At 42.7% G+C, this 60,948-nt stretch overlaps 1 protein-coding gene and 1 non-coding gene across 2 annotated transcripts; one reads left to right on the top strand and one right to left on the bottom strand.

Annotated features, from left to right (window-relative positions):
• The first annotated feature begins 17,811 nt into the window (after positions 1-17,811).
• On the top strand, positions 17,812-17,941 carry LOC116895021. The gene has a single exon (XR_004387207.1). It is a non-coding gene; the product is annotated as a small nucleolar RNA SNORA17 (small nucleolar RNA).
• A 22,235-nt stretch (positions 17,942-40,176) lies between these two features.
• Positions 40,177-45,042, bottom strand: C2H9orf57 (chromosome 2 C9orf57 homolog). The gene is made up of 4 exons (XM_032891711.1): positions 44,925-45,042; positions 44,722-44,833; positions 41,987-42,109; positions 40,177-40,498 (listed from the first exon to the last, which is right to left on the bottom strand). The coding sequence occupies exons 2-4, from the start codon at positions 44,825-44,827 to the stop codon at positions 40,374-40,376; spliced, it is 354 nt and encodes a 117-aa protein (XP_032747602.1). The 5' UTR covers positions 44,828-44,833; positions 44,925-45,042; the 3' UTR covers positions 40,177-40,373.
• Between the last annotated feature and the right edge of the window lie 15,906 nt (positions 45,043-60,948).

The following is a 60,948-nucleotide window of genomic DNA, read 5'->3' as shown; positions in this document are numbered from 1 at the left end:
AATACAGACTGGGAAGGTTCCTCACCGTGACACTCAGCCTGCAATGATTTACAATGGGAAAGGAGTTATTACAGGCATGAGTGTGAGCACAGGAGTGTGTGTGTGTGTGTGTGTGTGTGTGTGTGTGTGTGTAGTTGTTTTCTTTATTACCATCTAAAATAATATCAATAAATGGCACTTTGGGGGAGATACAAATGAGGTCCGCATATCTCTAAAGCCTGTATTAATTATTTCAGTCACGCTTATGGAAAGTTGTAATTATCATGGTCTCCTAAGCGTGCTGTCTTAACTCAATGCATCTATGACGTTAGCACAGCTCTATCTCTTTTGTCCTTCTCTGTGGCTCTCCTCTGCCTTTCTCCATCATATCCTTTCTGTCCTGGATGGCTGTCCTATTCCAAAGCAGTTTACATGGAGCATAGATTCCTTCCTCTTTTCTTACCTTAGAATTTCTACCTCTCATTTTGTTAGCAGTTGTCAGAATTATTGAAAACTACAAGACCATTTTCCACAGATTTTTTTTTATTAGCCAGCCTCATGCTACTAAGTCCCACAATTCTCTCAACCATCACAGGAAAATGTTCACCTCCCCAAATCTCACACATACAACTTTTAAAGAATCAGAGGACCACAGACACACAGGAACCTGCATGTTTTATCTCTGTGCACTACAGTTTGGATGTAATCTGCTCCCGACAATGCTCATGCTGAAATGTGGCTGGTGATCTAGTAGTGTTGGGATGTAGGGTCTTTAAGAGGGATGTTAATGACCAGCAATGTTGGATTACTTCTTTGGAGGACACACTAGTTCTAAGGGGAGTGTTTTATAATGTGTCTGGGCCTCCCTTGTCCTGTCTTTCCATCATGTATCTGTCTGCTCATAGCCACATGACTGGCAGCACCATATTTGCCATGAGGCCCTGGTCAGAAATGAAACAGCACAAAGGATTCACCACCCTCTTCTGATTGTGCCCAACTACTTCAAACCCTTCAATATGAATTCGCTGCCATGGTATCCTGGAACTATGAGCTTTCTCCCTTGAGTTGCTTTTGTATTTTATCACAACAAGGAAAAAAAAAAAAAAAGACAGATGGCTTCTGCCCATAAACTACAATCGCCACAGTGGAAGAGTAAGCACGGAACACAGCACAGCCTGAACAACACAGAACATGCTGTCTCGAAGGGGAGGGGGAGGAGTACTTAATTTTACAGAAGCCAACCAGCTGACGTGGGGATTTCATCAAATCCTAGTTACAATACCCAGGATCAATTTTAAGTATATAAATTGAAGTTTTCATATTAAATGCATGCATTAAATAATTTAAGCACTATTTTGAAATCAATATTTTTTCATTTAAAATCCTTAAATATTCTTGAAAGTAACAATGGGCTAAAATGAGCATTTTATAAAGTACATCTTGCTCATTGGTCTTTTCTCAGGCACAGTGGGTGAAAGAAGCCAGACACAAGCTGCCTTTTGACCCAGGTATTTCCATAGGTACAGAAGGGCGGTGCTTGGCTCCTGGAATTCGACTTTACTCTATGTAAACATTACTTCAGTGAAAGTAAGACTTACAAAATAATAGTACATTTCTGTCAAATCCAGGCCTTGATCAGATGACCCTGATTTAAGGAAGAATAAGCCGTAAAGTAAGGGAGAAAGAATTGTTTGAGTCCTACCCTGGCCTTGGCCATTGTGGCCCCAGGCCAGTCTCCTCTGTGAGAATTCCTTTCCATGCCTTTGTCTAACCAGAATATGATCACCACTGAACACCTGCAGTGAATATAAGCATGAAAACCCCTGACACAGAACAGCTGCTCTAGTCAAGAGGTTTATAGGTATTATTTTTGTACCTGTTTTCAGTCCTTTATGTTTACTTGAAATTTGCTTTTAAATTCACTAATAAAAACAAAAACGTAAATATGGGAAGTGTTGTATAATGTGTGGCTCAAGTTCAACATCTCAAAGATTTACTATTTCTTTATGAGGAAAACATTCAGCATCCGTTCTAGCTTTTTGCAATCCAGTACTTACCATTTCCCAGAGGTACGCCCTTGAATCCCTCCTGTGCAGCTGAGACTTAGCACCCACTGGGCCACCTTTTCTCATGCCCCTTACTCCTGTTCTTCCCAGCATCTGGAGACCCTGGCTTCTATAAGGTCAATTTTAAAAATATCTATTTATTTTTGGTATGTGCATGTCTTAGGTAATATTTCTATTGCTGTGGTAAAGCACTATGACCAAAGCAACTTGGGGGATTTTTGGCTTACACTTCTGTAGCACTGTTTATCAAGGCAGGAACTCAAGCAGGGCAGGATCCTGGAGGAGGGGCTGAGGAAGAAGCCATGGAGGGTGCTGATTGTTGGCTTGCTTCCTATGGCTTGCTCAGCTTGCTTTCTTAACGAACCCAGGACCACCAGTCCAGGAGTGGCTTCACCCACAATGACTTGGGACCTGCCCCGTCAAGCACTAATTAAGAAAATGTCCTTCCGGCTTGCCTACAGCCCAATCTTATGGGTTGACATTTTCTCAATTGAGAAACTGTTCCATCCTCTCAGATGGCTCTAGATTGTGTCAACTTGACATAAAACTATCCAGCACAACACAGGTCTCGGTGAATGCCACAGAGCACAAATGCAGGTCAGAGCACAATCCACAGAACTCAGTTCTTTCCCTTCTATGGGCTCAAGAAACCAAACTCAGTTCTTCAGGCTTGGTGACAAGTGCTTTTACCCACCGGGCCAAGAAACCCTTTTTGTTTCCACAAAGGAAATGTTCTCTAGTCATTTTTTGGCTTAAACATTGTATTCCCATTTATCCTAAGAGGTTTGTGAGCTTTCAAAGCAGGTCAACCAAAATTCTTGAATGAAAGCAAAGAACGAAAAAAGTTCAATACAAAAATCCCTTTTCACTAAAGGAAGAAGCAGACGCCACCGATGAAATCGCTTAAACCGGAAGAGTCAGGCTTGCTTTGGGCTGATTTTAATACTTGTGAGATATAGACCCTGCAATAATACCATTTGCAAATTGGGTGCAGCAGCAAGCTTTAGAAAATATATTTCTGGCAGTAATAATATTATGATTTGTTTTGGTTTCTTTGACAAGCTGGGACCTGTTTCTAACACTAATTGTTATCACATGCATGTCCACAGAAAGAGCTGAGTGGATCAACTGATGGAGGGGTTTATTTTTAAAGTAAGAGTTAACTAAGAATGGAAAGTGAATTTTAAAAGTGCTGCCCTCTATGATGAACTCTTATTTGAGATGCATGCTCGCCTGTTACACAGTTGAGCAGGATCTCATCCAATCCACATTTGACTTTTACTTAGCGAATCCTAAGCCTATTTGTAGAGTATGTTTTTGTTCATCTGTTGCTTTTTAATTTATTCTACAACTATCAAGAAAAATCACAGTGACCTGGGTACAATGATTTCAATGGCACAGGAAATGAATCATCCCTGTGGAAACTGCCAGGGCCACTTGAGGTTAGACACTCTGAAGGACAGCCCTGATGTCCCTCAGACCAGGATGTTACACTGGTTTTTTGTTTGTTCGTTTGTCTGTTTGCAAAGTTAGGAAATATAAACTAGAATGGTTATTTTAATTTTATTTTTCCATATGTATACAAGTGTTCTTGCATGTATGTCACATGCGTGCCGGGTGCCCAAGAGGCTAGAAGAGAGCATTGAATCCCCTAGGACTAGAGTCACAGACAGTTGTGAGCCACTATGTGGGTGGTGGGAATTGAACCCAGTCCCCTGGAGGAGCAGCTAGTGCTCTTAACTGATGAGCCATTTTCCCAGCTCTCATGAAATGATTTTTAAACTGTAATTTACACTTACTATGTTTTCTGGTCATGTACTCTGAACCAATAGGTCTAAGTGTCCCTACGGAGGGAAAAAGTTAGTGTTCTATGCCATGCTCAGAAAGTCTGAAAACAGTGCGAATGGTGAATTCATTTTATTTTACCCAAGAGCATATTGGTCACATTGTATGGAAATCTAAGAGTGGTTCCACAGTTAAAAATAAGATTCGCCCACTTCTCATCTTCCAGTGCTGGGGCTGCCAGCTGCCACGAGACAAGTGCAGTGCAAGCAGCTGCCAGTGGACAGAGACGACAACTTACTGGAACTGGCAAGTGTTTCTTGTAAATGATTTGGGAAGGGTTTGGAATTCATTTCTTGGCCATGAACAAGGACATTCAAGGTCCTGTCACATAACTGATTTATCTGTGGGAAGGCCTCAGTTAGGAGTGCTGGGCATCCTTGATGCCACATTTCTGTGAAGGCCTCACACATCTGTGAAGAAACCCTACACAAAAAGAACATTCTTATAGCAAAGGAAGCCTTTGCTTGAGGTAGCCTATCGTGAAAGGTCTACTTTACAGCCTATAGTGACATAACTGGGTACTACTACAGCGACCCCTGGGGATGAGATGGAGATTTAAAAATAAAAAACAAATCCATAAAATGGTCTCTAACATGTTTGGACAGGCATTGGACCAATCGACCTTTCTGTATTTATCCAGTTAGGAAGTCTCCTCTTGTTCTGTGATCTTCTCAAGTATAGTTTGCCCATTCACTGGACACCCTACAGCCCACCAAGACAACTATGTTTCTCTCTCTAAGCTGCAGAGGACTGAGCACATGGAATCGAACTGGGTTGCTTTGTGCTCCTTCAGTCAATGTTGTATCAAGGAGGCAAACAGTCTTGGGAGAGTATAAACTTAGGGGCACTGACCGGTCAACATCTCCATTGATAGCACAGAGCTGATGAGTCACTCGTGCAACTCACAGAGTCAGTAGCCTGACCAAATTCGTCTTAGATATCTAGTGTGTGCATATGTGATAGTAATTAATTAAATGCAAGTCCAATTAACATTATTTTACTGATTTTACAATATCCCTTAAGGCTATATATTTTTCTTGATTTATACCTAAGGTCCAACTCGGCTATTGAAAGCTATAACTGTTTTCCTTTTCAAAAGAGATTTGGGAGCCTGGAAATAAGAAATCACAGATAAAACTATCATTCTTGGGCTGGAGAGGGGGCTCAGCGGTTAAGAGCACTGACTGCTCTTCCAGAGGTCCTGAGTTCAATTCCCAGCTCACATCCATCTGTAATGGGATCCGATGCCCTTTTCTGGTGTGTCTGAAGACAGCTACAGTGTACTTATATACATAATAAAGTAAATAAAAATTTTATAAAAATATAATTCTTCATTATTTTATAAATTCTGTAAACTTCTGTAAAAACCTTTTCCATAATGGGGGTGATAATTCTATCTATATTTTAAATATCTTGAAGTACAATTTATACAATGTAAACATCTACTTTTGGAAAGTATATAATTTAGTGATTTGGCAAATTCGTAATGTTGCATAATAATCACCACAATCTAGCTTTAGAACATCACCCCATCAGGTCTACTTATATTCCCATTTCCTAATGAAAGCCCCAAGGAACTAATCTGAGTCTATAAATTCTTTCCTATAAATGTGTCTTACAGAAGGTGAAACAGCGTAGTGCCTTCCACCTGGGCATTGCTCTGAGGAAGAAACGGCTGATACATGTGATTGGAATATGCCATGTTGGGTCTGTTAACAGCTTTCTTTAGTTCCCCTTCGGCGGCTCACTTCCTGAAACAACTGCCACTCAGACTGGGAGGGGGTGGGATCCAGAGACCCTGCTCCAGCTCTGTAGAAAGTGTTCATTATACAATGCTAATCACTGAGTGTTTTACAGTTGTACAAATGCACTGAAAAGTCATGCAAGCACACCCAGAGGAGTTAGGATGGGAAATCAGAGCACGCAGGATGCAAGGACCCGGCACAGCTATCAAATTCCTGATAGCTTATGGTTGGATAAGTAACAGATGACACGCAACAGGGCGAAAGAGAAAATCCGCCAACAGCCTGCACTGTGAACAAAGATTGGAGGAGTTTGATGAAGGTACCCCCTGTGAGTGGAAAAAGACATTCCCAGATGCCGGAACATTCCAGTGCCAGGGGTGGGGCTCTCCCTGTGAGAACTAGGAAGGTCCTTGAAGTCCTCCGAACAATGTAGGGTATTGATGCTGTTGTTTACTGTCCGCCAGAACTAGACGCTAAGTGTAGAGGTAAATTAGTTAAACGGCTTTTGGCTTTGGCTCCCTGCTTGCTGGTCACATGCAGAAGAGTTCTCTGGATTCATGAATGAACGAATGAAAGATACACGCACGCGCGCGCGCGCGCGCGCGCGCGCGCACACACACACACACACACACACACACACACACACCCTAGCTAATTTTGATATACCTTAGCTAGCTCAATGGTTGGGCATTTCTAAGCTTCCCCACAGCTAACAAACACTCCCCTCTGGTATTCTTGAGTTAATATCTTTTAAAATTTATATTCATCTCTACTACCCCAGACCCAACCGGGGAAGTGGCCTTTAGGGCCATTTTCCTGGATTCTAACATGCTGGTGGGCCTTTAAGGGTTTTTTTGTTTGTTCTGTTTTTTATTTTATTTTTTAATTATTTTTACTTTTTATTGATCATTCCATTCATATAATATCTCAAATGATATTCTACTTCCTAGGTACCCCTCCACAAACCCCCCCATCCCACATTCGCCCTCTCCCCCTTCCCTTTGCCTCTATGATGGTGCTTCCCTATCCACCCACCCTCTCCTGCCCTACCGCTCTAGCATCCCCTATGCTGGGGCATCAAACATCCACAGGACCAAGGGCCTCCCCACTCACTGATGTCAGACAAGGCTATCCTCTGCTACGTATGTATGTGGAGCCATGGGTCCCTCCATGTGTATTCTTTGGTTGGTGGTCTAGTCCCTGGGAGCACTGGGTGGTCTGGCCAGCCAATGACATTCTTCCTATGGGGTTGTAAGCCCCTCCCTTCCTCCAGTTCTTCCACCAGCTCCCCCACCGGAATCCCCGAGCTCAGTTTGATGGTTGTCTCCACATCTGTATTGGTCAGCTGCTGGCTGAACTTCCCAAGGAGCATCCATACCAGGTTCCTGTCAGCAAGTGCCTCTTGGCAACAGCAACAGTGTCGGGGTTTGGTGTCTGCAGACAGGATGGATTCCCAGGGGGGACAGCCCATCCTTCAGTGTCTGCTCCATTTTTTGTCTCTTTCTTTCCTTTGGACAGGAATATTTCTGGATTACAAACTTTGAGATGGGTGGGTGGCCTTTAAGTGTTATCTTTCTCCTTCCCTGTCATGGTGATTCTCCTCTTCTCCCCTCTCTCCTGGCCCTCATCTGTGCCATCTAAAAGTCCTGCCTCTATCTTTCTGCCCGGCCATTGGCTGTGTGGCAATTCTTCATTATCTATCAAAGCCAGCTGGGGGCAGGGACCATTTGGGAGCCAAAATAAGACAAAGCGTTAGAACCAATTCCCAACAGGTAAGTCCCTATGGCTGAAAGTAGCTCACGCTCTATTGTAGGACACGGAGAAATAAAGCTATAAGCATCTCCTTTCTGGCCAGCTTTCATGGCGGCAGAAGACACTGTACAAACGGCTGGAGGCAAACACCATCAACATTTCTACTTGGCTTAGGGGGGTCGAGGGTGGCGGTGGTGGTGCTTTCTCTATCCGGCCAGGCGAGGTGTGCCCATCGATGCAACAGTGCATGGATGCTACAAATGCGACAACTACTTTCCAGCTGCATCTGAGGCACTCTGCAAAAGGGAACTCACATTTACTACTTTAACTCTGGTTGAAAGCCTTAGGCCATAGGCCCTAGTGGGAAAGCGGTGGCTGCCATTCCGCTAAACGGATGTGATGCGCCCATTAAATTGCCTTCGGAGAATTTATGTTTACACCCAACCGTTACTGTTACTGCTTCTGCCAGCCTTTGTCGGAGGGAGGCTTCCGATTTCAGTGAGTGGTGGTTACTGTACAGACATCTTTAGTGAAACTGCCGGAGAAACGGTAGTCGCTGCTATAGTGACAACCAGTGACTAGTCCAGTGCTCAACCACAAACAGAGGAAAATACATATCTGTGGCACCCACTCTTCCATGGTAAGAGCAGCAGAAGGTAATTCTGGAATCTTGACCTCCAAGCATAAAAGCCATCACCATCTTAATCAGGGCAGCAGTGGTTACCTTTAAGTGACCCTTGGGCCTATTGACATTCCTCATAAGGAGGGGTTGGGAGGGAGGAAGTGTTAGACCAGTGGTCCTCACCCTTCCTAGTGCTGTGACCCTTTAACTCAGTTCCTCGTGCTCTAGTGCCCCCAAATCACAAAGTTATTTTCCTTGTTACTTCATAACTGTAATTTTGCTGCTACTGTGAATTATACTATTAGAAATTATATTAGAAAATCCATGTTTTCTAATGGTTAGAAAACAGACCTCCTCCTCTGTGAAAGGGTCATTCTACCCCAAAAGGAGCCTAGACCCACAGGTGGAGAACTGCCGTGCTAGGGCATATAGAGGGTAGAAGCTTAATTGGGAGGACGGGAGGACGGGAGGACGGGGTGGGAGGATGGAGAGACTCCAGGTGTGAAGCCATGAGGATGTACTTATCCACTGAAATGAGACCTTTCGGTGATACGACTATTTAGGGGTCATCCATGTCCCTGTGTGTAACCAATCATAGGCAGTCCTGGAAGCAAGCCCAACAAATTCACTGATTCACCAAGCTAGAGTTGGGTGGAATCCATGTCCTATCTGGTGTGGATGGGTTTGTTTACATCTCCTCAGGAAAAGTTCAGTAAGGTCCATCACGAAGTGGTTCCACATTCTTACCAGTTACCAACGCATTTTTTTTTATTATTATTTCCGTTCTTGTGGGTTTGTGAATTATCACTGTCATTTTAGTTTGTGTAGTTGTAATGACTCATTGTTGACTCAGTATATTTACATGTGATTAAAAGTCAATTCAGTGTTTTTGGTAGAAGATGTATTCAGATTTGTCATCTGATTATAAGATTTGACTTATCATCATCGTTGTCGTCGTCATCTACATCATTATGCTATAGGGATTATTTACATATATCCTACATACCTATAGGTCCTTGTCAGATGTGACTTGCAAGTGGTTTCAGCTTGTCAATGACTTGTTATATAACAGCTAAGAAATCCTTTGCATGGAGATAATCATGTGGTCAATGACAGAGTTTGACTCCTGAAACCTGGCAGACTACCCACTGCACATCCTTGTCCTTATGGCCTGTGAAAACGTTAGAGCAACCATTGCATGTACAGTCTTGTTGAAAGTGTTTAGAATTGGGAGACAGAAAGGACATGTGACTGTGTACATTATGTCAAAAGTGTGTTTGTGTGACGTGCTGGGGATGTTTTTGTTTTCTTCTGCTGTGAACACATTGTGGGTATGTCCATCATTACTGGTGAAGGAAGGGGATGGCTCCCTGGGGCAGTTAAGGTAGGCTGCCAGTAGTTGGAGGTATGGACACACGTCTGTGGAATTGAAAATGCTTGGAAGGAGTGAGTCAGCTAGAGGCTATGAGACAAAGCAGCAGATAGGCCCACTTGTACAATAACACACAAATTCTAGCTAGCCTGTAGAAAAGACAGGCAGGTAAATAAAAACCCGCCTACCATTTTCTATTGGCCAATCATAGGCATAGCCTTTTATTGATCAATTAACTTGGGGAGCAAGGTTAGCACAACATATGTGTGAGAATTTCCTCATTGTGGGGCAGCCAGATCTTGGGGGAGAGTATTTACCATTCGAATACATAGCAGCACCAGACCAATGCCCTACACCTACTTCTAAAAATGGAAGCTATAGGCAACAAACAAGACAGAATTTGAATTCTGACAGTAGCTTAAGATAATGGCTGTGAGAGCAGTGTGGTTGCAAGGCCTGTATGGGTTTACTTTAGACCCTGGTTTGGACTTGTTCTCTTACATTGCTGCTGTCATCACTGGACCTGATTTTATTGTGTTCCACCGTCAACTGTGCTTAAGGCTTTGCTTTTGTCAGTCAAAACTGAAGGGTTTCTATTGTGTTTTTATAAAAATACATTTTAAGATAAAAGTGAGTGCCCACACCTGCTCTGCATGCGCAGTTTCATTTCTCTTCTCTATTTTCATGTGATAGAATCAGTTCCTGCTTTGATCTCAAACTGAAGATATTTTCCACACTAGCCCAAAAATATAGACATTGTGAAAGTTAAGCCACCCTTTTCCCCAAGAACCAAACAAATCAGAGCACCCAACAACTTAATGAGATAAAGATTACTCATTTAGTGCCCAACAAGGGCAGAGGACCTCCCGGCTGGGTCTGCATTAGAGTCATCTGTGGTGGGAATATAAACTTCTGGCATCCCTGGTCTCTTAGGCAAAACTACACCACTGTGAAGGGCACACCAATGCATTCCCGGAGTCACAAAGGCACACTTTTGTGGCTCTGAAAAGCAAAATCTCTGTGGCCAGTACACTATGTCCTGTGACACCCAAAGCCTTATGCCCAACCCAAAAGTGATGTGCCCCACACCCTTAGGCACAATGCTGTCTAAAGTCAGTGGGCATAGGTCATCTGTATTTGGGGAAATCTTCCCTTATAGGGAATGTGAGCGAGATTGGGAGGCCAAGGGAAACAATGGAGCAAATCGTATGTTATAAGAGAGATTGGAAGAGGGAGTTGGAGAGACGACTCAGTGGTTAAGAGCACTGGCTGCTCTTTCAGAGGTCCTGAGTTCAATTCCCAGCAACCACATGGTGCTCACAACCATATATAATGAGACCTGGCACCACCTTCTGGTGTGCAGGCATACATGCAAGCAGAACACATAATAAACAAAGAGAGCTTGGAAGAAACATAACCATTAACCAACATATTTCCTGACCTGGTGATTTGTGTCTATGTGATTTAGGGAGGTCGAAGAAGCTCAGTCCTCAAGAGGTGGTTAATAGAGATAAAAAGGTCCAAGAAGGCAGATGTGTCCCTTCCTGAGCACACATTAGAATTCAGGCTGCCAATGGAACATCACAGACTCCATTTCCATTCTTCCCGTCCTCCCCAGATCTTGGTTCTTGTTGCAGTAAATAATAAAAATATGATGCGGGGCACCAAGCGCCATGCCATGCTGCTGCCTGTTACTCTCTGTTCCTGGCAGTCTCTCTGCCTCCATGGTTAGCCCTGTGTAGTAGCCGCCTATCTCAAGGTTCTCTGCTCGCATTCCTTGCAACCACCCACTGTAGTTATAGTCACAATTCCCAGTAATCTGACAAAATCAAAACTCTAGAAGCTTATAATTTAACAATCAGATTTATATCAGTAAATTCTCGCTCTATAAAACGGCCAAACAATAAACTCAGACCCAATCGACATTGATATAAACTGCCCACCTAGATAAGACAAATTGTCCTATAATTATCCATCCCTTATAAGATATTCATAGCTATTAGTATCTAATTAAAGCTACCTAGGGGTGGGTCATCCTTCTCCTCCTCCATCATCCCTTCCTCCTTTTTCTAGCTCCCCCTATTTTCAAAAACTCCACCCCGCCTTTCTATTTCACTGCCCAATCACAGGCCTTGCCTTATCTTGTGCCTGCCCTCACCCGCATATAGACATCAATCCACATTTCACTCTTTCTGCATAGTTGAGAAAAGAACTTTTCTCTTAGATGTAAGCTGAGCACGATTACACTCTGTAATTTACAAAGTACAAAATACACCTAACCACACCCAATCCATTTTTGTCAATTAAATAAAACAGTCTGTTATCCTAACTTAAGAAAGGTTAAAATCTATGTGTTATGTCTTGGCTAGCTTGTTTACTATCTGAAAACTAATTAAGTATGTTTTCTCAATGTTAAATAGCCTGGGTAGGCTATGAGACTATAATTGGTCTTCAACCCTGTCAGAAACCTGAGAACAATCAATACTAGCTGCAAATTCAGGAAACCAACACAGCTTCCAGAACTGAGACAAGTCGTAGAGACAACTGCCTACCATACAGTCCCCTGTTAGCAACACATAAGAGCACCTGTCTTCAGCTTCTGGCCCAGGATCATCTGACAGACCTTTGTAACACAGAACTTTGAGGGACTGGTTATTCTGACTTGGCAGAGATTATCAGTCAACTATTCTGTATAGTGTGTCCTTTTCTGGACAGTGTTTTGTCTGTAGATGAAATAGACAATTTCTGCCCAGTGGCTACCCAGTCACAACGTATTACCTCACCTGGAGGTAGAGATGCTCAATTTTGTCTTTGAATCCACGAAAGGGGAGCTACTAGGAGCATATAAGTCTCAACGACAAAAGAATAAATAACATTGAATGTCACATTTTGTGGATTTCTCATGTTTTTTGAAAACCATCTATGATACCATCTTTACAGTAATCTGGACTGTTGTTTGTTAACTACTCTTAGCTATTTCTAATAAATTATCTCAGAAACACATAACAGTAAACTCAGAGCCCTGAATTTTCTATCTGTCCCTTAACCCATATGCTTAATCATCTCAGATCAGTTTGTAACAGCAGTTATAGAATCATGTCTAAGCCCTGTATTCTTAAATGTGTTGTATAGGCACAATGCCTATATGGCAGTAACAATGTCAATCCCAATTTTATATCAATGAGAAATTCATACCAATGAAAACTTTAAATTTGTAACAATAAATTCTGTACCAATGTGAGCGATTATAAGATATTCAACTTAGTAACGAATATAAGGATTTCTACCAAATGAGGTTATGGCTGTACAATTTTAGCTAATTTCTCTTTATTAAATTATGACTATTTCTAAATTCCCCAGAAAGACAACCTTAGAATAACGACCTTCAGCCTCCCAAGTCCAGGACATTGGATCAATGACTCTTCATAACTTCTTCAGGCTGAATATGGGTGTTAAGATATCTTGAAGTGGGGGGAAGGGGGAATAGGGGAGTTATTTGGCCTTAAGAAGGCTACACCAATGATTGTTCTAGTCTCCAATGTTTGTCTTGACTGGATCGGGCTGAAAGTCCCTGAGATCAGGAGCTCAAGCAGGCCAGTCCAGCATGTGTGACGATGAGACTCACCAAAGCTGTACATTCTGTAATATATAAAATTGAAATTCTCAAAATGAAATTTTAGTATCATCAAGATATTTCTATGGATTGTATCAGTCTCTGTAGGGTTACAGACTGGTTAGGATGAATTAGTTTTGTTTGTTTTATTCTCTTGAATCTAATTCTTCAGGGGGTCTCCCTCTATCAAATCTGATCCATATAACTCTGGCAGGTGTCCAGAGTCTAATCGCCCCTTCTGAAAGTGCAAAGAAAACACCCTTTCCCCAAACCAGCACATCCTTCAGTCGGCAACCAAAAAAGCTTGTGTCTTGCATTCTTTCTCAGAGAAATAATATAATCACAAAACTCAAAATCACACCCATTTTTGAAAATGAAAACAATGTAAAACAAATGAAGTAAACTAAAATACTGTATGAGTCAAAATTCCCTCGGAGCCCACGTTAGAGAATAGGAGTTTCCTGCAGACTCTAATACACCATCTAGCTGTTATCTCTCTACCTGGAGGCTCAGACTTATCCTAACTTAGTTCCGAATCATGGGCGAAACTCCCCACGTGATTCGGACAAACTCTGTATATAAATCTATCCTAAAAGCAAACAAACCTGTCCCCGAACCAAACCACACTCTTGGTTCTCTGACAGCTTGGTTCTCTCATCACAACAGGGAACCTCAGAGCCCTCTGTGTTTCTTTGTTTCAAGATTCCTGTGCTTGAGTCTACGTGACTGGTCTTGGTGCCACCCCTCCCTCACTTGAAAGATGAAACTCTAACTCTCAGGCTGATAATCTTAAATTTCTAATGGATTTGTACCTAACATGTTGGTTCGCCTCCTGTATCGGTAAATCATAGAAAAGGAACACCGTCTTACATTAGCGCTGGCACCGTCCAACCACATGGCATTAGTCGGGTGTTTTCATTTCGGTCAGTCAGACTCAACAGACTTTCTGGCCCAGATCTCTTGAAATGTCTCCACCCGACTTGCTAAGTTCCCTTGGTGGGGTCGCTGCCATGCCAGCCCCATACAGAGATCACCTATCTCACGGCTCTCCTGTTGCGAACTCTGCTCACAATCCCAGCAACCTGGTAAAATCAAAACTCTTGAGGCTTGTAATTTATCAATCAGATTTATATCAGTAAATTCTCACTCCACAAAATGTCCACACAATAAACTCAGAGCCACTTGACATTGATATAAACTGCCCACCTAGATAAGACAAATTGTCCTGGGGTATTGGCTTCTATCCTCTGGATGCATATATTTGCAAGTAGGTTTATGAAGAAGAATTATTTCACCCACCTTTCAAACCTTTTGATTTTGTTTAGGAAAAGTAGTTTTTATCATAGCTCCCATTGGCCTAACTTTCATCAATATCTATCACCTCCTCCTGTGGGAGGAGAGGCATTGTGAGGCCTCTGTTGTAGTCATAGTTTTGTTAGTAAACTCTTCTGTGACTACAGTATACACCTTAAGCTGTCTGAGTTGAAGTTCTTTCCTGTATAAAGTTCCTAGGGATGGTCTCCTGTGTGCCTCTAATGTTGTAGCTCCCATAACCATAACAGTGTCAGCCTGACTGGAAATTTGTTAAATATGCAAATTCTTGGTTTCTACTTCCAGCCTACTGAAGCATGCTCCAGTGGTGGGGACCAGCGATCTTCAGTCAAAGGAGCCATGTAGGCAGCCCTGCTGTTGGGGCTAAGGGTTAAGAATTCTAGCCTGGCTTAGTACTTCTTAGTTTTGGCTGGACATTAAACATCATCTGGACTTCTTTTCTAACTACCAATTTTGAACGTCCCTGCAAAGACTCTGATTGAAATGAGTATAGACATTGTGATAACTGAATGCTTCCAAAGCTTGAAGTCAGCGTTGGGACTTGTGGCAGCACGCTTCTATACCTAGGTCCTGCAGAAGCCACTACTGATGCTGTAGTAGACCTGACGGGGCATTCAAGACTCGAGATGCACAGAGGAGGTCATATGTTTTTGATAAGAGGATAGATATCCTGTGATCTATATCTGAGTGCAATTTGATAAATGTTCACCTTCACTTTGTTACATCTTTTTTCAAAGAAATTGAAATGACAAAAGGAATAAGCATTGACATACAAGACAGCAAGCTACCCTATCATAAGGAGAAATAGGCTACCGCTGCACACAATGATATGGCTGAGTCTCACGATATACTGACTAACTACAAATCTGAACATAGGCTGTTGGTGTCTGTGGTAGGGTGTTTGCCTAGTATAGTTTGATGCCTAGCCCCGAAGGAGAAAAAGAACGAAAAGAAAAAAGTAAACATATATGATATAGTTACTATCAAATGAAAATCAAAACCAGATAAAACTGATCCGTAGTAATGAAGGCTCTAGAGAGCTACTGATTAGAATACAGCAAGTGTTCCATTTCTTCACCTAGCGATACTTACATACAAATGCATGTGTGAATATATACAAGGCACTCATTCATTTTTACATTTGAATACCTTGGGGCAAGAGATGGCTCAGCACCCAAGAGCATGTGTTACTCTTTTGGAGGACTCAGGTTGAGTCCCAGCACCCACATGGTGACTCATAACCTTCTGTAACTCCAGTTCTGAGGGATATGATATCCTCTTCTGGCCTCTGAGGGCACCACACACCCGTGATACACAGGCGTGCAGGCAGGCAAACACTCATAAACATGGAAAAAAAACTTTTAACAAATGACTAAATTTTTTTGAATAGCTTACTGTATTCATGCTCCTCTTCATTAATAGCTACAGAAGTTGAAATGCAGTCCTCCTGAGGAACACCTCCTCACAGCAGCCCTCTCCCACTCGGTAGGCAATTATCTTATGTTGACATCTATGGTCACTAGGAAATGAACACAACGTTTTAATTTTATATTAAGTTAAAGCATATGTGAGAATGCCCTTGGTTGCAAAGAGAGAGTAATGAGATTTTGTTGTTGTTGTTGTTGTTGTTGTTGTTGTTGTTGTTGTTAGTGTAGTATAGAGGAACAATCCAGGGTCCTTCTGCACCCTGCACAAGGGAAATACCCATCACTGACCTACGTACATTCTTTGCACTGTGGTCGCTATTAAAGCTTTAGTTTGTTTTGAATATTTACTTGTGCATGAGTCTAGGTTTCTGCAGCAATACATTCAAGAGACGGAATAATTATAGCCGCCCTCCGCTATCTCTTCCTCACTCTTCAGATCTCGTAGTAAATTTGAGATGAGATTGTCTGCCATATATTATCTGCAGTAAAAAGACCTCTCTCCTCTGCTGTCAGTGACAGAAGGTCAAACGCATCCCAGCACATCGAGTGAGATAAGAGGGATCTGTATATGGCAGAGAAACCCAGAAAATTGTAGCAAGCTGTTCGTCATCAAAATAAGGCATATTCGAAGGGCAGTTGGGAAGAAGAAAATGTGTTCGGGAAAGGAAAATCAGAATCATGTAGCAGAATGCAGAAAAATCTGTTGGAAAGAAGCCTGGTTATAAAAGATAGTGGCTCAGCTATCACTTCCAAGCCACGGGCTGGGGGAGGGGAGTTGGTTTTAGGGGATGGATCTTAAGAACATCAAAAGCAGGGGCTCAATGTCTGAGGCAGACTCAGAAAAGCATTTGAGGACAGCCAAAATCTTTGATCAGCTGCACGTATATTAAATACTGTCAGAGTTTCACCCTTTTCAGTCCCTTTATACCATTGTGTCCCAGTCACTTTGATGTCCTTGTGGAGGAACTGAATAGAATATGTAGGGCAGTGGTGGCTTTCCTCAGATACCTTTTAGTTATGACTTGTAGCTGTCCCTCGGGACACGTTATGGTGTAACGCTGACCATAGAAGTAACCTCATCCCCTCACTCACAGCAAACTGTCTCTGATGCTCTAGGAGGATCCATAGAATATGACAATCTCTCCTCTCTCAGAGTTTAGAGTGGGCTAGGAAGAGAGCGTTGGCGTTCAGTTACTGGGTACCTGGGAAATGCCTGCTCTTGTAGCCTGAGTGGCTTCCACTGAGGTCCACATCGTCACTGCTTCAGGGGCCACTGATGCCTTGGTTCTTCCTGCTTCTGGCTTGATTGCTGCAGGAGCATCAAAAGTGTGGGCAATAATTCTCAATGCTTGTAATAGCCACACACTGGGAAGCACTTTCTTTCCAATAAGAGGGAATGGCATTAAATAAGAGAATTTAAATAAAGGCATAATACACTGCAAGAAGCAAGCCAAGAGTTGGGGGTGTAGCTTAGTAAAGTGGTTACAAATCACACGCCTAGGAATCATGTGCCAAGTCTTGGGTTTAAATCCTCAGCTAAATCCCTAGCACTAACTGCCATCCATGCAGGAGGCTCTCCTAAATGGTTATACCAATGGATGTTAGTGTCCTCTTTGCTTTGCTTTGGATGTAGTCAATGGTGTTCCTGAGAGCAGAATCCCCTCCCTAAGCTCTTGGTGAGTTTAACCTGTGAACCTTTCTGTCTTCTAGCTCTGGGAAAGCATCGCCATCTCTTGCTTGGTAGGCATGGCATCCCGTTGTTACTGCTCACTGCTCTGATGAGCCATGCTGTGTGGAGAGCCTGGACTCTGCTCAGATCCTTATAAATAGTGTCTTTACTCTCTTTACATGGTTCAATTGGACATGCCAACTGTTTCTGGGTCTTCACTGACACAGAAACCACTTCTATAAATGACTTTAGGAGGAGGAGGATAATCAGCATTGGACGCTGGGTTTGGACAGCCATGGATTTGAAGAATATAGAACATAGAGGTAAGTTATTTGGGTACATGTAATGCCTGACATTCGGCACCATCATGCCTTAAAAATCCTGTGTGTTCTGCCCCTAGAGCATTGCAGATGTGGCTGCTGTGTCAGCTGTGAGGCAGTAGGTGGCAGAGAGGAGAGAGGCTATGTCTATGCTCAATGTTCTGACCTATGAATATCTGAATGTTAGTAGCTTAACATTCCCTGCACAAAGTGAGCCTGAGATGACCACCAGTCCTGTGCCAGGGGCTCAGGTAACATGAGACTACCACCAGTCCAACCCCCAATGGCTCCCAGGACCGGGAGCAAGCCATAGATTAGAAGAATCCCCCACATGGGACTGAGGATCATCGGTGGGAGTGAGCCTGAGACAGACAACCCTTGCATAGGGCCGCTCAGGTGGACCTGGTGAGAAGTGAGCCTAAATTGACCACCAGATTGGCATCTTGGGGTTTGGACAGGGAGCTAGCCTGAGATAACTACCAGTTGGGTACCAAGAAATCTGGGGGAGTGGGGCAGGCCATGTCTGAGATGACACCTGCCCAGCACCATGATGCGTGAGCAGGGCTTAGCAGTCCTGAGAGAACTAATGCGGGTAGCCAGTGATGCTACCTGGGACCATGGTGGGGTTCAGGCCTGTGCTGTCACCAGGAGCCATGACTAGGCACGTGGCCTTGAAGCAGCAGGGATTTGTTATCATCAAACATGATGATATGGGACACGTTAATGTCTGGTTGCTGTGTAGAACTGTCCCGACCCCTCATGTGGGCCTCATGGGAGAGCTGGCCCTGGGTGCATGAGAACAGGAGAGGAGGGGAGCTGACCCAGCTGCAGTACCCAGGAGATGGGCTCAGCACATTGTGGGTGTTGCAGGAGAGCCAGCTCCCCAAGGATATTAGTGTGGGAAAGCTGGTCCTACTACTCACCTCCTGTGTAGCGTCATGGATGGTGGAGAGATACCCTCCCCCTCCCCCTCCTCACTTCTCCCCACCTGCAGCAGGCAGGAGACCTGACTTTGGGGTCATAAGAGCAGAAGAGATGGTTTGCACCTCACCTGGGCAGCAGGGTAGGGCTGGCCCTGGTAGCAGGGGTTGCTGGTAATCTGGACCTAAGGGCAAGAGATTTGGAAAGTAGATCATTATGGGATGACCAGCTCAGATCAGGCCCCGATCCAGGAATTTGAATCGGCCCACCCCAACATCTCCCCCATCAATGAACTGCTGGAATGCATGAAGGGTCTGGTCTTATAGATCCAAAACTACAGGGTCTCCATGACGCAGGGCAACAACAAGCTATCTAAGAGGAGTCCCAGTGGTGATTCTGTACTGATGCTGTAGCAGCCAGAGGCCTCATACCAGACTCATGGCGATGGACATTTGCAAGCAAAGAGGTGTGGACAAAAGGGTAGACTGTGGGACACATTGTGACACACTACAGCTTCCTCAATGGGATTTTCTTTTCCTCTATTGTGGGGTGGGGGAGCTGCAAGGGTGGAGGGTGGTTACAAGGGAAGGGTAGGTATGAGTCGGATTGAAGTGCATGATGTGAAACTCACAAAGAACCAATAAAAAGTGAAAAAATTCTGTGTGCACGATACAGAGGACAGAAGCCAGCACGGCATCCAAGGACAAAGCTGTAGCATTGCTGTATGGCCCATGATACTACCTGGCTACTCAGTCTTAGGTAATGGAGGAAAGAAGAAGAGTGAGCTCTTGGCTTCCAGTTGGAATTGCAGGTGGATAATCAGAAAACCTGACTGGAAGGGTGAGGGCTTTTCCTACAGTCATAGGTGGATGAAAAGTATGAGGGGCCATTGGATCTCTGGTATACCACTGCTCATGGGGCTGCAAGTGAAGCAGCCACACTGAGAGAATATTGGCACAGTGGTTCCAAGAAACAAACACCTTGTTTATTGGTAGGCTCTTCTCCCAGAGAATGAAAATTCATGTCGACCTAAAAAGCTGTGTATACACATAGACTAGAAACTTTGTTTATAGTGGCCTCAAAGTACAAGCAAGGCACATACACCTAAGTGAGGGTATGCAGACACATAAAATAGCACTCACTGATCAAAGGGGTCAGATGGAGATGGTTGATACATTTACCAACTTAGTATCAGAGCATCCCATTGAGAGAAGGGGGAGGGGAGGCAGTCACAGAGGGCTACCCATTGTGTGAGTCCATTGATTTAGCCTTCTCAAAGTAACAAAACCAGAGAGGCAGGAAATAAAGGTACTAGCCAAGGGTTATATGGTGAAAGAGAGGATAGGCGGGACCACAAAGGAGGTCTTTGTGGTGAGGAGTGGCTTTATTTATTTATTTATTTATTTATTTATTTATTTATTTATAATTCTGATTGTATTGTGATTGGAACTATTGTAGAATGGCCACAGGACTATACACACACACACACACACACACACACACACACACACACACACACACAAACACACACGCGTACAGGGGATGGTGGTGGCTGCAGGGTCCTAGTTTGTATGTTTTTAAATTTGTTTTCCAACGTCCTGTGACTCTGATCATTTTTTAATTATAGCGTTTTAAAATGTATGTGTTAAATTTTTGGATATACAATAGACACATGATTTAAAAGCCAAAATATGCAAAGCAGTGTGCATAGTCGGGGCCCTGTTGCAGAAAATAAATGGTAAGCTCTAGTGTGTGTGTTGGGGGCGGGGGTTGGCTCTGGGGAACTATTGGTTTGTGAATGGCTGGGAAAAACTCAACAAAGGACAGGTGAGCATGCCAGAGCCAGCAAAACCAAGGCCGTGGGAAATGGACAGTTCCTAGGGAGGTCCAAAAGGAGGCAGCAGCTGTGGAAGTGGAAATGTTTTAGGAGCCTTAGGCGGTAAGAAGAAACACGACTACTGCCAACCTACTGAGAGAGGAGAAGGGCTGGGCAATAAATACTTCATATTCCCCTTCCCTTCCCTCCCCCAGTTGTCAACAACCGGAGAAACATAAGACATCTCCATACCATGACCTTCCAACTGTGTTCTCCCAAGGGCAGGCTCTCCTTCTAACAGTGCAAGGGAGCAGGATTCTCTGTCTTTTGTTTGCTTCTCTCTGTAGGGTTTCCCTGCTTAATTCAGCACGGGCTTCAAACTGGCTCCTGATGACTCAAGCGACAGGGGTTGTTTTGTTTTCTGTGAGGGAGGGTTTTGCTTGCAGGAATGTAAGTCTGCCAGGTGTGCACACGGTGCTCTGGTGAATTAGAAGAGAGCATCAGCTCCCCTGGGACTGGAGTTAGAAATGGCAGTGAGTGCTGGGAAGAAGTCTCGCACCCATGTGGGTGCTGGGAATGGAAGCGGGGTCCTTTAGGAAGAGCAGGAAGCACTCGTGGCCACAGAGCCCTCTATCCCCACATTCTCTAGGATGTTATCTTCAAGCCCTCCTTGCATGCTCTGTTGTTCAGCGTTTCTTAAAGCTTGAGCGCTAATAGCTCGCGCTGCTCTATGCTTCAAACAACATCATGATTTATTTAGTAGATGGCTATGTATTTTTGAGTAAACAAAGCAAAGCATAGCAAGAGAAGAGACAAATTCTGGAATTTGCCATCTTACTAGGACTCCCTGGAGAGCCTGTAGCCAAGATGCCGTAAGCTATGAAGCTTGTTAAGGATCCCAGAATCTTATTCTCAACGCTCCTAGCCTGGCCAGTCTAACAGGTGGGTGGTTGACAGGGACTGTAAGGAAGACTCACCTGCTTATCCTGCTTCTTTGAATTTTTATTGTGTTTGGAACAGAATGAAGACTCCAGCAATACACTCTCGACCATGTGCTCTGTGGCCTGCCTTCCCAATTTGCCTGAAGAGCCCTTTCTGGGACTTGCAGTCATGGACACAAACACCTCTCCACTCGAACACCAAGCTCACTCCAGCTTTAGGATGCTCGCAGCAATGCTGGTCTCCAGATCATTGCTTACCCAGCAGCAGCTGCTTCTTTTCCTTCTCTTCCTTCGTTGCTGAAGAAAATGCGACATTTACCGGTGCCGATGCTACATCTACTGAGCAGAGAGAATGTGCACGCTCTTGTTTGTGTAACAAAACAAATGCATTTATACATCAAGCTCACTGTTGTAATAGGGGAAAAATGAAAATGTGTTTATTAATCACGAGGATGCATGAAGAGGCTGGGAAGTAAGAATTGTATGACAAGTCTAGTTACTTGTGAAAAATAAATAAAAATATGAAAAATTAGAAGTATTGATTATTGGGTAATGCTACAGCTATGAAAACTCTGAGGGACACACACACACACACACACACACACACACACACACTCACTTCCCCCATCATTGCACAACAAAGAGGTCCTACTGACTTACAGTTTGCAGATAGACTTTTCCTGGAGTCCTTACTATAGAGAGAGATGATGGTCAGGACTAGCGAAACAAGCATCATGGGCACATCCCCCTCCCCCTAGGGAATATCTACATTTTCTAAACAAACTGGTAACTGAATTTTGAAGCTTGTTTCACCAACACAAGCAAACCTAGCAAAAATGAACAAGCACAGGAAAACTGTTGAATAAACAACACTTAAGATCATTTCCCCACCACTGATTGAGATGGCTTCAGCTCACTGCTACCTGAATATTAATATTTATGAGATGTTCTGCTGAGGCCTGCAGAGCATCACACTTATGTAATAGACCACAATTCTAGTCTAACTCAGAGTTAGACAAATACGATGTACTTTCTCTCAATTGCAGTTCCTAGAATTTATTTAGGTACATGAAACCAGACATATATACATGACAGAGAAGTAGAAGCGAAACTGTTGAGGGGAACAAAAAGATTTTGGGAGGGGATTGAAAAAGGAAGGATAGGGCTGGAGAGATGGCTCAGAAGCTAAGAGCACTGGTTGTTCTTCCAGAGGTCCTGAGTTCAATTCCCAGCAACCACATGGTGGCTCACAACCATCTGTAATGGGATCCGATGCCCTCTTCTGGTCTGTCTGAAGAGAGCGACTGTGTGCTCACATACATAAAATAAACAAATAGTTTTAAGAAAAGAAAATGACGGGTAGGGACATGAGGAGGAGTGTGTGACATGTACACTTGTGTGGAACTGTCCTTATGGAACACAGAACTGTGTGCAATGGATACACACAATGAAATTATTGTTGGAAAGACCCACCAGAGCCCACTGATCCTATGGAGAGACGTGATCAGGCTTTAGATTTTTTAATTAAAGATGTGTTTTTATTTTAATGTGTGTGGGTATAAGCCTGCACATGTATCTGAAGAGATGGCTTAGTGGGTGATGCTTTAGTTGTGCAAGCATGGGGACCAGAGTTCAGATCCCAACACTCATGTAAATGACATCTTGGCAAGCGTGGTCTGCCTGTGATCCTACAGAGGGAGAGGCTGACACAGGGGTCCTCAGAGCAAGTCGGATAGCTAGACAAGCCAGATCAGTGAGCTTGAAAATCAAGTAAAAACCCTGCCCCAATGTAAGATGGACAGCAATGGAGGGACACACCCTACATCAACCTTGGGTACACACATATACATGTGCACACATGTACATGAATGCCTGTACACATTAGCAAGCACACCACACACATACAAAAAGATAAAAAGGACAGTTTACTAATTCCTCCATTATAGCTGCTTTCTCTATGTTCCTGAGTGTGTACATGTGTGCATGCATACACACACACACACACACACACACACACACACACACATACACACACACACGCTACTCGACGATTTTCACAGTCTCTGGCTGTCACTGAATTTTCACAAACACAACCTCCTAGGAAGGGAGAGTGTTTGCATAATCCTTTAGCAGCCTACTTTTGAACCCTAATAAGGCTTCAAGCTCTCCTCTAGCCCACCATCAGCAGAGGTAGAGGAAGAGAAAAGTTATTAGGATATGGGGGGAGTGGATCTGTTCAGCAATAGTTCTTTAGGGGCGAGCTCGATCTTCTTTCTCAGCGGTTTAGTCCTATAGCAAACACCAAATACGACCCAGCAGCTGCTGACCAGTCCTCTAGGCAGGCAGACACCAGGCGAGAACCAGCAGCTATAGTTCAATCCTGACGAAACCACCAGGCTTGTCAACCAGTCTGAGGCAAGCTGCTACAGGAACCTCACGAGCAGTGCCACAAATTGAGCTCAACAATGCTCAATACATGCATGTCATTCATGAAGAATAGGAAGGCGGAGCAAACCAAACCAAAGCTCAGTGCTCCTCTCCCACTGTCTGTGGGGTTATATTTATACTCCTTCACCACAGGTCCTTTCACGTGTTTGCTATATCAAAACATCCTTTCACTTGTGTCTGGACCAGCAAATCATCCTTTCTCCTGTGTGCCCCAGCAAAATATTATTTGACATAACTAACTTTCCAAAGAAGTCTGAGCTGGGCAGCAGTGGCGCATGCCTTTTTCCCCCACCCATAAACTGTTAGTTTGAAATTCTTTCTTTTAACATTTATTTATTTATTATATATAAGGACACTGCAGCTGTCTTCAGACACAACAGAAGAAGGCATTGGATCCCATTACAGACGGTTGTGAGACACCAGATGGTAGCTAGGATTTGAACTCAGGACCTCCAGAAGAGCAGTCAGTGCTCTTAACCATTGAAATTCTTAAGTCCCTTCATTTCACATCTGCCAAGCAAGATACTAGCTCCTTACCATATATTTAGCATTAATTTTTAGTGTATGGGTATTTTGCCCACATGTATGTCTGTGCATCACTCTTGTGCCTGGTGCATTCCGAGCAGGGTGTGTTTATGTATTTAAGATATATGTGTGGAGCTTGGTGAGGGGAGGAATGGGGTACACACCTTTAATCCAAGAAGTGGAGAGGCAGAGGTGGGCAAATCACTGAGTCGGAGGCCAACCTGGTCTACAGAATGAGTTCTAGGACAGCCAGGGCTACACAGAGAAGTCCTGTCTCAAAAGAGCAAGCAAACAAACAAACAAAAAGAATATATATGTGTATATATCTGCATATGTGTGTGTAACAAAATGTAGTGAGAAAAGAGACCACAGATTTGAAAAAGGGAAGGGAGGGGTATCTAGACTTAAAAGAAGAAAAGGGAAGAGGAAATGATATAACTATATTCTACTCTCAAAAAATGAAAACAAAATTTTAAGAAGGAAAACAAAAATTACTTTAGTTCACTAGTCACCGGGGGAGAACAAAATCTATGGCCCTCCACCTATGAAGAAATTATCCCGGAGAGGCCAAGGTATTAGTAATAAGTCCACTTCATACCTAAGTCAATCAGTTTATTTGGGGTTCAGGTGGTGAGTCAGTCCAAAGAGGTTTGGACTTCTAGCATGTGGGACTTGTGGGGAGTTTGTGGGGGTGAATGTGTGTGTGTGTGTGTGTGTGTGTGTACACAGGCTTGCACGCATGCATGCATGTGTGTAGACTGGTGACGAGAACAGTTTATCCTGAAAGAGTTTCTCTTTCTCCCCTTTCCACTCCTCCCCCCCCCAGCTACCCCATTTGCTTCTGTTCTCACACTCCATAGAACAGTGCCGCTTTCTTTCAAGACTGCTTCAGCTCCGGCTTCTTTAGCCTTCTTAGGTTGAGTGACAGGTGAAACGCTGCTGTTGTCTGAGGTGTGTCAGGCAGGGGAGAGAGTGGAATGTGGATTGACAGCTGTCCCCGGAACTTGCCTCTTGCTCTATTGGTATCTGTCTCTTCTACATCTTCTGTGTATGGGAATCTAGACTGATGTACACACAGGAGCATCAAGTGAGTCTGGGTACAGCCATCTTCTCCCCATCATTCTCATTTCCTACCGTTCTTGCAGCAGTCTAGGGCCCTTGGGTATTTGGGATACAAAGGAGCTTTTTCTGGTCCTCTCTCCTCGAGGGAAAAGAACAACAGAAACGTAATAGGAAGCAGAGCTAAGCGTGGGCATTTAATAGCTCTTAAGTGGCCGAGAGATGATGCAGACGGTAACTAGGGATTAACTTTCTTTACGGGAGGCATTCGTGCAGATTTTTTCTTTCAAGAATGACCACCAGTCGTGCCAAGCCCTGGCATGGATATAAACACCGGTCTGGCCATTAAACACTAATTTCTAAGAGCTGTTTCATCCTCGTTGACAAGAGACTCTGCGTCCAAGGAAGGCACGGTTCAGAGATAAATACAGAAGACATCTGTATTTATTAGACTGGGTGCTATTGGGGAAGCTGTAGCTATGTTAAAAATAACATGCGCTTCAAAGTTCACAGGATAAATATAGCTAGCCGGGAACAGATGAGTAATGTCAGTACGGTGGGCTGCGCTCCCAACCAGGGGGTGCTGAGTGCTGAAATTCAGTTTTACTTTGGATATTCCTTAGGCATTCGCAAGGCACAAAGCAAAGCCCTTGAGATTGGAGGCAGCCATGACATAAAATAAAAGTGTCCAATTTTACGACTACGATGCTTGTTTGGATCATGCGGTCTTGTATTCAATGCTGTGTTTCCATCGGCTCTTTCCTGGTGCGGCCATGCTAAAACCTCTTCCTGTAATCAAAATATTGAGAAAGCTGCCCTGAAGGGAACTGGGAAAAGATCAGTTAGCACCCAGTGCTCACTGCCACAGCTTATAAATTGCGTTGTTGCTTGGCTTGCTTTGGTGTAAGAATTGAGCCCAGGACCTCTCCCGTGCCAAGCATGCACTTTCCCAGAGAACTGCCTCTCTTCCAGGGGACTGCACCCTCATCCCCCAACCTAACTTTTAAGTTTCACTATTCTTTTTCTTTCTTTTGTGGGGTTTATAGAAAGGCCCCCTTTCAAAATTCTAGACATTTTGCCTGTTTTTAAGAAAGGTCTTAGGTCCTTGTGGGTCAGCAGAGACAGCATACCGTGGGGACACATTATATTGCACATTCCTTGGTCCACCCTAACGATCCACTGGACCAGGCCCTATGGGAATAGGATCCAGCGATGCTGAGTTCACAAGCCTTCTGGGAAATTCTCATGTTGGCTAGAGAACCACAGCTCCACTAGAAGTGCAGGAAATCGCGCCCTCTGGAGGCTACAGAACCACAGCCACCAGAAGTAGTTGCATCTGCCCAAGCAGTCCAGAGGCAGACAGAGAAGCAGGGTTTGCGAGTCCTACTGTCTATCTGCATGCAAAGAAACTATTGTAGGCAACTTCAGAGACTCTGGAATAATTCAACTATAAAGCATGATGCCGGTTTGAAGATGGGTGAGTATGGTGTATTTAAAAAAAAAAAAAGAGTATTTGCTGATCTGTGTATCCCTTTCGTTTCTGGTACTTGGTTCACTTCCGTTGAGCGGTCCTTTGGCCTTGTCTCAAACTCTGCAACAGGATCCTGTTCTCACATTCAGCCCTTGCTTGCCTCCCACGTGGAGAATTGCGGCATGCTTTCTTCTGTGTTTATGCTGCTCGGGCAACGGCAGGAGCCAGTACAAGCCTCCTACAACTGTGCCCTTTGCTAGGAGCAGCTCCTGGAGGGCAGGAGCCACAGCTGATTCCCTTTGATCCTGCCTTAGCACAGAGGTCTTGGTGAGAGGTGTTGTGAAAAATACTTTCAAACGAATACATGGATTAATTCAGCCTGGAGTCTGCATGCATTAGGCATTTCAGAAACGACCTGACCGTCTTCCTTCATGCAGTTCCTCTCAATGTGAAATGCCTTATGTCCGATGCCGGTAGGAGACGCCTCGTGTCTATCTCTAGGCTGTCTAAACCCCAGCTGTCCTTTAAGGCTCATTTAGAGTGAACTGCAGACTATGAAGCATGACCTTGATCTTGTAGTCACCATCTGGTGAGTCCACTGAGTCCCACTGTTTTGGGGACAAGTACAAGGAAAAAAGATATCAGTGACACAATGTGATATATATATATATATATATATATATATATATATATATATATATTCAAAGTCAGTACTAAAACCCAGGTTTCGTCTATTCTTAAGGTCAATGGTCTTAATTTAAGTCTATGTAGGCAATAGACGAAATATAGATATTCAAGATGTTCAAACTAAAAAATTATGAATATAAATTGACCACTAGAAATCTGGACTGATGTTTCGTTACGCTTTTTTTAAAACCACAAAACAAAACAAGACAGTCCAAGTTAACCTATATCTTAGTTCTCCTGGGATTGCATACATGCTCTGCCATGTATTGGAAATTGGAATTGATATGCTAGTCAGTGAATATAAATACATTGATATCCAGTCAGATAATCATTCATTTCTCTAGGAGCAGGAAAATATACGGTGTGAATAAGATTGACAGGTCCTTGATCTTTAAAAATTATTTTCTTTAATCCCACTACTCAGGAGGCAGAGACAGGAGGATTTCTGTGAGTTTGAGGCCAGCCTGTTCTACAGCGCAAGTTCCAGGACAGCCAGGGCTACACAGAGAAACCCTGTCTTGAAAAACCAGAATCCAAAAACCAAATAAACCCCCAAAGAATTACTTTGCATTGGGAAGATTTGATGGAATTGTCTGTTCTGGACATAATGAAGGAAGTGCAGACCCTGAAGCTAAGGAGATTGGAGGGAACCAATGAGCAGAAGCCACATCCACCGGACCCCAACCCTTCCCCCTGAGGGAAGGGAGGACTGACTCTGCTCAAGCTGTCCTGGCATAGGTTCTGCAAAAGAAGGAAGCCAGCCCAAGCTGTCCCAGATAGTAAGTCCACGACCATATCTAGGAGGCAGACCTTAGTTGAAAGTCAATCCTTTTTGTTTGTGCCACCAACACTGTCTCCAGTGCCTGAAAATGAGTGAGACTTTAGGAAAAACTCAAGTAGTGTCACACACACACACACACACACACACACACACGAGAGAGAGAGAGAGAGAGAGAGAGAGAGAGAGAGAGAGAGAGAGAGAGAATAAACTATGTGTAAACTGGTCCCTTTGTTTATTTATTTGACAGGGTTTCTCTGTGTAGCTCTGGCTGTCCTGGAACCTACTCTATAGACAAGGCCGTTCCACTCACAGAGGCAGGACCAGTTCCTAGGTCTCTATGGGTGTGCTAAGCATCAGCGACATCAGAAGGTGGGACTGAGTCTGTTGGTAACAACACACCAGAGAGTATTTTGTTTCCTTTCTAGTGGTCCGTGAAATTATATACCCTTGCCTAGCTGGAGACAGGAAGGTGCTGTCTTGTCTGTAGAAAACCAAGCAACAATGGCAAGGCCAATTAAAAATAATCAACCTGCTTTCTGTTATCACAGTGTACTTACAGCTCGAAACCAGGTCAGTGACAAAATGACTGGGGATTGGGGGGTGGGGGAGACCATTTCCACAGCGGTCTCCAGGACTGCTGTATTACTGCTGTAGTCTTGGGTTTACTCAGTGCCACCTTTTGGTTTTTCTTTGCTCAAAAACTTGACATTCCACATGGCCTACCTGGGTCTGATGTCCCTCTCCAGAGGCTGCTGCTTCTAACACATGCTATGAGGAGCCATTTTCCTTATTGGTAGACTTACAGGTAGACTTCCCCATGCTCTCCACTTTCTCTGACCTACACATCAAGTCACTTCTTTCTGTCCTCCAGGGGACTGCCACCTTCTTCTTTTTCTTCTTCCTCTTCTTTTCCCCCCACTCCCTTCTGCCCTGGAACTTGTTCTGTACACCAGGCTGGGCTTGAACTCAGAGATTCTCCTGCCTCTGCCTCCCAAGTTCTGAGATCAAAGGAGTGTGTCACCCAGTCTGCCTCTTATTTAAGTATATTTATTACAAACCAAACCAAAACAAAAGAAAAGGAACAAAAATGCACATTAATACAGATATTTAGTGACTACCTCCCATAGTCCAGCACCGTCAGCACATTTGTGTAGGAGAGAAGTGAACTGGGCAGACAAGGTCTCTAAACCCAGAAGACATTTTTAAGAGAATAATTTTGGATAGTGATAAATGTAGTGGGGGAAATAAGATAGGACGATGTGATAGAGAGCAACTGGGGTGACTGCACTTAAAAAACATGTTAACAGAAGCTTCTTTAAGGATGGACGATTAACCAGAGACCTGGGTGTGCAAGACAAATGAACTACCTAGCAACAGCTAACCATTCGATCACCTTCAGCCAACCAAACAGCCAAATAGCCACCAACCAACCACCTAGCTAAGCAGCCAGCCCAGCCCAGCTCGGAAGTGTCCCATTGGAGCCTGAGCATTACATGCGTGGGACCACAAGGGCACAGGTCCTGAGCTGACTTGGTGTGCTTGATAAATAGAAAAGACCCCAGTGCAGATAATTGACCTGTGTAGACAAAAACTAGCAACTGTGGCTTTCTCCTCCCAAGTGTTTACAACCCCAGTTGGCTGTCCCTAGAGACCTTCTGAGACAAGCCACACCCTCTCTCTGTGCTGTACGTGATTGACATTCTGAGGTCCCAGGTTGTTGCCATGGTTGCTGCAGCTCCAGCAGAGTTCGAATAGCCCACCTTTCTGGGTACACATGTGTATGTGTCTGTAGTTTCTCAGTGTCTGTCCTGTATATGTCTGTGTGTCTATCCTTTTTTTATTCTCTGTCTGTCACTGTCTAGTCATGGTTCCATGATGAAGCCAAGTAGGACACAGCAGTAGTTGGGTGCAATCTTCTAGAAAAGTCCACAACAAGGAGTTTCATTTTATTTTGTGATCAAGGGGAAGCCATTGAACAAGTCAGTGACTCAAAATGACTTGCAAGAATACAGATTATATTACTTGCTTAATTCTTCGACAAATAATGAGGTAATTAATGTTTTAAAAAGATACTGAGGGGTTGGGGATTTAGTTTAGTGGTAGAGCACTTGCCTAGCAAGCGCAAGGCCCTGGGTTCTGTCCCCAGCTCCGAAAAAAAGAAAAAAAGAAAAAAAAAAGATACTGAGAAGTGACTTAATGGATCCAAAGTTTTCCCAAAAAAGGTTCTGAGCAGAGTCATAAGCTTGAGTTTTCAAATAACCAACATTAGTAAAGTGTGATTAATGGGAAGGGGGGAGAGATGAGTTTAATTTTAATTTGTGAGTATTTAAAGTATGAAAGTACACAATAAACACCCTCCATGTGTTTGTGTTGTTGAAAGAAGGGCTTTTGGTGGGCCAGCATATGCCTCAGCACTTCAGTTAGCTGTAAGCATCGTCTGAGTCTATTCTGTGTTGCTATGACACGATGCCCAAGGTTGGGTAAGGTAGGAAGAGAAGGCATTTATTTGGCCCATATTCTTGGCCCAAGGCTGAAGGTCACATCTAGTGTCAGGCTTCTTGTTAGTAGAATCCCAAAATGGCATAGCCCATCACATGGAGAGAGGCAGGAAGTGTGTGAGAAACTCGCCGTAACTGGCTTTGTAGCCGCCCCTCAACATAGCACAACTCACCGACTCACGTTTTAGTAATTGTGTGAGTAGATTGCTCATGAGGGCAGAACTCTAACCACCTCTTAAGGCCTCTGCCTGGCTCCATTGGTTACTGGTTTCCTGAGGGGAGCCATATTTAAAACATAATTTAAGCAAACAAGGTCCCATTCCCCAATTGGTTCTTGATCTCTCAGAAAAGAAGCCATAGGCCAGTTGCTAGGCAAAGGAATAGGTGGGAGTTCCGGAGGCAAGAGACAGAAACAGGAGAGGGAGGAGGAGGAGAGAGTTCACCTCATGCTTCTGAGAGAGAAAAGCCAAGCAGATGAGATATGGGGCAGAGTGGCCACAGGCTACTTCTACAGGTGGGTGGTTGAGAGTGTTTAGGTGGGACTAACTATAGCTGATCAATTAAAGATGAGGGCAGGTGGAGAGGTGCAGAGCTAAGAGTGTTGATAAGGGCGCACTTCTCCAGGTGGGAGATAAGTAGCACCTGGCAATTCTGCCACCAAGGCAAATTGAAATTGAATGACTGTGTGTGTTTTTTATCTGCAGATCCAGTATTCTCCTGGCCAGGGGCTGGTAGTGAAGTCCATTCCCAGAGCCTAGGTGGGGTAGCAAAAGCTATATGCAACACCTGATGTTTGTAGAGAGTATAGGACTCAATGGACAGTGACATCATGCTTGCATAGCTAGCCTTGTAACACTTCATTGGTCTCTCGTCTTCACTGGTTTTCACTTCATTGAGAGAGGCACAGCAGAGGCCTGGCATTCTGTCTGGTTCTGGTCACCCCCACCGACTTGTGTGATTTGGAGGCCTGGCTGTTTCTCCCGTTTTTCAGTAAAAATAAAAATGTGGCAAACCAGCTCCTGAATCTTCTCATTCTGTGTGAATCCCTGGGAGACGCGTGCTCTGTCTGTTTCTCTGTCAACCGCTTTCACACACTGTCCGCTTGGCTGGTTGTTACCACACTTGACACACTGATCGAGTTCCGAGGGTTGTTCTACCGTGGCAACATGCCATGCTAGCCCCAGGCGTTCTATAGCCTTTCTCGGCTTCCAGAAGTGAGACAAGTTGTCTCTCTGCCCGGCGGGAACTTTGCTCACATCCCCTGTAGCCAAGTAAAATCAAAGCTCTAGAAACTTGTAATTTAACAATTAGATTTATATGTTAAATTCTCAGTCCACAATACATCCACACAATAAATTCACTGCCAATTAATAAAGATATTAACCACCCACCTAGACAAGATAAAATTGATCAAGTCCACCTGGATCTGGATCATCCTGCTCCATCGTCTCCATCTTGGATTCCCCTTCCTTTCCTTTTCCTCTCTCCTTTTTCCTGCTTACCCTTCCTTCTCATCTAATGGTAGGCTTCACCTTATTCTGGACCTGCCTTGCTGCATAATGACATCATCCTACACTGCTGGATTGTGCCGCTGATTCATGTTTGGTATCCTGACACTACTGAAACGAACTGCTAACAAACAGAGACTGGAATTGCCCCAGAGAACTACTTCTAATCAGGTCTACATTCTCTTGTCCTATTTATCATTTTTTCTCCCCTTCCTTTGGATGGTGGGCTAGAAGGGGGAGTTGGAGGATTTGAAAACCCTTATTAAAAGGAGGTTCTGAGATATCTAAGCCTACAGCCAGGTAGGTTTACAAACAAGAAAATGGAAGCATTTAGAGGTTCAAAACTTCCACAAAGACCACAAAATCATCAAGCATTAAGGACACCGACATCTAGACTTCCAACTGCATAATATTTTGTGCATACAACATGCACAGGTGATCTGTGCAGAGTGTTTTCAGTACAGTCCTGGAATACATTATTAGCTTTCTTATATATGGTAGCTGAAAATGTATACTTTGCCCAGTATCACTTAGGGTGCAAGAATAAAACCGGGCAAGTCATGAGGAACAAGCCAGTAATTAGCACCCCTCCATGGCCTTCGCATGGCTCCTGATACCAGGTTCCTGCCCTGCTTTGAGTTCTTGCTGTTCCCCTTAGTGATGGACTGTGATGAGGAACTGTAAGCTAAAATGAACCATTTTCTCCTCAAGTTGCTTTTTGATTATAGTGGAGTTTTTTGTTTATTTTTTTAAATTGTGACTGTGATTTTGTTGTTTTGTTGTTTGTAGGTTTGTTTTTGTTTTGTTTTAGGTTGATTTATTTATTTTATGTATATGAATACACTGTCACTGTCTTCAGACACACCAGAAGAGGGCATCTGATCCCATTATAGATGGTTGTGAGCCACCATGTGGTTGCTGGGAATTGAACTCAGGACCTCTGAAAGGACAAACAGTGCTCTTAACCACTGAGCCATCTCTCCAGCACTTGCTTATGGTGCTTTATCATAACAATAGAAACTCCAAGGCAGACATGACAGTGACCTCTCTGTGATACAATCTATCAGCAGCTTACAAACATTTAAATGTCTTCTCCATAAATAGGAAGTCACAGAACCCAACTGTCCACTCAGATCCTTATGTATCTTTAAGCCTACTACATTGTTACCGTTTCTCTCACCACAGATGCATGGTGTGATACCTGCTCACTTATTCTATACTGTCAGATGAAGCTGCTAACATCCCAGCACTTGTGGCCTATGAGACACTAGAATGGGTGTTTTCCTTCTGTTTTTTTGTTTGTTGTTTTTGAGATATGAAGCCCAGGATCTTCTCAAACTCAGGCTGTCCTTTCTGAATTCACAACCTTTTTGCCTCAGCCTTCCCTGTGCTGGGACTACTCACATGCATTACCATTCCCAAGTTAGGATGGATGGATGGATGCATTTCATAAAATATTTTTCCGAATAACAATACAGACTGCTTGCTATACTGATGTCAAGAAGAGCCATTAGCTCCCTTCACCCAGCTGGCAGGTTGTGTGTTTAGGACAGATTGAAGCTGTGAACTATAACACTGAATGCAGAACTCCAAGTTGCCTTATGACCTTCAGAGTTACCCAGCTTACTATGCCAAGTGAATTCACTCTGGCCCCCCAAAGCACCCCACCTTCGTTAAATTTACATTTTTTCTATTTTGTCAGAATTTTCCACAGGCGCTATTACAGGTTCTGACTCATGTATTTGTTACAAAGACAGAGTGGCATACACTTTAATAAACTACCCTGGGCTTTAAAAAGTACACTTAGTTTGATGGGGCATGCAGTTACCACGATTGACCACCAGGTGGCGGAGCCAGCCAGCTCAGGAAGCAAGGAGGCAAAGCATGTGCACAATGCCCGGTTACAAATGAGGTTTGAAATCACAGGCCTGAGAGCCGAGGCACAAGGTTTGCTGACCGTTGTTCTCAACAGGGAGGGCCAATTCCTCGAGCAGATGCACGACTAGAAAATGGTACCAAAGTTGCTAGTTCCAGCTCAGCCTGAGCATTCTATTATAGCCTTTTTTTTAGTACATTTGATCCTCCGAGCCAAACTCCCACCATCCTCGGGAGTTCGTCTGGGTCCCTTAACTGTTGACCTTCCTTCACAGGAGGAGGAAGAAGAGGTCACGGATCCCTCACCAGAATCCAGCCACTCCTTTCAACCAGTCCTGTGCAGTTCTTCCCTAACGGTCCTCATGGTCCTGGCAGAGGGCCTTGAGGATGTAGCTTGGGAATGATGAGGGGGATTCTGTCTACTTAGCTATGGGGAAGCCATCATGCCTACTGGGTGCCAACCATTCAGTGTGGCTGCTTTAAGTTTATTTATGCTAAGCAAGAATGGCTAATAATATGGTTATCCTCAGTAGATGGGTGCAGTTGCACTCCAATTTGTCATTGGGCCTTTGGAAAGGGGTAGAGATCCTTCACATCTCTCTCAGGGAAGGAATTTTGACAACAGCTTTTTCCCTTCCTTTTTAAAAGTTTATTTTAATTATATGTGTAGTGTCTTTGTCTCTCTGTCTCTGTTTCTGTCTCTCTTTGTCTCTGTCTCTGTCTGCCTGTCTCTCTGTGTCTCTGTCTCTGTCTCTGCCTCTCTCTCTCTCTCTCTCTCTCTCTCTCTCTCTCTCTCTCTCTCTGAGTGTGTGTGTGTATGTGTGTGTGTGATATTTGTATGTGAGTTCAGGTCTCTAGAGTCCAGAAGAGGACATATGGTCTCTGGAGCTGGACTTAGAGATGATGGTGAGTCTTGATGTATGGGTGCTGGGATTTGAACTCATGTCTTGAGGAAATGCAGGATCTGCTGAGCCAGCTTTCCAATCCCAGTATGCAACTCTTCAGTGGCAGAGCGGTTAGCTCTAGTTGTGGGGATTCGAAGACGATGATTGATGCTCACGTAAAAGCCGTGAGTAGCAGGCAGACCTGATCTGCAGTCACGAGAAGGGCTAACCGGCATCCTGTTCCTTTTTATGGCTTTGCCTCTCGTTGTCAACCTTCCGTTTTCTTTTGTATCTTGTCTCATGCCTTTCCTCCTTTCCATGAGACTTCCGGCACAGACCAAGGAGTGATCATACTGCACCCTAGAGATTCAGCTTCTCCTACCCTCAGGACCTGTCTGGGACTGGCATTAGTGAGGCTGCCAGACATTCCCACTCTCATCAGTGGTCCCTAGAGAGGATTGTGCTCACGAGTAACCATTGGAGAGCTCAGCCCTGGTGCTCTCGTGATAAAAAGCATGCTCTCTGGAATGTTAGAAACCTACAGCCAAACTCTGGGAGGTAAAATGTTTATCTTAGGTACAGGCCTGTCAGGTACCTAATTGATCAACCATTGAGACCCACCTTAAAAAAGATTGCCTGTGCACGTGAATGTGGAGGCCAGGGGTGAATATTGGACCTTTCTTAATAATTCTCTTCCTTTTTTTTGAGGGAAGGTCTCTTACTGAACAAGGAACTTACAGATTCAGCTAGACTCACTCGACATCATGCCCCAGGGATCCCCCATCTCTACTTCCCCAGTTCTAGGGCCACAGGCATTTACCGCTGATAACAGTTGTTTATGCAGATGTTGGGCATATGAACTCCTCATACAGCAGCTTCCTGGGTCTAAGCCCCAGCCCCAAGACTTTCCTTTTAAAGTAACAGAAAGCCTTAGCCACTGAGGTTTCTGTGTCAGTAGCCGAGGGAGGGAGTGTGTTAGACAAGGAGACCAACCTGGTGCTCAGAGGCTCCAGGGAGATGGTACACCGTTAGTCCTTCAGGCTGGCGTTCACAGGTAATGTTCAGGCTCACTGGGTATCGCTTTGCCTTTAAGGGTGAAGAACTTGAAAACCATCAGCTTCTTGACTGAATGGATGAATTCCTGACTGGATGAAGACTTACGTGGGCAGTGTCAGCTGAAAAGATGTAACTGCGTGTCCGCGTGTCGTCTGTGTGTTGGAGGGACACTGTGACCGAGAAGATACGGCCCTGAGCTGCTACGCTATGATCCCGTGTCACCTAAGCATCAGATCTGTCTACCCTGGGGGAGGGAAAGGTTATATCATTCCCCAAACGTACAGTTGTACTTATTTCCAATGGTCATTCCAATGAAGGACCATACTCAAAAAACATGGCTGGGGAGATAGATGGCTTAGAGAGAGAAGCACTTGCCACACCAGCCTGATAATCTGAGTCCAATTCTCATAACTCAAGTAAAAAGCTGGCTACGGCAGCTTTAACCTCAGGGCCCCTGTATTGATATGGGGAGTGTGGTGGTTTGAATGAAAATGGTCCCCATAGACTAAGGTGTGACCTTGTTAAAGTAGGTGTGGCCTTGTTTGGAGGAAGTGTATTGTTGGGGGTTGGTCTGGGGCTGCTTGTTTTTATGTGCTAGATTCTGTACCCCAAGATCTGGCTGCCCCAAGCCTAGCAAATCCCTTCCTATAGTAAGTAGCCTTTGTTGTGAGAACCTGAATCCTCAGTGTAAAAGTATCGGTTAAATAACACTAGCAACAACCAATTACTGGGGAGGAGATAGAGAGAGGTGGAGTTTGAGTTTCTGGGCTGCAATTTGCAGGCAGGGACCACTAGGGAGGAGAAAGAAAGAAAGAAAGAGAGAGAGAGAGAGAGAGAGAGAGAGAGAGAGAGAGAGAGAGAGAGAGAGAAAGAAAAGTGGATGATGAATAGATGGATGGATAGGTGGGTGGATGAATAGATAAAGAAATGTGGAAGGGAAGAAAGACAGAGAGAACAGGAGGTCTTCATCAACCGAGATAGACTGTGCCCGAGTGGAATGCCTCCCCAGGATACCAGACTGCTGGAGCAGAAATAACCCAGGAATATTCAGACAGCAAATATTTAGGGAGCACAGTTGGGGAAGTAGCTAGTCTAGCATCAGAGAATTAGAATAGGGGTAATATCCCAGTAATTGTGCAGAGCCTGATACATAAATCATAGTTTAGACTCATTAGTTTACAGGGTGTCAATGAGGGTGGGTCTTGAGGTTTAAAATGCTCAAGCCAGAGCCAATTCTCTCTTCCTGCTGTCTGAGGATCGGGATCTAGAGCTCTCAGGTACTTCCACAGCACCATACCTGCCCATGTGCCACCACGCTTCCCGCCATGATGGTGACAGACTAAACCTTCAGAATTGTAAGCCAGCCCTAATTAAATGTTTTCCTTTATAAGACTTTCCGCAGCCACGATGCTTCTTCACAGCGACAGAAGCCCCGACTGAGAGAGGGCAAAGAGAGGAGAATAAGTTGGAAGCTTGCAGCCTAACTCTGCCACAGTAGGCAGTGTGGCCAAAACAATAAGCTGCCGAGAACCCACATCACCAGAGTTGTCCTCTGACCTGTGGATGCCAGCTGAGGCTTGTGTACACATTAATAAGACAGGCAAACGTATTATCTTACAGATCCAGAGGGAGGCAATTTAGAGCGTGTTCTTCAGACTGCATTCTGCTGGAATTGTAGAGATGAGGATGTGTTCCTCTCTAGCTTGTACAGGCTGCCGAACTTCCTTGGCTGGAGACCTCCTTCCTGCACACTGCAAACCAGCAAGGAAGCATTCACCAGCCTGTGACATCTTTCCTCACATCTCCCCCCACTCTGACCCGCCTGCCTCCCTCTTATACTAGTGTGATTCCATCGAGTAGTCTGACCTTACAGTCCTTAGTGTAAGCACATCTGCGCAAATCCATTTGGTCAACGGAACACATTTTCAAGTGGCTGGGAGTCGAACATGGGCATCTTTAGGGGGCTGCATCCTTCCTACCGTACCAGTGTCGTAAGGGTTACTTGTGTTGCCATGGTAACTCTGGGGGTGGTATTGCTGCACCAGTCAACTACATCAATGACATTCGCTTCTCTCACAGCTTGTATCTCTCTGCCCAGGATCCTGGATTGTGCAGAACTGGGTGAATATCAACTGTCAGATCTGGGCCTACCTTGGGGATTGTGGTCAGCACAGTGCCTCATTTGTATCTACGAAAACAAAGAGATGTGGTCAATGTCACAACTCTATGTTCATTTACTTGGGACGTAAAGGTTAGAACATGAGGCTATCTAAGAGATTGTGTGAGTCAATCCTCTTCTGTGTGAAGAGAAAGAGGTCCAGAGGCTTCGTCTCATTAGAGAAGAGAGAGAGGCCTTTGGGAGGAAAGGCCAGCGAGGAGGGGGCTTCTATGTGGAGGAGAAGCTCACAGGGCTGGCCGTGGTCACCCACTAGGTAGGGATAAGCATATGAGCACTGACTTCCTAGTTCTTGTGACATCCGACCGACTGAGACTGTGCTGGGGAAACGTGAGGAGCCGCTGGCTACGTAGGCTTGTCATTTGGCCCGATGACGACAATGAGTTGATGATGGGACATTTTTAAAAAGCACAAAAAGAAGAAGAGTTAGGTCTCTGGAGTTTGCTGATCTGAATCACCAGCTGTTTACTGACGATTTTCTTTGTTAAATGACAGAATAGGGGTGATTGGGTTTAAAAATAAGGGTGAAGACATTGCTTTCTTAGTTTAAGGAATATGATCTAAAGAATACGGCTGAAGTGTGGTGGGGGAAGGCTGTCCTAGGCTTTAGCTTGCTTGTTTTGTTTTGAGATGAGGCCTTGCTATACGGCCTGGTTTCTGATTCTCCTCCTTCACCTCCTAGTCAGTGGAATAACAGGCATCCACCATTATGCCTGGCTACCGCTGCATTTTTGAAAAACATTTTTTTTCTTCAAAGTTTACAGAAAGGTATAGTTTTCAGGACACTAGATGTCTTTGGTCCCAAGTAAAGAGCGAGAAGATTTTACATATATATATATATATATATATATATATATATATATTACATAGGGGTTTTTTAAACCCCTAAAGTGCAGAGAAATCCAAGTCTAGTTGTAGAGCAGAAGAGGGCTCAGGCTGCAGAAGGAGAGGGTTGAAGGGGCACGACAGACACCTGCTTGCCAAACAAGACCCTTGGTTTACCGAGGGTGGCTGCTGGGTTCCCGCCCATCTAGGACTGCTTGGTCAATGCACACAGCATTAAGGGCACCGTTTATCCATGCAAACCCAGAATGTGGGCAAATCCTGATGCAGAAGGAAGAACTGAGCAGTGGTCTCCCTGCCTGCCTCAGGCCTTTGCTGTTGGTGTTCCCTGTTCCCACAGGCCCAGTTTGCTGATTTGTGACTTATCGTTCCTAGGGATTGGCTAGTTTCTCCTATAAGCCGCATCAGGGAGTCCACCACTCTGGATCTTGTGGTGGGATTCACTTGTCTGCGTGCTTTTTAGTGTGGAAGTGTTTAGGGAGAGAAACTGATTAGAGATTATGTTTCTGGTTTGACATAAAGAATCACGGACCTTTCCATTCTCTGTAGCTTTGCAATCACCATAACAAATAAAAGGATTTTTCCCCCCTGGGGTATGGGGGTAGGTAACTTGACACAAGCTGGGAAGAGGGAAGAGGGAGCCTTAGTTAGGGAAATGTCTCGATCAGAGTGGCCTGAGAGCAGGTCTATGGGGCATTTTCTTGCTTGAAGATTAAGTGGGAGGGCCCAGCTCACATTGGGTGGTACCATTCCTGGGGCATCTGGGATATATAAGAAAACAAACTGATCCAGCCATGAGGAATAAGCCATTATGCACTGTTCCACCATGGCCTCTGCTTCAATTCCTGCCTCCAGGTTCCGGCCTTGAGTCCCTGCTCTGACTTCTCTCAGTGATAGACTATGACCGTGGAAGTAGAAACCAAATAACTCTTTCCTTCCCCCAAATTCTCCTCATCAGAACACTTTATTATGGCAACAGAAATGAAGCTAATACAGAGTTCTTGTGAGATGCTGGGGCGGGATACGGACACCGAGAAGCTAAACTCAACTTCTGACCATGGCTCCGAGACAGAAGCTGCCATCACACCAGGTCAGGCTTCAGATCTGACTGACTAGTCAATAACACGGATATAGCCACTTCCTCAGAAGTTGCACAGGGGACGGTGGCAGCAATGAGAAGAGCGGATCTCATAGTTCCTTATAATCCTCTTAAAGCACTCCGATTTGTCCTCAGTGCAGCCTTTAACTGAATACCACTGGATTCCCCCTGAAAAAAGAAAAGGCGCTGAGGCAGGGGGTGGTTTGGGAAGGTGCTGCCCGCCTGGCCTTAGGTGCTTCACCCAGTAACCAGGTAAGAATAAAAGCCGGAGTGAAACCTCCAGCCTTACCAGGACACAACTCTAGACTTCTACCCTGAACAGCGGCTTCATCATCTTGCCTTTAAGAACTCTCGGGTGGACTGCCTGCGTGGGGCACTTAGTCGTGCACTTGTTTTCGAACCATAAACCAATCACAGCTCTCTGCTTGCAACTGCTATTGTCTAGAAATTTCAGCTGTGTTAGCTGTGGGGGGAGCTTGCCCATAACCATCACTCAACTTTGCCACAATCAAAAGGCTGAATCTACACGAGGGTGTCCTACACATGTAAGTGCTTCCTAGAGACAAAATCTTGGTTGTAACTCCCCTATTTTTCTGGCTTTGTTTTGTTTTGAAGCAGTCACACATTGCCAGGTCTGTCTTCTTTACTTGGACTCTTGGTATCCAATTTCTTCTCTCCATGCAATTAACTGACTGAGTCATCTACCCAGACCCCAGTTTGGAAGTTCCTTATTTTTCTGGATAGGTATTAATGTTTTCCTGTAGTCTATGATTTTAAATTATTTCCAGCTAATGCATTCTTTTGTCTTTTACATTTACTTATTCTTTAATATTATTTATTTTATAAATTTTAAAACATACACAAACGAATTTTTTTTATGACTTTTGGGTTTTGGATGTTAAAGGGGGATCCTCTCGAATTTGAAACGTGTCCTCTAGCGTGTTCTTCCAAGTGTGTGTGTGTGTGTGTGTGTGTGTGTGTGTGTGTGTTTAACATGGAATCTCGGCAGTTGCACTGGAACCTGCATTTAGAAAACTCTTCATATGATTCATTAATGTTTTCTGAGATGTGAATGCTGTAAATTTATGGGTCAAAGTATTTGTATTTGAATAGTGGTGACCATACTCATTTATTAATTATTTAATTTGTTTGTGCCTCCAATTTTCCATTTAAAAAAGAGGAGCTAGAGAGATGACTCAGGTTTAGTAGAAGACCTAGATTGGGTCTCTAGTGTTTATGTGATGGCCTACAACTTGTACCTCTGGCTCCAGAGGATCCAGTTACTTCTTCTGGCCCTCAGAAGCTCTTAAAAGCACACAGTGTGTATAGACTCATACATGCATATACCTGCACATATGACATATATGAATTATAATAACTCGTTAGAATGGGGATAATATGGTATGACTATAGCCCAGTGGTTGGGCACTTACCATGTGTAGATCCTTGGTTTCGATCTCTAGCACTCAAAAAATAAGAAGGGAAATGAGTGAGGGGGGTTAGTAATGGGGTCCATCCAGGTCACATCATTGCCTGGTTGGAGTAATGCAGTCCTGGCTATAATGGGAGCTTCATTATAACACCGGGCACAGGGACAGTGTTAGCAAATGCTGTACGGATTGGATCATCTCTACACTTCTAAGCATCCAGACTTACCTTTAGTGAGGATCTCTTTTATGCAATACTGACCAGGCTTTGTTCTACAGGTTCCAAAGTCCAGCAAACATCCATGAAAGGGGATGGAGAGATTGCAGAACTTGCAAATCACACCGCCAACATCTCCAAGTACAGCGAAGAAGGGGAATTAGTGACAGGGATCAGAGGGAATGAACAAGAGTAGAGGGAGTGAGGGAGCGGGAGAGGAAGAGGGAGGAATCCAAAAATAAACCACTGATTTTCAACTTTAAAGAATAAGCAATGCTTTAAAAATTTATTATAAAAAACCCCACATAAATTACGATTATTTCATTTTGAGAATTTAATGAGAGGAATTTCAAAGCATGTGCTATGTTAATGAGTCAGAAGCACCCTGAACTGACAGGAATCAGAAACGAGGACGCTTTCTCAGTACCTAATTAAAACAGCAATTTCACCAGCCACATACTCACAGCTAGGGATTTTATTTCCAAGTCTAGGGTAGTATGTTATATGTGTAAATATTCATTACTCGATTAATGCTTACATATTATCTTTAGTACTCAAATTCAGTTGTTCAATAGTGTTACTCATTTGGTCATGTCCAACTAGCTCTAAGATTTTTGGACTTGGGCAGCATCTAGAATATTAGTTCCCAGTTGCCAAGTGCACCAGATTTAGGAGAGTGGCTAAAATAGATTCCCATGTGCCCGGAAGACTTGAATTTGACTCCATAGGAAGCTGAGTCCGTGAATCTGCATTTCAGATGTGCAGTGATGGCACTGGAATGGGACACAGATGTCTGATTCATGCTGGAGAGTAAGGTCTATCATTTCAGGAATCTGAGATGACTTCTTCATAAGTCTTGGCCCATGACAGAAAGCTTCTTACTGTGAAAAATAGGCCTGATAGCTCAAAGACTCTTTGGTTAACTGGACCAAAAATTGACCTGGTGTCCTGGTGTTTATACTTTCCCTCTTCTCTTCTCTTCTCTTCTCTTCTCTTCTCTTCTCTTCTCTTCTCTTCTCTTCTCTTCTCTTCTCTTCTCTTCTCTTCTCTTCTCTCCTCTCCTCTCCTCTCCTCTCCTCTCCTTCTCTCCTCTCCTCCCCTCTTCTCTTCTCTTTTCTTTTTTTTTCTCTTTTTCTCTGTTTTTTTTTTTTTTTCTCTTTTTCTCTTTCTTTTTTTCTCTCTCTCTTTCTCTTTTTCTGTTTTTCTCTCTCCTTTCCTCTTCTTTCTTTCTCTTTCTCTCTCTGTCTCTTTTTTAATTGAGAAAGGGTCTCTTCTGCATATCCCTGACTGTACTGGAATTCAGTATTTAGACCAAGATGGCCTTGAACTCACTGAGGTCCATCTGCCTCTTCTTCCTAAGTGCTGAGATTAAAGGCATGCTTGACCACATGAGTTTTCCCCAACATATAATCACCTCTACCATGTTACTCTTAGTTAGAACTTACTGGACATATTGTATGGTTCATTGTTTAAAACAGTCCTTTGTTAGAACTGAAGTGACTTTCAATAGAAGACAACCTGGGTAAGGAGACCCATTCATCAGCTCAATCAACAAATATTTATATTTAAGTGTGAATATGCATATGATAACTGGCCATGAATTTGAAGGAAAGTGGGATAGGTATATGGGAGGGTTTGGAGGGAGGAAAAGGAAGGAAAAAAGTCATAATTTTAAAAACAGTCTCAAAAAATAAGCCACAACAAATGAGTGGAGTTTATGTCCAGGACTTTACTAAGCAATCTATATGCACTAGCCCGATGATTCTCCAAAAATATATGTTTCAGCCAGAGATTATATTTGCCATTGTCTTCCAAAAAACAAGTCTTAATAAGTAGAAGAGGTGGAGACAAAAAGCTTCTCTGAAGCTTAAGCCCTTGCTTTTGGCAGGAAGTCTGAGGTCCCAGAGCTACCTCGTGTGCCCCAGGCCTTCCCTCACCTCTCCTGGCTCAGAGTCAGCTGCTGGCTGGATTACTGGGCCAACTGCTTTTCAGAGAATCCCGGAGGATGTTTTCTCCTTGGTTTTATCATAACTCAGTCTTACAGCCAGCTCTTTGACGCCTGCCTCATTACTCAAGTCTGTTACACGTAGCACCATCCTACCAATCGGAACGTGACCACACTTGTTTGGAGACATTGCCTTTATGGCCACTTACCTACTTGGCATTGCTTAAGAGTTTGGTTAAAGGAATAGACATTTCCCTGTTATCTTGCATGGGTCTTTTTTTAAGTGAAGGAATGTTGGAGTTAGTAACACACAATGGACAAGAAGAAAAATGCTAAGAGGTTCTACACTGTGCTTCCCCCCCAAACCCCCCAAGTAACTTACTCATTTTGCCTTATTTGCAAAGGTTTCTGGCATATTTTGATATGCATGTTCTAGTTTAGCAATGATGATGATGTCTTATACACTGATTACTAATACAGTTTCTCCCTCTATAAAATGAGAAAAACACCATCTAACACGCATGGCTGTAGCAAGGAGGGAATCAATGAACACAAGTGAAGCTTTAGGATGGGACCTGCTCACTAGGTGTTTGCTCAGGGGTTGGGTCTTGTCCTCAGCATCCAGAGGTTCATGGTGCCTCATAAGTGAGATGATGATTAACCTAGGAGTAGACTCAGAAGAAGCAAGAGAAGGTGGCTGCTACGATGGCACTTCCGCATCCACCCTCTACTCAAACTTATCGTAATTCCTCATTCTGAGCCAGCTCTTCCTCCATTTGAGTTTTTCTTTCTCAGAACTTACCACTTACAAGGCAGGACAGGATAAAAATGGCAGCGATGGCGGTCTTTCTCATTCTTAGATCTGCAGGCCACAGGACAGTAGAAGGCAAGACAGGTCCAGCCAACATGTCTTCCTGAAGAACACAGACAAGCATTGTTAGCTGCTTAAAAAAGAGACACTGGCTAAGCTGCTCTTTTCTTTTTTCATTAAGAAAACATACACACATTTATTTTGTAAAGAAGGAAAAGTTTAAGGCATCCTTCTTTATAAAAATTGCCATAAAGTCATTTCTGGTTCTGGAATTTAACTCTCTCTTTCTCTCTCTCTCTCTCTCTCTCTCTCTCTCTCTCTCTCTCTCTCTCTCTCTCCTCTTTCTCTCTCTCTCCCTTTCTCTCTGTCTCTGTCTCTCTTCTTTTACAGCAATGCCAGTCTCTCTTCTCTGCCCCCTTAATTATAGCTGTGTAGCTGAAATATGAAATATGAAAGTGTTTTCAATAACCCTTCTGTTGTTCAAAGGGAAATGTTCAGCTCACAGCCTGAAGTTCAGGGCAAACAGTCATAAGCATGAGGGAGTGTCACGGGATCCTTAACGGCCGTGCTCATTAAATCATCTGAGGTACTAAAATGTCACCAGTCACCCACACCTACTTATCTGGTGGCAATTTTTCTTGTCTGAACTTCCTACAAAGCCTGATCACAAGTTAAAGTCTCTAGTGGAATGTGGTTTGCTGTAACTGAAACCAACGGCCTGATCCTCTAGACTCTAAACAGTTGAGACAGGGAAAGATCCCAAGTAAGAATACAGAGGAATCGCCACTTGAACTCCCTCACCTGTACAGAGTGCAGTCTCCGTACTCAGGAAATGAACATTTTATAGCCAAGTAAAGCTGACCCACTGTAAAGCAAGGTGATATTTTCTTTCTTTCTTTCTTTCTTTCTTTCTTTCTTTCTTTCTTTCTTTCTTTCTTTCTTTCTTTCTTTTTTCTTTCGGAGCTGGGGCCTGAACCCAGGGCCTTGCCCTTGCTAGGCAAGCGCTCTACCACTGAGCTAAATCCCCAACCCCAATGTGACATTTTCTGAGCTACATGGACACACCTTTTAGTTTTCATTTTATTTAATTTTTTTTAAAGATTTATTGATGTTATGTATTTGAGTACACTGTAGCTGTCTTCAGACACACCAGAAGAGGGCATCCAATCTCATTACACATGGTTGTGAGCCACCCTGTGTTGCTGGGAATTGAACTCAGGACCTCTGGAAGAGCAGTCAGTGCTTTTAACCACTGAGCCATCTCTCCAGCCCCACTTCTTAGTTTATAATGTACTTGATTTTCCTTTGTGTGTGTGTGTGTGTGTGTGTGTGTGTGTGTGTGTGTGTGTGTGTGTGTGTGTACGCTCTAGCCTTTAGAGTCAGGGACACACACACACACACACACACACACACACACACACACACACATTTACCATGTACCCACCCACTCAGCTATACTGGGAATTCTGATTTTGATGTCTAAAAAATACCAGGGAATCCTTAATTCAAAGCTTGATCAAATTACAGAAGCCTTTTAAGTTTAAAGAGTACGTTCATTTCTAACTAATGCATGGGTCAAAGTTAGTAGATTCTTCTTGAAGCAAGTGGAAATAGTAAAATCATTAGCATCTCTCTGGAAAGATTGTCACTGAAGTCCATGGCATCCCCATGTGTAAGGAACCCCATTGTTAGGATGCTGGATGTTTATCAACACGTCATCTCTCATGGTTGGCCCAGATGGACTCCATTTCTGTGCATCCATATCATTTACTTTTAGCATGGAAAATGGGCCATATTGCTGCTAGTATCATATTTGTAAAAATAATATCAGCAATATGACAACCTTCTTTAATCCACTGATTTGAATCTCAGAAGCAAGAAAATGAAAAAAATGCCACTGAGGAGTTCATAAAACATACAAATATTGGGAGTATGGCTGAATATCACCTTTGCATGGGTGGGTGCAGGCGGGCAGTCACCAGTCAGCTCAAACACATGCAACATTTCTATCTGCCTCAGAGGTCAGCTCAAACTCCTTCTCTAGTTGTCTCTCCCTCCCCAGAAATAATCACTATTGATTTCTGACGACTATTGATTAGTGGTACCTGATTTGAGATTTAAAGGTTTGCAATATACTACTATTGACTTGTGCATCATAATTCTGTGTCTAGCCATTATTCCTAATCCATCTGATAACAATCTTCATCCTTAAATTCCAAGACACCCAGTGCTCGATTTCAGAAGCCTAATCCTCTATATTGTTTTTCTTGCTTTCACTAAAAAAAAAAAATCGTGTGTGTAAAATATATATCAATAAGGGTCTGGAATCAGAATTTGGGATAACCAAATTCTTTTGTGAAGATCATAAGAAAATGACCTGGGGTAAAGAGCTCTCTCCCTCAGTGCCTGCTGTGTCATGAGATACACTACAGGCTTAGAAGGCTGAAGCAGAAAGGTTGGCAAAGAGCCAACAGCTGAGAGAAGCACCATACAGGGACCAAATCTCCTCAGGACCTAGGGCTCCCTATCTTAACCCAGAAGGTTTGTGTATCAGATGACTAATCTCTGCCTATGCTTGCTACAAAACACTTTATAAGACTTCTCTCTTTAGTGAGAAACTCAGCAAAAAAATGTCCTGCCATCTTTTACTTCCTGCAAAAGCCTAGCACACTGAGGATGCTCGATAGTGAGCAGGGCTGTCTCTCATGTGAGGAGTTAGGGAAATGAATCCCAAATGACCTTGGCTCGGCCAAGGTATAGGAAAGAGGTAGAGGAACATTGCTGTGGAAGAAAGGAAGAAAGGAAGGCAGGGCTTGTTTTAGGTCTCCTGTGTGAGAAGGACAAAGGCAGGAATGAAGGCTGAAGTGTAGGGGTTTTGACTTGGGCAGTTGAGTGGTTTGCCCTGATATTCGCTGAAATAGTGAGATCAAGTGAAATATTCAATAGGACAATCACGAGTTCTGATTGAGATGATTTCAAGTGAAGACGTCAAGTAGCAGGTGGCTGTGATCCTCTCTCTGAAGAGAAGCATCAGAGCTAGAATACAAATCTGATGTGTTACTTGAAGCATGTATATGAGACTCACTGAAACTCAAACTGCCTGCTGAAAGCTTATAGACGGAGGGAGAAATGGATTTTTTCTCATTGAATAGAAAGCCAGAAATTCAGAAACTCTTATTTGCTTTTTGATTATTAAATGTCATCAATGGGGAAAAACCCTCGGCTATGATCAAATGAAGTTTCTATGAAACCAACAGAAACATTGTGAGGTGAGGAATACAGAGGATGTCAGGGCTCTCTCCGGATGGCCACACTTCTTGCAGTGATTATTATGGACTGAATATGCATGTCTTCCTCAAATTCACATTTGAATCCCTAAGGCCCCACTGTGGGATAGCTCTGTATGGGGACATCTACAAACAAAGTTGCAGGTATGAGACCCTGGTCCTACATAATTCATTTCCTTATAAGAAAAACATCTTGTCCCGTGGTTACTTCCCAGTCACAGTGAAGGGAAAGATCACACAAGGACATAAGGAGAAGCAGGTAGAGAATCTTTTCCAGACACGAGAGTCCTCCCTAGACATGAGAGTTCTCCCCAGATATAAGAGTTCTCCCCAGACATGCAGTTTGCAGAAACCTTTGTCTGAGACTTATATGCAGGAGAAAGCAGCTCTGATGTCAGCCCACCCTAGCCTGTGATGTCTGTCAGAAAGCCTGAGCAGGCAATGAAGTAGACAGCCCTAAGTACTCTCAAATGTTAAAGTTACGAGGCTGGAGTAGCTTTGATTTTGGAGGTACAGTGGGCATTAGACACAAAGTGTTAGGTCGGGGTAAGACATGAATGTACTAAAGATCATCTCACTCACATGGAGACACAGGAAGGGCTGTGTCCCTGGCTATAGAATGAGCTAGAAGACAAGCTATCCTTAGAAGAGAGCATCGTTCATGGGGCTGCACAGACGGTTAAAAAGCAGGTGACCACACACACAAATTAGCCATGCAAATTATCTAGACCCAAAGTCTATACATTCCAGTGAACTTCTACACAGTTAGTCACTCTGAAGTTGTAGAGCTTCATGTCAAATTTTATACTTTCATTATCATTTTTCACTTATCTGGTTAATCTGTGTGGTATTTTTTAAATTTGCAAGTTCTTTACAATAAGCTTTTAATACTAATAAAAACAAATCTGGATGTGGTGTTGAATGCACTCGGGAGCAGAGATCTCTGGGAATTCTAGTCCAGCCTGGTCTACATAGTGAGCTTTAGGACAGCCAGGGCTACAAAGAGTGAACCTGACTCACATAAAATAAATAAATAAAAATAAAGCAAATGATTACCTTCCACAAGACAGACAGCAATGACACCAACAAAATCCCACGTGTTTCCCCTAAAAATGTCCCCCAATGGATTTGGCATAATCTATAGAAAAATAGACAAAAAAAATTGAAGTTTAAAATCAACTGCAAGAGCCAACACAGTCTTGCAATCCTAGCATTTGTTAGGCAGGTGCAGGAGATTCTCAAGTTCAAGGCCAGCCTGGGCCATATGGGCCATATAAGAGTGTCTAAAAACAAACAAACAAACAAACAAACAAACAAAGCCAAAGAGCAAGAAGGTAAAGAGGACTGTAGGGTCCCCAGGAACAGCAACAGCTGTAAAAGTCTTCCTAGGAATACAGTGATTTATTTCAACCTTAGAGAATCTCTGATTATAAAACCAACGCAAACTTGAAAATCACCAGGAAGCAAGCACTGGTTTGAGAAAGGAGGGATTGGGTCATAGAGGGGAAGAAAGCATCTATTTAGATTTAGAGTTTCTGGGTACAGAATCCAAGCTGAGACATCAGAGCTTAAGTTAGATGGGGGAACTAAACTCTGAAACAGGCAAAAAGAGACCACCACACTGAGCACACAGACTGCAAAAAGGCAAATAGGATTTCCAAGAATAAAGCGCACAATTGTTGGCCAACAAATGCTTCCTGAGCATCTGCTGTGTGACAGGCGTCCTCCTAGTAACTGGGTTCACCACAGGAACAAAAGAAATGGGAGGTTTATTCCATGCAGCTTACTTTCTAGAGAGAGAAGCAAATGCACTTTCAGAAGGGAGAAGGGCTGAAAAGTAAGTCATGCAAGCTGAAGTAAGAATTAGTGAAGTGGAAAATAAATCTAGTAAATAAAATCTAATAAATAAGAGCGTTCACACAAATATAACACCCTGGGCACCATGGCACTCATCCAATCCCAGTCCTGAGGGGGCCGAGAGAGAAGCAGAGGCAGTAGGACCCAGGATCCAGGCAAGTTTGAGGTCAGCTTGGCTTTCATGGCAAATTCCAAGCCAACCAATGAAACTTTGTCTCAAAAAATAAAATAAAATGCAAAACAAACAAACAAAAAAGTAATAGAACGATTTGAAAATGTAGGACAGATGAGAAGGCAGAATAAGATGATGCGGTTGCAAAAGGAACCTGGCAGAACGTGGGAAACAATTTCAAAGACTTTCTGGCTGATGCTTTCATCGAAGGATAATTATTCAGCCCCATCTTACAGCACTGAGGTTTCTAAAGTGGATGAAGATAAAAGCATAGGACTGAGAAAAACACTGACAACTGAATTCAAGGATGGGCGCAGGTGCGAGGCAATATCTTCAAGGTGCCGAGATGAAACAATGAGCTGTCTAGAGCAGACCCACAGAAAGTTTGTCTTTTAAAATAAAGATCATTTATAAAAAACATTTCAATAAAAATTAACCGTCGCTCCAAAATAGGAGTCGTTCCAATAATGCCTGAAAGTAGTACTCTGAGAGGAAAGGAAATAGTGTTCGGTATAGTGACTCATGGTTCTAATTCTAGCAACTGGGAAGCTAAGGCCGGGGGATTGCTGTGGGTTCAAGACAGCTTGAGCTATGTAGTATCAGGTCAGTCATGCTATATATGGATACTCTGTCCCCCAAACCAGACAGGCAGACAGACAGACAAACCCCTCCAAACCGAAAAGCTACCCAGTGATAATTTGAGTTATAATGCAAAGTCATGAGGGAAAACTATGCTAAGCATATAAAAATGAAGGACAATATTGATGACAGGAAATACTAGTAATACCTTTGTTATGCAGTTAAAATTTAGTGCAAAACTATAGTTACAAGGCATAACAAAAGGCAATAAAGTAACACTGTTAAATCATTCCCAAATCGTCCTATTTGTGTTTGAAGTAGGCCAACACTACAGTCCTTCAAGCTAAGTGTCTTTTATATTATAATGACTACGAGAGTAGAAACAAGGTGCTATCTTCCAACCAGCAGAGAGAAAATGGAATGAGAAGAAATACAGTCAGTTTAAGTGTGATTGAACTTCAGCTAAATTTAGACAATAAATCTTGTTGTCTATGGAATCCTTAAGATTCATCATGCCATCTTTCATACGGCATGGATGAAGATTTATTACAATTGGTTGTTGATCAAATTAAATCATAAAAAGACAGCTCTCTTTCACCTGTTCAAACAAGGAGCAAAATTCATCCTTAACTGATCTGTTTACCTTGTATAATCCATACAAATATTTTAATAGTACTAAAATTTTGCTTGTGAGATTCATAGGTTACAGAATGTGCAATTTGGGCAAGATTCATCTTCAGGACACTGAGATGACTTGCTGTTCCAGTCCCCTGCCTCCTGAAGCTATTTCTAGAGAATTGCTTCCAAAATATCTTCAGGAATAGGTGATGATTCCAGACCTATTCATCCAACCTTTCAGATAGATCCAACCAAAACTTCAGTCAAGCCCTGAGCCTTCTAAGCGTACAAAGACTGCATTAACAGATGCTAAAGCTAGCTTTCATAAGTCTAACCAATTTTTCTCTATTTTTAAAGAATTTATTGACCGTATTCAGCAGGAAGAAGTTGTGGAAAGTCATCATCCTGATCCCTTGAGTTCGGGTTTGGTTATAGCTATTTTATAAATTATAAACAGTTGTCATTTTAAGGGATAATTTGGAAATGGTAATAATTTTGAACAGAAAGAAAATAGCTGATGTGGATTACTAAATTTATCCTTAAGCAAAACATTATATAATCACAATCTTTTTTTAAAATTTTTTATTAGATATATTTCTTTACTTACATTTCACACGTTATTCCCTTTCCCGGTTTCCTGTCCATAAGTCCCCATTCCCTTCCCTCCCCCTCCCCACATGTGTATTCCTCCTATTCATCCCCTTATTGCCCCCCATATTCCCCTGCACTGGGGGTCGAACCCTGGCAGGACCAAGGGACTACCCCTTCCCCTGGTGCCCCAACAAGGCTATTCTCTGCTACCTATGCAGTTGGAGTCCTGGGTCAGTCCATGTATCATCTTTTGGTAGTGGTTTGTCCCTGGAAGCTCTGGTTGGTTGGTATTGTTGTTTTTATGGGGTTGCAAGCTCCTTTAACTCTTTCAATACTTCCTGTAATTCCCCCCAAGGGGGTCCTGTTCTCAGTTCAGTGGTTTGCTGCTAGCATTGACCTCTGTATTGGACATGCTCTGGATGTGTCTCTCAGGAGACATCTATATCCGGTCCCTTTCAGCATGCATTTTTTAGCTTAATCAATCTTATCTAGTTTTGGTGACTGTATGTGTGTGTGTATATATATATATATATGCCACATGTGGGTCAGTCTCTGAATGGCTGTTCCTTCAGTCTCTGCTTTAAACTTTGCTTCCATATCCCCTCCTATGGATATTTTCCCCCCTTTAAGAAGGAGTGGGAGCATCCACATTTTGGTCATCCTTCTTGAGCTTCCTGTGGTCTGTGGATTGCATCTTGGGAAATTCACGCTTTTGACTAATATCCATTTATCAGTGAGTACATACCAAGTATGTTTTTCTGTGATTGAGTAACCTTACTCAGGATGATATTTTCTAGTTCATTCCATTTACCTATGAATTTCATGAAGTCATTGTTTTTGATAGCTGAGTAGTACTCCATTGTGTAGATGTACCACATATTTTGAATCCATTCCTCTGTTGAAGGGCATCTGGGTTCTTTCCAGCTTCTGGCTATTATAAATAAGGCTGCTATGAACATAGTGGAACATGTGTCTTTGTTGTATGTTGGAGCATCTTTTAGGTATATGCCCAAGAGAGGTATAGCTGGATCCTCAGGTAGTGCAATGTCTGCTTTTCTGAGGAACCTCCAAACTGATTTCCAGAGTGGTTGTACCAGTTTGCAATCCCACCAACAATGGAAGAGTGTTCCTCTTTCTCCACATGCTCGCCAGCATCTGCTGTCGCCGGAGTTTTTATCTTCGCCATTCTGACTGCTGTGAGGTAGAATCTCAAGGTTGTTTTGATTGGCATTTCCCTGATGACTAAGGATGTTGAAAATTTCTTTAGGTACCTTTTAGCCATTCCATAATCCTCAGCTGAAAATGTTTTGATTAGCTCTGTGCCCCAATTTTTAATAGGGTTATTTGGCTCTCTGGAGTCTAACTTCTTGATTTCTTTGTATATTTTGGATATTATCCCTCTATCAGATGTAGGATTGGTAAAGATTTTTCCCAGTCTGTTGGTTGATGTTTTGTCCTAATGACAGTGTCTTTTGCTTTAAAAGCTTTGCCGTTTTGAAGTCCCAATTGCCTATTCTTGATCTTAGAGCATGAGCCATTGATGTTTGTTCAGGAAATTTTCCCCAGTGCCCATGAGTTGGAGAATCTTCCCCACTTTTTCTTCTGTTAGTTTGAATATATCTAGTTTGATGTGGAGGTCCTTGATCCACTTGGACTTAAGCTTTGTACATGGTGATAAGAATGGATTGATTTGCAATCTTCTACATGCTGACTTCCAGTTGAACCAGTACCATTTGTTGAAAATGCTATCCTTCTTCCATTAGATGGTTTTAGCTCCTTTGTCAAAGATCAAGTGACTATAGATGTGTGGGTTCATTTCTGGATCTTCAATTCTGTTTCACTGATCTCCCTGCCTGTCTCTGTACCAATACCATATAGTTTTTTATGACTATTGCTCTGTAATACTGCTTGAAGTCAGGGATGGTGGTGATTCCCCCAGAAGTTGAGTATAGTTTTTATTGTTGAGTATAGTTTTTGCTGTCCCAGGTGTTTTATTTTTCTAAATGAATTTGCAAATTGCTCTTTCTATCTCTATAAAAAACTGAGTAGGAATTTTGATGGGGATTGCACTGAATCTGTAGATTGCTCTTGGCAAAATGGCCATCTTTACTATATTAATCCTGCCAATCCATGAGCATGGAAGATCTTTCCATCTTCTGAGATCTTCCTTAATTTCTTTCTTCAGAGACTTGAAGTTCTTGTCATACTGATCTTTCATTTGCTTGGTTAAAGTCACACCAAGATACTTTATATTATTTGGGACTATTGTGAAGAGTGTCATTTCCTTAATTTCTTTCTCAGCCTGTTTATTCTTTCAGTAGAGGAAGGCTACTGATTTGTTTCAGTTAATTTTGTACCCCGATACTTTCCTGAAGTTGTTTATCAGGTTAAGTAGTTCTCTGGTGGAACTTTTTTTTTTTTTTAATTTCTTCAGATTCTGTTGTTATGTCTCCCTTTTCATTTCTGATTTTGTTAATTTGGATACACTCTCTCTGACCTCTGGGTAGTCTGGCTAAGGGTTTACACTATCATATCATCTGCAAATAGTCATATTTTGATTTCTTCCCTTCCAATTTGTATCCCTTTGACCTCATTTCACTGTCTAATTGCTCTGGCTAAGACTTTGAGTACTATATTGAGTAAGTAGGGAGAGAGTGAGCAGCCTTGTCTAGTCCCTGATTTTAGTGGGATTGCTTCAAGTTTCTCACCGTTTAGTTTAATGTTAGTTACTGGTTTGCTGTATATGGCTTTTACTATGTTTAGGTATGGGCCTTGAATTCCTGATCTTTCCAGGACTTTCATCATGAAGGGGTGTTGAATTTTGTCAAATGCTTTCTCAGCATCTAATGAAATGACCATGTGGTTCTTTCAGTTTGCTTATATAGTGGATCATATAGATGGATTTTCATATATTAAACCATCCCTGCATCCTTCGGATGAAGCCTACTTGATCATGATGAATGATTGTTTTGATGTGTTCTTGGATTCGGTTTGCAAGAATTTTATTATTTTTGTGTCAATATTCATAAAGGAAATTGTTCTGAAGTTCTCTTTCTTTGTTGGGTCTTTGTGTGTTTTTAGTATAAGAGTAATTGTGGCTTCATAGAATGAATTCGGTAGTGCTCCGTCTGTTTCTGTTTTGTGGAATAGTTTGGATAATATTGGTATGAGATCTTCTACGAGGGTCTGATAGAATTCTGCACTAAACCCATCTGGATTTGGGTTCTTTTTGATTGGAAGACTTTTAATAACTGCTTCTATTTCTTTAGGAGTTATGGGGTTGTTTAGATGGTTTATTTGTTTGTGATTTAACTTTGGTACCTGGTATCTGTCTATAAAATTGCCCATTTCCTCCAGATTTTCCAGTTTTGTTGAATATAGGTTTTTGTAGTAGGATCTGATGATTTTTTTTTAATTTTTCAGATTCTGTTGTTATGTCTCCCTTTTCATTTCTGCTTTTGTAAATTTGGATACACTCTCTGTGTCCTCTGGTTAGTCTGGCTAAGGGTTTATCTATCTTGTTGATTTTCTCAAAGAACCAGCTCCTGGTTTTGTTGATTCTTTGTATAGTCCTTTTCGTTTCTACTTGGTTGATTTCAGTTCTGAGTTTGATCATTTCTTGCCTCATCTTGGGTTTATTTCTTTTTGTTCTAGAGCTTTTAGGTGTGCTGTCAAGCTGCTGACATATGCTCTCTCTTGTTTCTTTTTGCAGGCACTCAGAGTTATGAGTTTTCCTTTTAGTACCACTTTCATTGTGTCCCATAAGTTTGGGAATGTTGTATCTTCATTTTCATTAAATTCTAAGAAGTCTTTAATTTCTTTTTTTATTTCTTCCTTGACCAAGGTGTCATTGAGTAGAGAGCATTGTTCAACTTCCATGTATATGTGGGCTTTCTGTCATTATTGTTGTTATTGAAGACCAGTCTTAGTGCGTGGTGATCTGATTGGATGCATGGGATTATTTCTATCTTTCTGTATCTGCTGAGGCCTGTTTTGTGACTGATTATATGGTCAGTTTTGGAGAAGGTTCCATGAGGTGCTCAGAAGAAGGTATATCCTTTTGTTTTAGGATGGTATGTTCTATAAATATCTGTTAAATCCATTTGGTTCATAACTTCTGTTGATTTCTCTACGTCTCTGTTTAATTTCTGTTTCCATGATCTGTCCAGTGATGAGAGTGGGTGTTGAAATCTCCTACTATTATCATATGGGGTGCAACGTGTGCTTTGAGCTTTAGTAAGGTTTCTTTTATGAATGTAGGTGCCTTTGCATTTGGAACATAGATATTTAGGATTGAGAATTTATCTTGGTGGATTTTTCCTTTGATGAATATAAAGTGTCCTTCCTTATCTTTTTTAATGACTTTTGGTTGAAAGTCAATTTTATTTGATATTAGAATGGCAACTCCAGCTTGTTTCTTCAGGCCATTTGCTTGGAAAGTTGTTTTCCAGCCATTTATTCTGAGGTAGTGTCTGTCTTTGCCTTTGAGGTGTGTTTCCTGCATGCAGCAAAATGCTGGGTCCTCTTTACGTATCCAGTCTGTTAGTTTATGGTTTTTTATTGGGGAATTGAATCCATTGATATTGAGAGATATTAAGGAATAGTGATTGTCAATTCCTGTTATTTTCATTGTTAGAGGTAGAATTATGTTTGTGTGTCTTTCTTTTGCTTTCATTGCAAGGAAATTATATTCTTGTTTTCTGTACAGTGTAGTTTCCCTCCTTGTATTGGAGTTTTCAATCTATTATCCTTTGTAGGGCTGGATTTATAGAAAGATAAGATTGCATAAATTTAGTTTTGTCATGGAATATCTTGGTTTCTCCATCTATGTTAATTGAAAGTTTTACTGTATACAGTAACTTGGGCTGGCATTTGTGTTCTCTTAGGGTCTACATGACATCTGTCCAGGATCTTCTGGCTTTCATAGTCTCTGGTGAGAAGTCTGGTCTAATTCTTATAGATCTGCCTTTATATGTCACTTGACCTTCTTCCCTTACTGCTTTTAATATTCTTTCTTTGTTTTGTGCATTTGGTGTTTTAACTATTATGTGATGGGAGGAATTTTTCTTCTGGTTCAATCTATTTGGAGTTCTGTAGGCTTCTTGTATGTTTATGGGCATCTCTTTCTTTAGGTTAGGAAAGTTTTTTTCTATAATTTTGTTGAATATATTTACTGGCCCTTTAAGTTGGGAGTCTTCACTATTTTCTATATTTATTATCTTTAGGTTTGATCTTCTCATTGTGTCCTGGATTTCTTGTATGTTTTGGGCTAGGAGCTTTTTGCATTTTACATTATCTTTGACAGTTGTGTCATTGTTTTCTATGGAATCTTCTGCTCCTGAGATTCTTTCTTCTATCTCTTGTATTCTGTTGGTGATGCTTGTATCTACGGCTCCTTGTCTCTTCCTTTGGTTTTCTATATCCAGGTCTCCCTTTGTGCTTTCTTTATTGCTTCTATTTCCACTTTCAATTCCTTCACCTGTTTGGTTATGTTTTCCTGTAATTCTTTCAGAGATTTCTCTGTTTCCTCTCTAAGGATTTCTTCTTGTTTTCTTGTGTTTTCCTGCATTTCTCTAAGGGAGTTCTTTATGTCTTTCTTAAAGTCCTCCATCATTATCAAAAAATGTGATTTTAAATAAAAATCTTTCTTTTCTGGTGTGTTTGGATATCCAGTATTTTCTTTGGTGGGAGAAATGGGCTCCGATGATGCCACGTAGTCTTGGTTTCTGTTGCTTATGTTCCTGTACTTGTCTCTAGCCATTGTGTTGTCTCTGGTGTTTGCTTGTCTTGCTATTTCTGAGAGTGACTTGACCCTGCTGTAGGCCTCTGTGTCTGCACTCCTATAGAACTGTTTTCCTGTTTTCTTTCAGCCTTTTCTGAGAACATCTGCCCTCATTCCAGGTGTGTTGGCATTCCTGGAGACCGTCTTCCAGCTCTAGGCACAAGCAGGAATCAAAGCGTCCTGCCCCTGATTACTCCTGTAGGTCCTTGGACCCCGTGGGCACAGTTGGCACTATGCAATTCTCTCTTGTGTCTGGAATGTTGGCAGAGGGTATTCTCCTCTGACTTCTCAGGATTATCCACACTTCTGTGGGTCCAGCTCTCTCCCCCACGGGATTTGGGTGCAGGGAGCCGTTTAGGTGGTTCAGTTTGGTCCTGGGCGTGGACCAGAACCGTGTGTACCAGCAGCTGTCTGTTCCTATATCCCTCTGTCCAGAGGCACTGTGCAGTTTCCTCTTGTACCAGGGATGTGGGCAGAGGTGTGCAGAGGTGGCAGTCTGTCCTGCAGCCTCAGGATATCTGCACTCTTGGGTGGTCTGCTCTCTTCTCACTATAACCACAATCTTATATTGGTAGAAAGCTTTATAATTTATAATTCAAATTGAAATTATAATTTTATATTGCTCCAGAATTTATGGATTGATGCAGATTTAAGGGTTTCATTCATATAAGTTTCTTATATTGATAAAAGTTTGAAAATAATAATATTATTCATAGACAGGCATTGTGTCTATGCAACTCATTTAAGAAAAACTGGCTTATATCCAGTCCTTCTAATAACTGCTATTACAAACTATTTAGAATGATTAAGTAACACAAGTTGAAGGCCAGGTAATAAATCATGGTCACATTAGATTCTGATCTAACAATATTAAAGTGTTTTCTATAATATTCTAATAGAAATAGCTAAGAGTGGTCAAGGCTCAACAATCCAGATATACTTTACATAGACAGATGGTCTTCAAGAACATCAGAAATCCAGTCCTGGAGCTGTCCTACAGCCCTCCCTACCCAAATCCTTCCTTGAGAAAGCTGGTCTCCCAGGAGTGCTCTCACTCCTAAGCCCACAGGTTAGAGCACCACTTTTGCTCCAATAACTATCCACAGAGGGACCCAACAGGAGCACACAGGGCACAGGAACTGTGGAGCAGCCTGGGACATGATCCTTCTGGTCTCCATCTATCCCACAGCCCTCCGTACCCAAATCCTGCCTAGAGACAGCTGGTCTCTCATTCCTAAGATCACAGGTTCATGGGCACACAGGAGGGACAAGCTCCAGTTAGAGTTAGCAAGACCAACTAACACCAGAGATAAGCAGATGGCGAGAGACAAGTGCAAGAACCTAAGCAACAGAAACCAAGAATACTTGGCATCATCAAAATCCAGTTCTCCCACCACAGAAAGTATGGGATACCACAACACACTAGAAAAGCAAGATTTGGATTTAAAATCACATCTCATGATGTTGATAGAGTACTTAAAAAGGACATAAATAGCTCCCTTAAAGAAATACATGAAAATACAGGTAAACAAGTAGAAGCCATTAAAGAGGAAACACAAAAGTCCCTTAAAGATACAGAAAAAAAAAACACAACCAAACAAGTGAAGAAATTGAGCAAAACTGTTCATGATCTAAAACTGGAAATAGAAACAATAAAGAAATCAAAAAGGGAAACAACCCTGGAGATAGAAAACCTAGGAACGAGATCAGGAGTCTTAGATGCAAGCATCACTAACAGAATATAAGACATTGGAGAGAGAATCTCTGGTGCAGAAGATACCATAGAAAATATTGATACAACAGTCAAAGAAAATGCAAAATGCAAAAAGCTTCTAACCCAAAACATCCAGAAAATCCAGGATACAATGAGAAGATCAAATCTAAGGATAATATGTATAGAAGAGAGTGAAGATTCCCAAATTAATGGGCCAGTAAATATATCCAACAAAATTATAGAAGAAAACGTCCCTAACCAAAAAGCCCATGAACATACAAGAAGCCTACAAAACTCCAAATAGACTGGACTAGGAAAACAAAATAAAACAAAAACAAAACAAAAAACCTCCTCTCATTATATAATAGTCAAAACACCAAATTCACAGAACAATGAAAGAATATTAAAAGCAGTTAGGGAGAAAGGTCAAGTAACACATAAAGGCAGACCTATCAGAATTACACCAGATTTCTCACTAGGGACTATGAAAGAAATCAGAGGATCCTGAGCAGATGTCATGCAGAATCTAGAGAACACAAATGCCAGCCCAAGCTCCTATGTACAGCAAAACTCTCAATTACCATAAATAAAGAAACCAAGATATTCCATGACAAAACCAAATTTACACAATATCTTTCCACAAATCCATCCCTACAAAGGATAATAGATGGAAAACTCCAACACAAGGAGAGAAACTACAACCTAGAAAAAGCAAAAAAGTAATCTTCTTTCAATAAACCCACAAACATACAAACATAATTCCATCTCTAACAACAAAAATAACAGGAAACATCAAACACTAGTCCTTAATGTCTCTTAACATCAATGGACTCAAGTCCCCAATAAAAAGACATAGACTAACAGACTAGATAGGTAAACAGGATCCATCATTTTGCTGCATACAGGAAACATGCCTCAGTGACAAAGACAGACACTACCTCAGAGTAAAAGTCTGGAAAAAATTTTCCAAGCAAATGGTCCCAAGAAACAAGCTGGACTAGCCATTCTAATATTGAATAAAACTGACTTTCAACCAAAAGTTATCAAAGTATGGAAGTACACTTCACACTCAAAGAAAAAATCTACTAGGATGAACTATCAATTCTGAACATCTATGCTTCAAATGCAAGGGCACCCACATTCATAAAAAAATTCACTAAAGCTCAAGACATACATTGCACCACAAACAGTAATAGTGGGAGATGTCAACACCCCTTTTTCATCAATGGACAGATCATGGAAACAGAAACTAAACAGAGACATAGTGAAACTAACAAATGTTATGAACCAAATTGATTTAACAGATATTTATAGAACACTCAGCACCTCATGGTATCTTCTCCAAAACTGACCATATAATTGGTCATAAAACAGGCCTCAACAGATACAAGAAGAATGAAATAATGCCATGTATCCTACCTGATCACCATGGACTAAGGCCGGTCTTCAATAACAACAAAAATGACAGAAAGCTCACATAAACATGGAAGCTGAATAATGCTCTACTCAATGATAGTTTGGGCAAGGAAGAAATAAAGAAAAAAATGAAAAACTTTTTAGAAATCAATGAAAATGAAGGCACAACATATCTAAACTTATGGGAAACGATGAAAGCAGT

The sequence above is a fragment of the Rattus rattus genome, chromosome 2 (genome assembly GCF_011064425.1).
Source record: "Rattus rattus isolate New Zealand chromosome 2, Rrattus_CSIRO_v1, whole genome shotgun sequence".
Classification (NCBI taxonomy): domain Eukaryota; kingdom Metazoa; phylum Chordata; class Mammalia; order Rodentia; family Muridae; genus Rattus; species Rattus rattus.
The sequence above is the reverse complement of the archived record's forward strand: the minus strand, read 5'-3'. Positions and strand labels throughout refer to the sequence as shown.

What these genes read in the sequence shown, in the direction of transcription:
- C2H9orf57 (XM_032891711.1), bottom strand. Translation starts at nt 44,827, where the DNA reads ATGTTGGCTGGACCTGTCTTGCCTTCTACTGTCCTGTGGCCTGCAGAT. An exon ending in CCTGTCCTGCCTTGTAAGTG is followed by an intron (nt 42,110 to 44,721) that starts GTAAGTTCTGAG and finishes CTGTACTTGGAG; the next exon opens with ATGTTGGCGGTGTGATTTGC. An exon ending in AAAAGAGATCCTCACTAAAG is followed by an intron (nt 40,499 to 41,986) that starts GTAAGTCTGGAT and finishes TTCTTTTTTCAG; the next exon opens with GGGGAATCCAGTGGTATTCA.